Here is a 72089-nt window from a genome sequence, read left to right on the forward strand (position 1 = left end):
CGCGTAAACCGAGGGAAACATCTCGTAGACCGGCGCATTCCTCGGGGAGGTGAAGAGTCGCCAACGTTGATCAAGGGCCGAATTAAATGAGCAGTAATGAAGGCTCGGAGTAACCAAAACCCCTCTCTCCGACCAAGAGGCCGAACAGCAGGGTTTTGAGGGGCTATTGTGGGGTCCAATAATCGACGGGCCAGGCCCGTTTGCTGATGAAGGGTCCAAAGGCCCAGGCCTAAAAAGGTCATGGCCAGAGTTCAAGAATAAGGTGGCCCAATTGGCCCGGAGAAGCGGCCGAGGACAGTGCAGTCCTCGGCCGACCCAAGAAAAAGGGCAGAAAAGTAAAGGGGAGTGCCCGAAGGGGAAATCTAAAATATCTAAGAAAGGCTTCCTTTGCCACCTTCTCCATGCATATCTCTGCACTTAACAGAGCCTTATCCATGAACTTTATCCACAACTTTCAACGACTTAGGTCTGAGACTGATGGGACAAGTATCAGTCTTGAAAGGGTCGACCCTACACGTGGACGAAGGAAATTGAACGCATGCGAGTATAAAAGAAAAATATGTAACCTAAAGGGGGGGCTCCTCCAGTCCCACTAAAAGGAGAAAGGGTTTCAGAGGCAAGTATACTGGAACCATGCACAAATATCTTAACAAAACCACAGCCGGGTAAACATGACTTAGCTTTTCGATCCCACTCTCTACAAATGATGTTGTATGGGCCCATTTACGTGCGAACCTAACTCAACAGCGGTTTAACGCAAATCGTGTCCCTACAGTACTTATTGAAAATATATTCCCTTGTCAATTTATATATATGTGTACATGTTTTAAATTATATAAGAAATATAAATAAAAAAATTGCATACCAAACACCAGAAAACGTTCTTAAGCTCATTTTCAAGGTTGTTACCAAACACCGGAAAATGAGATAGTTTTCTAGAAAATGCTTTTCAGAAAATGAACTATTTTCCAGAAAACAATAATGTTGAAACAAACAGAGCATTAGTGGAAATGTCATTCAGAAACTTCAGATCAGAATTCTTTTTTTTTTTTTTCATCCCATTTTCGGCAACTTGGTTGCCATAATCCTTCTTTCTCTCTCCTCCCTTGAATTTCGGCAACTTGATTGACACAATTTTTTTTTTCCTTTTCCTTTCGAGCACTTCTCCTTTGGGCACTTCATCGATCTGGGGAGAAAGAATTCGGTCAAAAGGATGCTCATTACCAAAATTCAATTCTTTTCACTCCAACTATCACATCATTTCTCTCTCTTCTCTCATCCTTTTTTGTTAGAATTTCGGCAACTTCGTTGCCTCAATTTGCTTATCTTCTCAATTTGCTAAATAACTTTAAACAATACTTATATCATAAATAAACTCGATTTTCTGCAATATTCAACTAAAAGACTCCGTTTTCATCGTATAAAATAAATGGATGCAACAAGGTCCGTTTGGATACAGTTTATTTTGCTGAAAACTGAAAACTAAAAATATTGTAGCAAAATAATTTTTAAATGTGTAAATAGTACCGTAGGATCTATTTTTAATATTTTTTTTAAATAAAGTGATTGTAAGTCTCGTGAACAGTGATTAAATAGTGCATAATGTTTTTTGCACAGTAATTTGCGTGCATGAACAGTATGGATTACTGTTCATAAGCTAATGTACAGCCAAAAAAAAAATACTGTAATAAAGAAAAAGCCCTCCGCTATTTTATGATTACGATTACGATTGTATCTAAATTACTATCTAATAGTACTTCTGGTTCTGGAAAGGCAATACATACAAATATATATATATATATATATATATATTTTATGAATAGAAGATAGAAATATTTTTTCATTGATGATAAAAGTGTAATACATCATGTGTCTAGTATTTGGGGTTTTCCCTAACCACCGATTGATGCATCAGGACACAATAGGCAAATTCAACTAGCTGCATGGTACACTTTTTGTTATTCTTTTTAATTATCAATTAAATAGGGTTAAAAAAAAAAACTAATACACACCTCATTATACACTACACACTAGTGCGCGAGAGAAAGTGAGAGTGTGTACGCTACATATTACTTTCTTGGAATAATATTATTATTGGGAATTGGAAGTTTTACATTTATGGGAAACGAAATCCTTGACCTGTGCTATCAACTGAGACGACTCAGGCAATTCTGGAAACACATAAAACGCATGCATCATGTTTGGATACTCGATTAAGCGAGCCTGTTTCCCAGATTTCTTCAACCACTCATAGTAACCCCTCTGCCGATCCTGTAACGGGTCGAATCCCCCAACAAACACCACCGTTTCCGGATACTCCAAACCCGAAATATCAACCGCTTTGGGCCCACTCACATTAACTGCCTCATGATCTTTATCCGACCCTTGAGGCAAAAACACCTTCCAAAGCCAATCGGTTCGTTCCAACGAAACGATCGGACTTTTCCGCAACCGAATCTCCGAATCCGTTCTCTCCTCTCCTCCGAAAAACGGTTGGATCGAAATCAACCCGATAATTTTAACGACCTGGAACTGGGACCCTTCCCGACTTGCCCGGATTGCCACGTTGTGTGCCAGGTTGGCACCTGCACTGTCGCCAGCTAAGAAACATTTCGACAAGTCCGCAAAATCCGGGAGTTGTTTGAGTTCGCTGCGATTGAGAAATTGAATGACGTCGAATCCGTCGTCGTATTGAGACGGGTAGCGGTGTTCCGGGGAGAGGCGGTAGTTGACGGAGATAACAACGGCGGGGAGTTTACGAGCGAAGCGGCGACAGACGGCGTCGTATGCGAAGGAGGAAGGGGAGAGGAAAGTGAAGCCGCCGCCGTGGAAGAAGATGACGACGGGGAGGGAAGTGGTGGTGGTGTCGGTGTCCGTGGGAACGAAGAGGCGGAACCAGAGGTTGCGAGAAGGGTCGACCATGATGTCTGAAGATTTGACGCCTTTCACGGGGTTGGGATTAGGGCTTGCTTTGAGGTCGAGGAGAGAGAGGATATGGCGGTTGACGGTGCCGTCAGATCGGCGAAAAAAGTCGGTGACAGCGGAGAGGGCGGAGACGGAGATCCGGGTCTTCCATGGGAGGACCAGGGAATGAGAATCTGATGGTTTATTTTTAGCACTCATTTTGAGTTGCAGAAGAAAAACGTATGGCTTGTTTTGGTGTGGGTGGTGGTGCTACAAAGTTGAAGAGGGGATGGACTTTTATGAGACGGGAGGTAGGTAGGTAGTTGTGGAAGTATTGAGTCTATTGACCAATAAAGTCGTTTGTGTTTCGTGGGGCACATATTAATGGGGAGGGTTGGGTCACTTACCAAATATATTGGTGCCACTACTACTAGGCCATTAATCCCTCATAATTGAAGTGTGCAAAGGGCATCCAACCAATCCATTTTTGCTGTCAGATCAATAAGTGGTTTGATAAGCTTGTGAAAACTTTAAAAAGAAAAAGAAAAAAAAAAAAAAAAGGTTATCAAAATATAGTCAATTTACTGATTTACCAATCTATTATTACTAATTAGATTTTTTTTGGTTAAATTCAATTTAGCTCCAATATTTTTACTCCTGTCATCAAATTAGTAAAGTTTTTAATTATGTTCTAGTAAAAGATCTAATTTATTCGTAAAAACAAAATATTTTGGTACTAGTTTAGTACATTTCTTGAGAAGGAATGAGAATTTTCTTCATTTTACCTTGAATAATGCTACAACTATAAACTATTTCACAATATTTTTACAATCTGTTGATATGACTAATTTCTTATTAGTTTTTATTTAGGCCTACCATTAAGATCACTTTTTTATTTACCAATAATTACTCACTACTTCAACAGTTAGTAAAAAAAAAAATTGTAAAAAAGTTTGTATCTCTAGCATTACTCTTTTACCTTTTATCTTATCAAAATCAAAATTTTGCATTTATGTAAATGTATTAATTAAATAAGGAAAAAGTTAACATATATTCTAAGGGCATTGGTTGAAGAACTATTTTTAGAAATTTTTTACAAAAAAGAAAAAAAGTAGCTGACTTTGTTTGACAATTATTATTATTATTTTCATGAAAGTGGTATTAAAATTTTTCTAAAATGGTTCATTAAAAAAATGTTGAAAAATGCTAACGAGTGCCCTTAGGGTATTGGTTAAGAATCCAGTTAAAGAAAGTTTTTATGGGAAAAGAAAAAAAAATTAATGTTTTGACATCTTTTTTCATTTCTCATAAAAGTGATGTCAAAACTTTCCTAAAATGGATTGTTAATGAGTGCCCCACTCGTTAGCATGACCAAAAATGTTTTAAGGGCACTCGTTAATATAACTCATGAAATAAATGCATTGATTTTTATGTATGATAATTCTGCTCCTTTAGGAGAAATTATTATTTACACCAAGAGGACTGCTGATGTGGTCCTCCCTAACCAATGAGATGATGTTATCTATGCAAATGTACATGTGAGTTTCTTAATTAGCACAATGAATAAAAAATAAAAATTACCAGATGATATCACATTTGCATAAATAATAGTATTTTATTGGTTGGGAGGTCAGGAAAGACCACGTCAGCAGTTCTCTTGGTGTACCTAATAATTTCTCCTCATTTAGCCTTACACCTCATCAAAATCAAACATTTGCATCAATGCCAATGTAGTAATTAGTTGTCATCTATTAATGGAGTAAATGCATTTTCATGTATGAGAATTTTCTTTATTTAGTTTTTCTTCTCATGAAAATCAAAATTTAGTATTTTTTTTTTTGAGAAAAATCAAAATTTAGTATTTATGTTAATATATTACTCCATCTGTCCCAAATTATTTGGTCTCTATTCCATTCTATCAATTTTGGGATGTCACAAAATGAAGGCCTCTTAGAAAAATCAACAAATAAATTTTGTAATATACCCATTATTTTATTTAAAAATTCAATACCCCTCATTTACTAAAATTTAAATGAATGAGGGTAGTTTTGAAAACTTGTACATTTTTATATAAAAGATAATACATTAAATAATATTCCCTTAAAAAGTTAGATTTTCTAAACATAATAAACAAAATGGTATGAAGAGAGTAATTAATTGCGGCATATTAATGGAGCAAAATGTAATGATTTTCATGTAGGAAAATTCTCTTCATTTAGAGCCTTCCACCTTCTCAAAATGAAAATTTTGCATTTTTGTTAATATATTAATTAATGAGTAATGTTACAGCCACAACATTTTTCATAACAAATCCTATGTGATAAGTTGTTATTCACTGTTACTAATGGGCAAAAAAGTAATTTTAGTGGTGGACTTATATTATAACCTGTTTCAACTTGTCATCTAAGATTTGTGCTGAAATAGTTGTTACCCTATTTTGTTTTCTTAGGAATGACAATTTGAACTTTAGGTGGAGAATTAGAAACATATATTGGATTATTTTGAGATATATCCACAAAATGTGAGTCAACATCAATATCTCCTCTTTTTATGATACTAGTGTAAAATGGTAGGTTTGATTGTGAGTCCATAAATATATAATGTAGATAATGACACAGCCTACTTATTAAAGACCCTCCTACAAAGCACCCAAATCACCAAGAATATGAGATGATAACAAGACAACCAACTGAAGCAATCATAAGCAACCATTACGGTTTCTCTTAGTGTAAAATCCCAAATGTAAAGCCATCTTTTACAATAAATTAGAAACAAAAAATGTAAGATTCCAGCACACTGGAAATTTCAAAATGTAAAGCCATATATAACAATAAATTAGAAACATCAAATATAACTTTTTTGCAGACTAGAAATTCCCAAATGTAAAACCATTTATAATAATAAATTAGAAACAACAAATATAAACTTCCATCAGACTAAAAATTCCAATGTAAAGACATTTTTTACAATAAATTAGATGCAACAAAAGTAAAATTCTAGCCAAAGAGAAGCGTTAAAACCTTAAATTACTATCTTTGAATTTCAATTACATTTATCATAATTCAAAAAGCAAAAACCTTGTGCATAGTTCAACTTACTTAAAGAAAACAGAGATAACTTTCCAATATTTGAAGTTGAATCAACAAGCAAGCTTTGAAACACTCGATGATCACCAACGATGTCCAAGCTCGTGATAAAGAAACAACCCAAAACCAAACCCTAACCCAATGAAATCCATAGAGCATTAATTTGACCCAAATAGAAGCTAAATCCCCTCCCTTGAAGCTTCTGTTTTGAGATGAGAACAAAGAGGAAGGGTGGGTGCAAGAGAAAAAAGTGTCAGAGTTACCACCTAGTTATATGATCTAGGAACCATGAATATAGCGTCCTTTCAAGGAAGGACCTTTCGTCTTACTACTAGAGTATGGGTTCGGAGTTTAGGTACGCTCTTGGGAAGGTGTTAGGCATCCAAGATCACCAAGCCCTAAGGTTGGCCTCCCGTCATTGTGTCTTACGCCCTAACCTTATTAAAAACATGTTTAACACTTGTATTTATACTCACACACACACTAGCATACATCTAAGCATACAATCATGGCATCATTCATCCCAAAACACATACTTATCTACCCTTAAACAAAAGAGAGCCAAACACAAAAGAAACCCTAGCATTCATCTAACAAGGCAGCAACTTAAACATGGCAGCAAGACATTAACGTATTACACTAGTGTGCATGATGTCGTTACTCAGGTCTGCGTACGCATGGATTTAGCCTGCGTGCGTAGGCTAGATCATGCGTACACAGATCCTTATCCAGAAAACCTAAAAACACAGAAACAAAGCAGAACTTTAAAACAAAAAACTAACAACCTATGTACACAAAAAAGAAAGGAACTAAAGGGTTAAACTAAGAAAACAAGTATGAACATAAACCAAACCAAAAACGAGATTAAAACAAGAGAAGAAAAATAGAAAATAAAAAGAAAAAGCTAGAAAGAATACCTTAAAGCAAAAGCTCTTAGGCTTGATTTTTGTCCGTTCCCCTCAGTCATATCTATCACAATTCAATAAAATAGTAACAATCTTAAACTCAAAGAATTAGGGCCAAAAAAGGTCTAAATCAAATAAAAAATGACTTGAGAGTGTTTTGTGAAAAACTCCCTTTTGATTCACTATTTTCTAGTGAATCTTAAGTTTTTTCCGTGGGATTTTTGTGTGTGTTGAAAATGTACCATTTAGCCTTTTATAGTTGAAAAAATGGGGTTTGGAACGGCTCCCAGACGATGTGGGATTTATTTCAAACTTTAGCCATTATTGCAGAAAACTTGCATTTCTTATGCTTCTAAAACTCTATCTGCGTACACAGAAGTATGCCTGCGTACGCATGCTTTAGCTCGCATACATAGGCCATGACTCACGTACTCAGGCTGAGGGCCACTTTAATCATTTAATTTTTTAAAAATAGATTTTTGCTCATTTAAAAGGTTATATTTTCCATTTTAACACTCCTTAAGTCAATGTAATATCTGATTTGGCTCTAAATTGGCCTTGGACCTTAGAGTTCGAGCATCATTGGGAAATGGAAACCCTAGTCGTAAGAGGTACAAAATGCGGTATCTACAGGAATGAGAGCGAAAAGATAGAGGGATTCGGTATAGAGAGAGAAGAGATTAGAGAAATGGGTAAGAAATTTGTGAGAGATGTGAGAAGAGAAAGGCTTTGGTTCAATGGTTTCACTAGGGGTGTCCACTGGTCGGTCCGGGTCTGGTTTGTGCCCAACCCGAGACCGACCCGATAGAATCGGGTTGAGAAAATCCTGACCCGCCGCCGACCGGCGAGGGAGTCGGATCGGTGCGGTCGGTTTTGCGCCGGAAACACGGTCGATTCGGTCGGAATCGTCCAGGGTGAAAAAACCAGCCAAAATAGTTGATTTCAGGAGAAAAACGCCAAATCCGGCGGAGATCTAACCGGATCTGGTGAGATCTCGCTAGATCCGGTGAGATTTCACTAGATTTGGACGAAATATCACTAGATCTACTTGATAAGTCGCCGAAATATGAAAGTTTGTTGCCGGAATCTAGAAATTTGACGCCGGAATCTGGAAATTTGTGCCGGAATCTGGAAAATATCGCCGGAATATGGAAACTTTCGTCGGATTCTAGAAATTTTTTGATGGAAATCTTAGTATATCGGTCGGATCGGGTTTTTTCGGGTTTTGGGGAGGAAAACCGAGACCGACCCGCCGGAGTCGGTTTTTGGAACAAATGGCCCGCCGCCGACCGGTGACTTGATCGGGTCGGCCGGTTTTCGGGTCGGATACGGTCGGAATCTTCGGGTGGATCGGGTCTTCGGATTGGATGGACAGCCCTAGGTTTCACAGTTTCAGGCTTTAGGTTCAGTGACTTCACTATTTCAATAGAGAAGGAGAAGAGGGCTGGGTTGAGAGAGAGAGAGAGAGAATAGAAAAGAGAGGAGAGAAAAAAGAAAGAAAAAATTGAGTAGCAGTGTTATGATCCTAGTGTCCCAATGGACGAGGAACCTTGCTACAAGTAAGAAAATGAGCTCCAAAGTCCCTAGTAAGCTCCTGAAAGGAACTAATAAATCCTTCCCCTAACCCATCAAACCATCTCATTGCCACAGGCCTTAAGCTAGAAAGGAATACCTTGCACATTAAGGCTTTGTTCTTTGAGTGGACAGCCATTCTTTGATTAAAATGGCTAACATGCTCCATTGGATCCATCCTACCATTGTACCTGGTAAATGTTGGTTGAGTAAACCGCCAAGGAAGTTTTCCCCCCTCAATTCTCCGTGTGATCGATGATTTATAAATTTAGCGCAAGGCCCTACTCATAGCATCATTGCCCAGGCCCCTGCGAGACGGGCTTCTGCTTTTCCACCTATAATGGTGATCCTTATCACAAGAGAAAGACTCGCTGGGAGGAGTCCTTGATCTGGACCTGTAATTATTATCATCATCATCATCATCATCATCATTAGAGTGAGACTTTAAGCTTGAAGGAGTCCTTCTCCTTTGCTTACAGCATAACTTTTTCCGTAAATGATCTATCTCCAGGTGCATGTTTCTGGTGTTTTCTCCATGGGACATATGACTCCCACTTCTAGAATGACTCCTGCTTGTATGGGTGGTGTGAACACTAACTTCGCAGTCTCTCCTTCGCTCAAGATTAAGGAATTGATCTTGGTGTTGGGATCTCACAGATTCTTCATGGTTTGACCCTGAACCTACCATGATTAAACAAACTCAAGAATGTTCAAGCTCCCCACAGACGGTGCCAATTGTAAGGGCATGTTTTGCTCCCAAAGCCCAAATGGTGGGTCAATGGCCCAAAGAGCGTAAAACAATAAATTTGTTAGAGAGTGGGCTTGGAGATGAAATTTCGATGAGTTAAATGGGCAAGGATCTTGGTAGGTTAGTTATTACTAGAAAGAATAAAACAAACAGTTTTGAGTAAGAAAAGTTTTCCTCGGTCAAGTCTAAGGATGGTTTGTTCTTATCTATCTCACTCAGACTTATACAAATTTATAGTTCTTGAGTACACAGTGATTATTCCTTAGATTTTCTCCCCCCCCCCCCCCTATAATGGGGTTTTTCCCCTTTATGTTCTCCTTCCTTCTTTCATCTCAGCCCTCCACGTGTAGATCAAATTGCTAGTTCTGATACTTGTCCCATTAGTACCTTTCTGAAGTCTTTGAGGGTAGTTGTAAGGCTGAAAGTTACTGTTTAAGTATCACCTCCACATTAATGTGGCCAAGGGGTTAGATGCAGAGTATTTAATGCAGTGGCAGTAGCTTTTTTCTCAGATATTTCCCAACTCTCTTTTGTCTCATCCTTCTCTGGTGTTTATCATTTCAAGCACGATTGCCCGTTGCTCTGTTCTTGATGGATGGTCGGACCATTTGATCTCTACTCTACTTGGCCGAGGAGGTGTTTCTCCTTGAACAACATCCCCAACTCCTTATGACCAGACTTCTTCCATGGCCCATTAATCTATATGCCTTTGTTAGTATTTACCTCTCCTCAGGCACGGCCCACGGCCCAATACTTATATATGAGCCTTTCATCCCTACACTACTAAATGCATAAAGATAGTTAATTGTCACTAATTATTAATATAGTGACAATAGATAGTTAATGTAGATCAAACTCTTTTACTAATAATTTACTAAGAATAACAATCTATTTTCTAAACTATAAGAAATTAAAAATTCTACTTCATCTATCATTATTTTATGTTCTAATATGTAAAATTTATATATTACACAATGTGCTCCTAAAAAGTGACTCAAATGTATGTATTAAATATATGTCATAACATTAATATGTTTTATAGTGTGACTAACTAATTATTAATATAGTTTTGAATATTTTAATTTATTTACATATATCTTTTTAAGTAAACCGTGCAACGCACAGACCTTTAACTAATATATATATAAAACCGAAACTTTTGACTTTTTACTGACATCTCTAGAACTTGCCACATCATTATTATTTTATTTCTTTATTTTATGTTCCAATTACAATTAGAGCACGTCTACTTTTGAGAATATCAGTCCATAACAAACTCTACTATTACAATTTCAAATAGTAATAAAAAACCTTAAACCCTTCCTTTACATTTAAAACACACAGTTCTTTATTTCCCTCTTTGCAATTTTTTTTTTTTTTTGGTCATCTGCATTTTTCTAATTCTCTGCTCTGGTCTTGGCACAGTATTTCTCCAAGGTCCATCTCTTATCTTATCTTCTTTCTTCTTCTTCTTCTTCTTCTTTTTTTTTTTTTTTTTTTTTTTTTTTTTTTTTTTTTTTTCTTTTTGTGCTTTTCATTAGTTTTAGTCTTTGTTTAGCTCCTATGAAATTTGTGGTATAAAGTATTTAGCATCATAGGTAATACTCAGCCTCTAATTCAAATTTGAGAGGGTTTTCAATGTCAACTTTGATTATTATTATTATCAAGTTGAGATTTTTATTGGTTTATCAAGCATGGGTTAGTTGAGAAATCTGGTCCTCATATGCAATTGATAGATAATTACTAAGAGAGACAATCATTTATTATAAATAGAGGTTGAGGAGTTTAACAAGGTTTTGGGCATGTGGAAAGCATGGCTTAATGAGTAGCAACATGACGAGAAGTTGATGGAGGAGACTGGAGAGTTTTTGGACTTTTTTTTTTTATTCTATGGTCCAGGTCAAAATTTTAAAATATTGTGAGTATTTTGCAGTGTATTATTTTGGGTATTGGGTATTTTGTTGTCCAAGTAGGAAATAGAAAACTTAGGTATAAATAGTTGATTTGTTATTTGTTGTTTCATACTTCTAAATTGTTTCCGTAGTTTGTAAGTGAATGGAAGGAATTAAGGTTATTTGGAGTGTGGTTTTTGGTGGATAAGGCTAGAAAAATATATAGAGATAAGGTTTAGAATATATAGCAATGTATAGATCCTATGAACTTAACTGAAATTTTACATGATTAATAATATTATTTATTTTTTCATTTATGGATTGTGGCAACATGGTTGAGACTTCTATGCAAACTAAAAAAAGCTAGAGGTAATAGATGCCTAAAATTATTTAACATTTGTTAACTATCCTGTGCATCGCATGAGTTAGCGACTAGTTATTATAGAAATCATGTAAAGTTGTTATTTACAACTATTTTGTGTTGACTTTAATTTCGTGCCAAATTTGATTGTATTTTTGTTCAATCATATGTACCCTGTATTTTATGTGGGATTTTATTGTATGGGTTGTGTGTGAGAGAGAGTGTGAAAACTCAAGCGCCTATTGAAGAAAGTGTGGATTTCGCGGGTATTTCGTGAGAAGCATTCTCGCGAAGTGAGCCACGTGCAGAGCACATGACTAGAATGCGAAGGGTCATGACAACTGGTTTTCGTGAGTATTTTGCAGGTGAGGTAAGGCATTCCCGCGAGATACCCGTGAAACATTCTGTTTTACTATTTTGGCATATCTACTACACTGTGTCTTCACCCACTATATACCCACATTACCCACATTTTGGAAGGAGTGCTTTCAGAGAGAAAACCCTTAAGCATTAGAGATTTTCATACCTACAATCCTCTACACAATCTTGTGTGGTTTTCCTTAACTCCTACCTCTCCATATCCAAATCCTTGAGAGGTTGATAGCCCAAACACTTACCACACTCATTCTGAGTGTAAAGTGAGGTTTTGGTACTGCTGGGAAGCATTGAAAGAAGCCATTTGTTTGGTGGATGCAATCGAGCTAAATTGCGTAATTCAGAGAGCTATAGAAGACAAGGCTTTGTTAAGTCAGTTGGTAGCAGGAGCTTGGAGAGCTCAAGTACTTGGGGTAGACTAGACTTGGAGGGTCTTTTGTTATTTGTGTACTCCAACTTATTCTCTGGTGGATCGATTTACCGCTTTGAGGGAGGTGGAGAGGTTTTTTGTCAAGTTCTTCGGTTTCCTCTTCAATTACACATCGCAATGTTATATTGTGTTTGCATCCTTCTTCCCTACTCTTTTAGCTTTCATTTTATTGTTGATATTTGATGAATATGACTTAGAGTAGTTATATTGTTTGTTTGCTCGCATTTACTCTATTCTGCACTTAGTTTAAGTTAGAGTAAAATCAACCTAGCCATAATTTTTAATTTGGGGGTCTAAACAACTCTTGTGTTTTCACACACATTCGAACTTTCAAATCGTAATCACTATAAACAACGTTATATTGTAATTTTGCAAATCTCAAAACAATTAGAAAAAAGTTATTGAAGAATTATTTATAAATATTTTTCTCCTCAAGTACTACCGTAATAAGCAAATTATAGCCTACCCTTGAAAACAAAAAATTAGGATTTAAATTTACTTAATTTTTAATTTATTTTCTTTTTACTTGAGACTTTTTTGTTTTTGTTTGGAAACATACTAAATATGTTACCACCACTCTTCAAGCACTTAACTTTAACTAACCTCATCACATGCACTCCGCACGTGCGATGAGACTCTTTTTTTAATTTTGAATTTAATATAATTTTTCAATTTATATTTATCTATTGTTAGTGAGGTTACATAGGAAAAGATTTTTATAAAACTAAAATGGAGGATTTGAAATGGAGTAAATTGCTAGATTTAGTGTGTACTAGTTTTTAGGAAAAAAATTGTATCAAATGTACGTGAGATATGTTTAGATAGAAATTGCACTAATTTTTAGGAAAGAAGTTTCTCTAGTAGGTTTTTTTTTTTTTTTTTTTTTTTTTTTTTTTGAATTTTGTTGAATTAAAATTTTAACCCTATTTTTTTTTTTTTTAAGAATAAGGATTATCTAATTAGATTAAAGGTATTTTTGATATTTTTTTTAAGCCTATATGGGGAAGTGGTTCCAACTAGCTTAATTGGTAAAATTTCTAATAGTTGAATAAGATATCTGAGGTTCAATCTCCTCCTAAATCAAAAATTGATTGGTGTCTTGGTCTAATGATAAAGAGATGAACACATTTTTCTTACATTTTTCTTTTCTATGATTTGTTGACAGAGGTGTCTTGGTATGGTATCTTAGTCGGATGATAAAGAGCTATCATCAAGAGTGGACGCCATAGATTAAAACTCTCTTTAAAAAAAAAAGTTAATAATAATAATAATAAGTAAAATGGAAAATTTTATTATGGTAATGAACACATTTTTCTTACATTTTTCTTTTCCATGATTTGCTGACAGGGCAAAGAACTATTGGACAAATAGAAAGACAATTGCAAAAGCTGACAGTAGATAATCGAAACCCTCTTTCTCTCTGGAATATATATTTTTGATACATCAATAGTTTATAGTAGAGAATTTGAACTTTGGGTGCCTTCATGGAAAACATCCGATTGTGCAAGTTGAGTTACAAGACTCTTGATGTTTCTCTCTAAAATATGATTGATAATGTTAGGGAACAAATAAATTTAAGGGAGAAAATTAAAATCACCCCTATGTTAAATTTGAAATTTAATTGAACCCAAAAAAAAATTGCAATTGAATAGCTATATATATAACCAAAACTTAGTCATGGAGAACATATCATTGATATACAATTGACTTGTTGCATGATTCAGAAAAAAAATAAATAAATAAATAAATAAAAACAGTGAATATTATAAAACCAATGGAACTGCTTAATACTTTTCTTAATAGGAATTATTAAGTCATGTCATCCAGTAAACACTTCCATTTAAATTATTGATGGAAATATGAATGTATGCAACGGAAAAATTAACGGATCTACTTCATTCGTAATTGATAACATGTGCTATGTAAGTTTTAGAATGTAAGAACAAGAGAGTGTACCTTAATGCGGTGAAATTCAAAATCAAAGATGAAAAGTACTTGAGAACACTTTCAATATTCACTCCAATTCCACTTAATGCTCAAGAAGTGTGGTCTCTCAATCAGTTATATGTGTATGCTCTAGAGAGAATGAATGAATTGTCTAATATTCACACACATACCATTTGTTGATATCTTATTTTACAACCCGCATTTTACCTCACTTAGAAGGTAAAAGGTTAATTTTTCCTTGGAAATTTGCATCTCAATTCTGGTCATTAGATCCTTAATCTCATTTCACCAAAATGATCTTGATGTTGTAATGATCAAATTGACTGGTCATAAGTCCTAATCAGACCACCATATTGAAGTTATCATCAAATCAAATTTTAATGGCTGAGATGCACTATCACAAATTGAGTCCGACTATATGTGATTATGAATAATTGATTTCAATTGGTTATAAGTATAATCAATTTGAGATCAATGATGTGTCATAATTTGATTGATTAGAACTACATTTTATGGTAGGGTTGCACACACCTAATTAACTAGATAGTTAAACATTAATCATTTAATGAGTAATTTGTGCAATTATCTTTTAATTAGGGTAAATTTGTAACTAATTAAGTCTGAAATGGGAGTGATTGAAGCCATTTAATGTTAATTGGGAGCTAATTTGAAACCTATTAATATTAATTATGCTGAAACCATTTTCTAACAAATGACCTCTGCTCACCATTTCATCGATGCCTCTCAAAATATTTTGAATCTGTGAATGAGGTTAATTTTCCAAGAAATTAGACATCCGGAACTTTAATTTGAGCACAAGAACGAGACAATTCCGATCAGAATTGAGTCAGATATGATCTTTCGAAATTGGCTCTATAGGTTGTTACAGCAGCAATGGGAAAACCGAATTTTGGCTTGCTCCTCACTCCCACCAATCTCTCCATTTAATGCACCAGATTTTTCCCAAGGTTAAAATGAGGTCTAGGTTCATGATTCTTTGTCAACCTTCATTAAATTACCTTCCATTCATATTTCCTCCACCACTAATATATAAACCCTTACTCTTCTTCATTCCAAAACACAAAAATCTCCTTTTCTCCTCTCTTGAGTTCTAGGAAGTTGAGTAGTCTTGTCATATCTTGGTCTTCTTGAGACTCAAGGTATTGAGTGAGACTTACTCTTTCTCTCCTAACTCTTCTTTTCCTCCACTCTTAGGACCTCCCTCAAGAGTCTTCTCTTCCACCATATGGATCTTGCATAAAGGTATAATCAATTTCCCTAATTGTTCTTTGTGTTGCTATAATGAGAGTTTAAAATTAAAGCATGATAATAATCATTTAAGTTCCTTTGAATATGTTTGAATGTTCTTAATTGTTCTTATATGTTCTTCACATGTTATTGGTTGTTCATCACATGTTCATACATAACACTAGTTTTAATCTTAAATCCAAATAAAAAACATGAAAAAGATGTTTGTTTAATAATTATTTGAAATCCTTAAATCTAGGATATCACCATCCACACACATTCACTGGAATTTATTTTTCAATCCAAATGCAATGCTTAATAAATTGAATTAGGGTTTATTACATGCACACATTAAATTCAACATGCAAATTGATTGACATATTGGATGATATGATATAAATGTTGGCCACCATAGTCTAGAAGACCGGTTTCACTGGGTAAGGTGGGTGCCTAACACCTTCCTACCTTATAACATAGCCTTCGAGCTTAGATCAAGGGTTAGTAGATCAAATGCTTATCCATGTAATTTTCAATTTCTAGATTGTAATTAGGAAACATAATCATGTATTTTATCTTAGATTGTATCTAGAACCAAAACCATGTAATTTTCCTAGGATCAATGTAAATTCAATTTTAAATTAATAAAATGAGGAATTTTTCAATTATGAATTTCTTATTTTTCCAATAATTAAATAAGTGGCGACTTTATTATAAAACTCTTAATTTAAAGGGGAAAATATAACTAGTCGAACCTCCATTTTAAGAGGCAATAACACGACTCTATCCATTCACGTGAGTTTGGCCCAACATCCTATAAAATGTGTCGGGGGTGTAGTCTCTCACACCATTTCATGTTCTTGTTGTTGTTTCTCTCTTTATAACTGATTATCTAATTGAGCTAACCTTTGTGCCTTTCCAATTGGGTTTTAATATGTGGTTTGGAGTGAAACCAAAAGGGAACAAATAAGACACTTGCTCTAATGGGCCTTGGGCCTTTCTGTCAACTCTTGACAAATCTAAAGTTACCATTAATTATATTTAATACCACTATACAAATATAATTGCACTCTAAATCTTATTAATAAATTATATCGCAAGACTTTATTATACATGCAACCCCTTCATAAAATATTCGTAATAATACAAAGTCATGAATGTAGACTGTCACTTTGTAGATTACTACATCTTAATCCTTAAGTACCCAGTTTAATCCTTTTAAGTCATTCATCATATATTTATGAAATTCAATTTTATAAATATATACTTTAATAATTCCTTACTAAAGTGATTAGACCTAACTCTCTGAATAACTGAACTCATTAAAATTATCTCAAGAGAATATTTTATATCTCCGTTAAGAGACTATGAATTCCATCTTAAGAATATATGTTCCATCAACATTAAATGTGACTGCCCAACATACTGAAGTTTTAACCGTTACTTTAGATCTCACTCCTAATATATCAAAACAACTTACACTTCATAATTAAGTCCATTATTCTTTTAGGATTAAGAGTTCATATAAATAGAAGTCGTGAGATTTATTATTCAATTAACAGTCGTCTGGAGAATAATAAATCTTACAGCAGTCCAGTTCAATATGTTTAACTCTTAAAACATATCAACACATCAACTAGAAGTCTCCACTTTCATGATCAAGACAAATTATTTTAGTTGATATGTTATAATCTTCGTAGATGAAATGCTCAATTTCATTACTGACTACAAACTAAAATTCTGAGTTTACAAAGAACTTGTGACTTATATCTTCTGTAACTTTTCACATATACCACATACTATGCATTTCATGGATAATATGATAATGTCTGAATATTCATGTTACCATTATTTTAGATAATAATAAAATAACTTTATTAATCACAATATTAAGTCATACATAATGTCATACATAATATCATATATAACATCATACAATAGGATTTAAGGACACTAATCCTAACAATGTCCCACTTGCCCTAAAGACTGTTGTGCACTAATCTAACTCTCATTCCCTCCAAATGTGACTCGAAAGTCCTTTGAGGCAAGACTTTGGTAAAGGGATCTGCTAGATTGTTTGCACTTTCAATATTTGCAACCACCACATCTCCACAAGCAACAATGTCTCGAATGATGTGGTACTTTCTCTCAATGTGCTTTCCTTTCTTATAATTTCTTGGATCTTTAGATTGTGCAACCGCTCCACTATTGTCACAAAACAATGTGATGGGAACCTACTCCATTCTTACAACACCATGATCAAAAAGGAATTTCTTGAGCCAGACAGCTTCTTTTGCTGCTTCACAAGCAGCAACATACTCAGCTTCTATGGTGGAGTTCGCAATACAAGATTGCTTAATACTCCTCCAACTTATGGCTCCACCTCCCAAGGTGAATACACATCCTGAAGTGGACTTTTTGAAATCTAGATCAAATTGAAAATCTGAATCTATATAGCCAATGGGAATCAAATCATCACACCGGTAAACAAGCGTATAATCTCTCGTTCTCCGTAGATACTTGAGAATATGCTTCATAGTTTGCCAATGTTTTGATCCTGGATTTGATTGATATCGGTTGACCATGCCAACTAAATAACAGATATTTAGTATAGTACAAAGTATGGTATACATGAGACTTCTTACTGCAAAAGCATAAGGAACTTGTCTCATTATATTTTCTTCCTCTTGAGTCTTAGGCCTTTGATTATCAGACAAAGGAACTCCATGTTTGAAAGGAAGCAACCCTTTCTTAGAATTTTGTATGCTAAACCGTTTTAGAACCTTATCTATATATCCAGCTTGTGATAAGCCGAACATCTTATTTTTGCGATCTCGCCAAAGCTTGATCCCTAGAATAAAGTTAGCCTCACCCAAGTCCTTCATATCAAATTGGCTTGACAACCAAACCTTTACGGATGATATTACCCCTACATTATTTCCAATGTGTAGAATATCATCAACATAAAGCACTAGGAACATTACTATTTTGTCTTGATGTCTTTTGTACACACATGATTCATCAAGATTTTGTTCAAAACCAAATGATTTGATTGCTTGATCAAATATAATGTTCCATGATCTAGGTGCTTGCTTAAGTCCATAAATGGACCTTTTCAACTTGCATATCATATGCTCTTGGTTCTTTGCTATGAAACCTTCCGGTTGTATCATATAGATTTCTTCTTCAAGATTGCCATTTAGAAAAGCAATCTTAACATCCATTTGCCAAATCTCATAATCATAATGAGCAGCAATGGATAAGAGAATTCTGATAGATTTAAGCATTGCTACTGGTGAAAAGGTTTCTTCATAATTAATACCTTCTTTTTATGTATACCCTTTCGCCACTAGCTTTGCTTTAAAGGTTTCAACCTTTCCATCTATCCCTCTCTTCCTTAGGGATGGTAATTTTTGCCCAACTCGCGAGTACCCGGCTTGGCTCGACCCTAATGGGCCAAGTTTTACCTGATCCGATTAGGAATAGGGTCGGGTATGGGTTTAAAAAAAAAAACCCGAAATGGGTTCAGGTCGGGTCCGGGTTTTATCATAAAAACCCGAGACTCGACCTGAAACCCAGCTCAGATAAAAACCTGGTACTTTGAAATTACAAAAATACCCTATATATATATATACCTATAATCTAACCCTAATCCCTCATTTCTCTTCAGCAGCAACTGAACTCAGCAGCCTCTCTGCCTCAGTCCAACACTCCCTCTCCCTTATTTTAGCTCAGTCTGACACCCTCTCCCTTATTTCATCTCAGTATGACACCCCTCTCCCTCATTTTAGCTCAGTCCGACACCCTCTCCCTCATTTCAACTCAGTCCGACACTCCCTCCCCCTCATTTCAACTTAGTCCCACACTCCATCACCCTCACTCCCACACTCTAACACTCCCTCACCCTCACTCCCATACTCCCTCAGGCCTCCCTCCCTCAGTCCGACACTCCCTGTCCCTCAGCTCAGTCACTCCGACACACCCTCAGTCCAACAAAGGTACCAACTTGTTCAAAAGTGGTAGAAAATCATCAAAGGTACCAACTTGTTCACTATATATAGTAGTTCTACGCTTGTATGTGTGTGTGAGTTTTGGTTGGATTTTGACAATCTTGTGAATATTGTTTTGGTAGTTATAATTTTTGCAAAAAGAAATTTCAATTTTGGTAGGACAACTAAGCTAGATAGTTGCTTTAATGGAGTTTTTCTCAATAATGGAAAAATAAATTTTTTATTATTTAAATTTCAGATTAATAAAATATAAATGGATGGTTATGTTCCTTCCTTCAATCTTCATTCTCTTTGTCTCGCTTGCCTATCTTGTTGCAGGTAAGCAAAAATTTGCAGACTTTTCTTATCTCATTTGTTTCGGTTTTTCGATATGTGAATTGGGTTTTTCAGTTTTCAGTTCTTTGTGTTGGTTTGGTATGTGAATAGAAAAAGATTATAAGTGATTTGCTTCTTATCAAAAGGAGAAAAAACAAAAGTTGTATAAGGAATAAAATTTGATGTTGCTTATGGCTCCTTTCCTCTGTTTCATGTCAATGCTAAGTTTTTGGAAAGTAGTCTGATTTGGATTTTTTGTTTTAAAATTTTGGATTTTTTTTTCTTCAGTGTTTCATTAAAATTTGTTTGGAGGTTTTGATTGTGTGGTGGTTCATTGAATTTGTTGTGATGATAATAATGTTTATTTGGGTTTTGGGTGGGTAAGGGTTTGGTTTATGGGTTAAGGTGTTTGTGGTGTTATTGGGTTTGTTTTGGTAATTAGGATTGGATTTGATGATAAGTAATACATTGGGGATGTTGAAATCAGTGAAACTAAGTGTGAAATATGGTAGTGAATTTTTGTACACATATCTTTTACCTGATTCAAGTCTCAAGGCATTCTGTTCCCCTGTTTTTTCCCTTCATATCTACATAGTTTGTTTAATGGAAGAAATTGTTTATTGTTTTTTGTGTTTGTTGGGAATACAGAGCCTAAAACGGAGATGGAAGACACAAACAAATCTGGTTCTTCCTTGCCAAGCGGCTCTCCCTTGAGAACCGAACGTTTTCCCTTGCCAACTATGCGATCTCCTTCGCCATTTTCACGATCACCCTCGCCATTGTCGCCTGGCAGCTCACCCTCAGGATCACCATTAAATAACGAGTAAGTGTTTGAATTTGTAGTTAATCATGTTTAACTATGATTGCGCTGATAGAATTTGTGAATCTGTGTAATTATGAATTTGTGCCTATTAATCAATGAGTATGTGTAATAATAAATTTGTGATAATTTGTTTTGATTCTAACTCCCAAACTTCTGAACCAATTAGGAATCCGAAATCCCTAACGGTGGACTTAGTGGGAGAAGACTTAGAGGTAGAGGAACACGAAGGGACAGAGGAAGAAGGAGAGCAAGAGCTTACAAATGAGGACTTGGATACAACAAATGAGGACTTGGATACAAGTAAAAAAAAAAAAGACTACCTCAAATGTTTGGACTCATTTTATAAGGAAGAAAGTTGATGGAAAAGTTAAAGTCCAATGCCATCATTGTAACAAACTTTACTTGAGTGGGTCTAGCCAAGGTACAACTCATTTGCGTAATCATTTAACAAGATGTCCACGGATGAAGTTTAAAGATATAAGGGATATGCGACAACAAGTCTTAATTAAACAACAAAATAAGGTGGATGAAACTATGAGTTTGAATACTTACCAATTTGATCAAGTTATTAAGAATAAGTTTGCTCGTATGGTCATCCTACATGAATATCCCCTTTCAATAGTTGACCACATTGGGTTTAGAGAATTTGTGGCTGATCTTCAACCTATGTTTAAACTTGTCACAAGAAATACTTTAAAGAGTAACATTCTTAAAATCTATGATAATGAGAAGGAGAAAGCTTTGAATATGACAGACAAGAATGGAAGTAGGATGGCAATCACAATTGATATGTGAATTTCAAGTAACAAAAAGAGAGGGTTTATGGTCATTACCGCTCATTTTATTGATCATACTTGGACGTTGCAAAACCGGGTTTCAAGGTAATTTTTTTATCTATAAATTGAATGTTAAAGACTTTACATTTAGAATGTTTATTGAGTTATGTTATAATTATTCATATTATTTTTCTAGGTTTGTTTATGTTCCTTCTCCACACACGAAAGATGTCCTTACTGAAGTCCCTATTGATTGTTTTTTAGAGTGGAACATTGATAGGAAGTTGTCCACAATAACTGTTGATAATTGTAGTACTAATGATGCCATGATAAGACTTCTCTTGAATAAGCTTGATACTAGTTTTCTTATGTTGGGTGGGTCTATGTTGCATATGAGGTGTGCTGCACATATTTTGAATTTGATTGTTCAAGATGGATTGTCTCTTATTGGTGATGGTATTGAAATGATTCGTGATAGTGTGATTTATTGGACTGGATCACCAAAAAGGAGGCAGAAATTTGAAGAAAATGCACGTCAATTGCGTGTTCAATGCACCAAAGAGTTAGTCTTAAATTGTAAAACTCGTTAGAATTCAATTTACTTAATGCTTTCTACTGCATTGATTTATAAAGATGTTTTCCCGCGTTTGGCTAAACATGAAACATCTTATACTTGTTTGCCATATGATTATGATTGGGAGTTAGCCAAAGATATTTGTGGGAGGTTGGAGTTGTTTCATAGTGTGACTGAGTTTTTCTCTGGTTGTAAGTACCCCACAACTAATATGTATTTTAATTTGGTGTGTGAGTTGAAAATTGCATTGAATGAATAGAGTTTGAATTCAAATGAGATGATAAGTATGATGGCAGAAAGCATGCTTACTAAATTTAATTCTTATTGGGCTAATGTTAGTGTTGTTATGGCTGTTGCTGCTATCTTAGATCCAAGATATATGATGAAGTTATTAGAGTTTTATTATCCTAACATTTATGGTGATAATTCTGATTTGGAGATTGAAAAAATTAAGAATCTTTGTTATGATTTGCTTGATGAGTATGAAGATATAGATGAGTCTCCTGTAGATAATGAAGGAAGTTTTCATATTCCTGCAAGTACTTCAAGCCCTGTGGCACAAATGAAGTTTAGGTTGAGTGGGACAATGTCATCTTTTGATTTGTTTGTGAACAATAATTCAAGTAGTTCAAAGAAACATGGGAGTGCTAGAATGAAATTTGATCATTTCATTGATAAGGGAGTGTTGAAGAGGAGTGAAGATTTTGATATTTTGGGATGGTGGAAAAGTAATGGTCTCAAGTATCCTACTTTACAAAGGATTGTAAGAGATATTTTAGCCATTCTTGTCACAACTGTTGCTTCAGAATCTGCCTTTAGCACTAGTGAGAGACTTTTAAGTCCACACCATAGTAGGCTACATCCCAAGATTATAAAGGCAATGATGTGTGCTCAAAATTGGTTATGGAGTGAAATCAACGGTTAGCAATTGTCTAATTTCTATTTATAAAATTAAAATTGTATTTTTATATTTGCTAGTTACAATTTGATGAAATTTATTCAATTTTTTAATTCATTATTGTTGTAGGTTCTTCAACTATGTCTGAAGATTGTATACTTCAATCAATTCTTGATGATGGGGAGCCTAATGAAGAGGATGGGAGTTGTGTCACAATTATGGATGATTAGACATTTTGTATTAATTTAGTAGCCTTTTTAATTTCTTGGACTTGTTGGATTAATTTGTTGGTTTGTAATTATTCTAAGCCTTTTTAGCCTTAATTTCTTAGCCTTTTTAATTTGTTGGTTTATGGAGGATAAGACATTTTGTAATTTCTTAGACTTGTGGGATTTGTTTTGTAGCTTTTTAATTTTTTGAACTTGTTGGACTTGTGATACTTAGTTCTTGGACTTATTGGATATATTTTATTTTTATGTTTAGTTGGTGATTTTAGTTATGATTTATTGATTTATAGATGTATAATTAATAGGTGATTTATTGATTTATGAATAACCTATGATTTGGATTGATTTGGCTGCATATGATTTGGATTGATTTGGCTGCCATATAATGTGGCCCAAATGCCAAAAATCTTAATACAAAAAAATCTTAATGGGCTTGAATGGCTTGAATGGGCTGCCACATATGGCTTGAATTTGGCAAAAAATCTTAATGGGCTTAAAAAAAATTTGGTTGGGCCAGATTTGGGCCCAAGCGGCTAAACGGGGCCTGCGGGGCGAGTTTAGGCCACGAAAAAAAAAAAAACCCCGATTAATAATCAGGCCAGGTCTGGGCCACGGGTCTTAGCCCGCAGGTCGGGTCGGGTATGCAAAAACCCGGCCCGAACCCGGTCCGTTGCCATTCCTACTCTTCCTCTTGTAAACCCATTTGCAACCAACAGGTTTAATGTCGTTAGACGCCTGTTGATTGGAATACATAGAATCTAATTTAGATTTAATAGCTTTGACCCAATGATGTACATCTATATCATTCATTGCCCTTTCATAAGTGTAGGGATCCAATTCAGCCTCTTCTGAGATAGCTTCATAAGTTTCTCCCAAACCTATAAATCTTATAGGAGGCTGAACAATTCTCTCACTACGATGAGGCACCTGTGTACTAGTCATCTCATGAGTAATATCTTGTGGTGTATCTAATATAGCCACATCATCCCTAGTTTCATCCATTGGTTGTTCATCTACAGGTTCATTCATTTCAACCAAAACAATGTTATTTCTAGGATTAAAATTATTCATATAATCATCCTCCAAAAATTTGGTATGTGTGCTACTAACAAACACTTTGTTATCTTTATGATTATAGAATAAACAACCCTTTGTTTCTTTTGAATACCAAAAAACATGCATACTTCGGTTTTAGCTTCCAACTTATTAGACTTCCTTTTCAACACATGTGCTGGCATATATACTATGGACATTATGTTTTTTTATTAGCTATTAACAACTAGCCCCCTCAACATATTTTGACTATAGAATTATTGAAAATAAAATACAAATAATTAACAAATGGATTTTGTACGTTTCTACTAGACCTTTACGTACCCAAGGTTTATATGATGGAAACCCCCCCCCCCCCCCCCCATTACCATTTGTTACCCTAAATACAGATGGAATTGGTAAATTACACAATTATGTAAGGGTAAATGAATTAGGTGATTCTCCAAATAATAAACCAGAACTTTGGTAATATCTTATAAATATGGCATGGGATTGGAGTTGGGGACACTGCTATGTGTGTATATATATAATCTTATAATAATCTGATTCATCTTTGGTAATATCTTTACTAACAACTTGTCTTCCCTCCTTGGTGTGTTGGATTGCATTTATGAAAAAGAATGGTTCTTTGTCAGGAAAGGCTAGACTAAACCTACGACTAAATCAGTGGTCCACCAAACAACTAGCTACTGATAACCTAAATAGAAAAGCAGGTAGGAAATTAATTAAGCGATATTCATGGCTGACTCAAAAAGAGTTTAGGAAAATCTCTAATGTAAAGAGTGGTATTGAAGCAAAATTTTTTTTTTGGATGGAAAGAGTGGTATTGAAGCAATTGGCCCATACTAGAAACAACTTATGAATAATGAATGTACCAAAACCTTCAAAAACTTCAAATGTAGCATGAATGAAAGAGAAGTGCTACATCTACAACATTTTTATAATATTTTCACAAATAATTATAAGTGGTTAGTTATTATTGGTTATAATTTGAATCTATCAGTAAAATTACATTTTTGCCCTACTAATAATAACTTGTAACAACCTACCATTAAAATTTATTATGAAAATATTGTAAATATAACATTTCTCATTATTGGCTGTTGCTGGCGACAACTAGATCTAACCATCAAAGGACACTTATGGGTACAGGAAAATGTTATTTTAGTGGTGTAAAATACTTCTTGTATCGATCCCTGAATGGGTGTTAATGTGTCATTTTTAATTCTTTGGCAATTTTTTTATTGGTCCATTATAGGATTGCAAATTGTTCACAAATTATTACAGGTAATAATACATACATACATATATATATATATATATAGGGATAATTACACTTTACCCACCTGTGGTTTGCCTCTAATTCTATGTGTCTACCCGTGGTTTCAACTTTGACACTTTACCCACCTGTGATTTCCTCCGTTAGTAATCCGTAACCCACCTCTGTTAAAATTAAGGGTAAATAGGTATTTTTGTACAGGTTTTATGTCTCTCTCCTCCCAAAACAAGAAAAACAAAAAAGAAAAAGAAAAACAAGATTAAAATATAGTATTGGATTCCTTATCACAAATTTTTGATGGCTTGGCCCTAAGTTTAGCCCAAGTTAATTCTATATCTAAACAATCCAGGTGTATTCCAAACTGCCTGTTTACAGCAGCTGCGACTGTAATAAGCTTGTCCCTTTCAATATCGGTTGAGCTGCCTTCCCAATTGACATTCGAGGAGGCAGTCTCCAAAAAGAACTCTATTGCGCCATCAATTTGAAGTAACTGTTCCATGGCTGTCTTTTTTCTCCCAAGGCAACTTTCTTTCTTGTGTGGAAATTGTAGAACGTCTCCTTTTATAGGGGCACGTAAACTAGACCGAAAAGAAAATCCTTGAAAGAGAAATACTTAAAAGAAACTGTTAAATTAAAGAGAAACACTTGCTAGATCCTGGAGCTGTGAATAATAATATGATAGACCCAGCAAAGTGGATAGCTATTTGGATATTACCTGATTCTATCATCTAGCTGAGACATGGGATTTTGTTTAACTGGCACCAGATTCGAATTCAGATTTTTTAGATTTTGTAGGTTACTCTGTCAGGGAGTATTTAAATCTCCTCCTTTCTTAGAGCCATAGCCTCCTGACACTCATTTATGTGATAAGGAATCAAAGCTCCCTACCCCAAATTTTTGATGATTTTCTGTGCAGCGCCATAAAGGATTGCTTCAACCATGGCTTCGTAGTGGGTGAAAAGAACGCTAGAAGAGCAAGAGAAAAGTCAGATCTGGGAGGGTTTGGAGTGGTCGGCCATGGCTGGGTTTGGCTTTGGAGTGGTCGGCCATGGCTGGGTTTGTTGTGGTGTGGTCGGCCATGGCTGGGTTTGGCTTTGGAGTGGTCGGCCATGGATGGCTGGGTTTGGGGTTTGGAGTGGTCGGCCATGGCTGGGTTTGTTGTGGTCGGCCATTTGATTTTTTTTTTCTTTGAACAAATTAGTAAACATTGTGGTGAAAGAGAGACAACAAGGCAAATATATATTTGTGGAGGTTGATTTGAGTTTGATTTTTCTGGGTCTATGTTCTTCATGTTGTAAATTGTGTTATGTTTTGATTTTAATAAATTTCTTAGTATAGGCACAAAAAATAAGTATGAGGAAGAAGATGAAGAACGCTCTTTCTCTCATGGTTTTGCTTCATTTGATTTGTATTAGTTTGTTCTTCTCTCATGGTTTTGCTTCATTTGATTTGTATTAGTTTTCTGGGTTTATGTTCTTCATGTTTGTGTATGTTCTTCATGTTTGTGAATAATGAGAAACCAATACTATATTTTAATCTTGTTTTTCTTTTTCTTTTTTGTTTTTCTTGTTTTGGGAGGAGAGAGACATAAAACCTGTACAAAAATACCTATTTACCCTTAATTTTAACAGAGGTGGGTTACGGATTACTAACGGAGGAAATCACAGGTGGGTAAAGTGTCAAAGTTGAAACCACGGGTAGGCACATAGAATTAGAGGCAAACCACAGGTGGGTAAAGTGTAATTATCCCATATATATATATATATGTGTGTGTGTGTGTGTGCGCGCGCACTCCGGCTAAAGAAAAAAAATGGGAAAATTAAAAATAAAAAGAAGATAATGCAGAGTCCCTAGTTTTCATTGCATTTAATGTGTTTATGTCCCTATGAAAAACTACCAACCATAAACAGCTCGTGTCTCTTTCTTCTTTTTTGTTTGTTTTTTTGCGAAGGGTCAACAAAGTACTAGTTTTCATTGTATAAAATAAAGGCGAAAACACCATTTTGGTCCCTATATTTTGAGGTCACGGTCAATTTGGTCCTTACATTTTGATAGCAGTCAATATGGTCCTTATTATTTTCAACTTTCAATCAATTCGGTCCCTACCGTTAACTCACTAACGGAAAATGCTTAGGTGGCTAACAGTTTGCATGATTGGCGCCCATGTGGCTAACATAATAATATAAAATTAAATAATTAAACATAAAAAATCCACATAAGCATTTTAATGAAGAAAAAAAAGGCCATGTCAGATAAACAAAATCTAAAAAATAATAATAATTGAAAGAAAAAAAATTAAAGAAAAAGATTTTTTTTTTGGTTGTAAGTCCTCGATATCTTCTAATTTCTTTTGTATTCTTGCACTTTCTTAGGTACCAAACATAGTACCCAGCAACATAACAAATACCAAACACATAAAACGTAAAGAAACTGCAAAAAACTTGGACAAGAAATAATTCAATAAAATTGTCCAAGCTAAGAAAAGACTCATCTCTGAAAACCCAAGCACTGAAAAGATTCAATACAAACTATATAGTACATTATTGAACATTCTGAAGTTGACCCAAATCCTAAATGTTATTGGTCTCTCTCCGAATAACAAAAGTCACAGAATCAAAGGCCAAAAGGCTTTTGCTTGAGATTCCCAATGCCTTGCACTTTGATTAGTCAATTCACACCAACAGACAACCCAAATCAAATTCAAATGGCTTTTTTCCTTCGAATTCTTTGCATCAACGAAATCCACTATGGAGGCTGATTTGCCATTGTCCTTAGCCCAAGCATGTCGCACCGTCGCAGTTTAGCGTCGTTCAACTATTGGCCTTTCTTGCCGTCATTTATGGCTGCAGCAATCTGAAGTTTCCCCTTCTCTCTTTGACTTTAGGGCGAGGGTTTGTGCAAGTGATGTGGATTTTGTTTTGTTAGGTTGTATTTAAGAATTTGGATGAATGGTAAGGGGTCAGGGCGAATTTGTGCAGCCTAATATTATTGTTTTTTCCAGATTGTTGTGTTTTTGGGTAAGCGTTTGGTAGCTAAGAAACTGGAAGAGTACAAAAGAAAATTAAAAAAAAAAAAAAAAAAAAACTGAGAAATTTTGTTTTGAATTCTTTTTTTTTTTTTCAATTATTATTATTTTTTTTAGATTTTGTTTATCTGACATGGCCTTTTTTTTCTTCATTAAAATGCTTATGTGGATTTTTGCTGTTTAATTATTTAATTTTATATTATTATGTTAGCCACATAGGCCCCAATTATGCAAACCGTTTGCCACCTAAGCATTTTCCGTTAGTAAGTTAACGGTGGGGACCAAATTGACTGGAAATTGAAAATAACAAGGATCATATTGACTGCTACCAAAATGTAGGGACCAAATTGACTGTGACCTCAAAATGTAGGGACCAAAATGGTGTTTTCGCCTAAAATAAATGGATGCAATTTAGGGTTCGTTTAGATATAGTTTATTTTGCTGAAAACTAAAAATACTATAATAAAATAATTTTTAAATATGTAAATAGTATCGTGGGACCCATTTTTAATTTTTTTTAATAAAATAGTTGTGGGTGTCGTGAACAGTGGGTGAACAATGCCCAATGTCCTTTGCATAGTATAATCCGCGTGCATGAACAGTGAAGGTTACTGTTCATAAGCTAAATGTACTGTTCATGTCCGCAAGAGGCGCCTAAAAAAAAAAAAAACAAAAACAAAAAACGCAAACGCAGGAGCTAGGCGCAAAACCCAAACGCACACCTAATGTACAGCCAAAAAAAAAAAAAAATACTGTAATAAAAAAAAAAAAAAAAAGCTCTCCGCTATTGTATGATTATGATTACAATTGTATCTAAATTACTATCTAATGGTACTTCTGGTTCTGGAAAGGCAATACATACAAATATATATATATATATATATATATATATATATATTATGAATAGAAGATAGAAATATTTTTTCATTGATGATAAAAGTGTAACACATCATGTGTCTAGTATTTGGGGTTTTCCCTAACCACCGATTGATGCATCAGGACACAATAGGCAAATTCAACTAGCTGCATGGTACACTTTTTGTTATTCTTTTTAACCATCAATTAAATAGGGTTAAAAAAAAAAAAAAAAAACTAATACACACCTCATTATACACTACACACTTGTGCGTGAGAGAAAGTGAGAGTGTATACGCTTCACTTTCTTGGAATAATAATAATATTATTATTAAGAATTAAGAATTTTTTTTTTTTTTTTTTTTTTTGAGAAGGAACACAAACAAACAACACACACACAGGGAATGGGGACAAAGTTATAATATCACACAACTTACCCACTACAAAAGCCGGTAACTCTTGTAGTGTGTATGAAGGCTTTATACCTATTTTTGAACTCACTCTTAGGCGATGTGGGACTACTCACGTTTTTTTCTTTTGAGAAGGAACACAAACAAACAATACACACACAGAGGGAATGGGGACAAAGGCATAATATCACACAACTTACCCACTACAAAAGCCGGTAACTCTTGTAGTGTGTATGAAGGCTTTATACCTGTTTTTGAACTCACTCTTAGGCTTTAAGAATTAAGAATTGGAAGTTTTACATTTATGGGAAACGAAATCCTTGACCTATGCTATCAACTGAGACGACTTAGGCAATTCTAGAAACACATAAAACGCATGCATCATGTTTGGAGATACTCGATTAAGCGAGCCTGTTTCCCAGATTTCTTCAACCACTCATAGTAACTAGATAGAAATTGCGCTAATTTTTAGGAAAAAAGTTTCTCTAGTAGTTTTTTTTTTTTTTTTTTTTTTTTTTTTTTTTTTTTTATTTTGTTGAACAAAAATTTTAACCCTATTTTTTATTTTTTAAGAATAAGGATTATCTAATTAGATTAGAGGTATTTTTGACATTTTTTTTGAAGCCTATATGGGAAAGTGGTTCCAGTTAGCTCAACTAGTAAAGTCTCTGATTGTTGAATAAGATATCTGAGGTTCAATCTCCTACTAAATCAAAAATTGATTGGTGTCTTGGTCTAATGATAAAGAGATGAACACATTTTTCTTTTCTATGATTTGTTGACAGGGGTGTCTTGGTTTGGTGTTTTGGTCGGATGATAAAGAGCTATTATCATGAGCGGATACCATAGGTTAAAACTCTCTCAAAAAAAAGTTAATAATAATAATAAGTGAAATGGAATATTTTATTATGGTAATGAACACATTTTTCTTACATTTTTCTTTTCCATGATTTGCTGACAGGGTAAAGAACTATTGGACAAATAGAAAGACAATTGCAAAAGCTGACAGTAGATAATCGAAACCCTCTTTCTCTCTAGAATATATATTTTCGATACATCAATAGTTTATAGTAGAGAATTTGAACTTTGGGTGCCTTCACGGAAAACATCCGGTTGTGCAAGTTGAGTTACAAGACTCTTAATATTTCTCTCTAAAATATGATTGATAATGTTAGGGGAACAAATAAATTTAAGGGAGAAAATTAAAATCATCCCAATGTTAAATTTGCAATTTAATTGCACTCACAAAAAAAAAATTGCAATTTAATCTAACTAGTCGCTAACCCGTGTGATCCACAGGAGAATTGAATAGCTATATATATAACCAAAACTTAGTCATGGAGAACATATCATTGATATACAATTGACTTGTTGCATAATTCAAAAAAAAAAAAAACAATGAATATTATAAAACCAATGGAACTACTTAATACTTTTCTTAATAGGAATTGTTAAGTCATGTCATCCAGTAAACACTTCCATTTAAATTATCATTTCCAATCACCCTTTGAAATTTCATGGTTGCCTTTGCTTCTTGCCTAGTAGGATTGCACAAGTTTATTATCTCACCTGCATGCATAATAAGGCACATAGTAAACAAAAAAAACATACAAACACATAAATCTTCCATTTAGTTGTTTAAATTCTCTAAACAAATGACCTAATTAATGTTAGAGTCTCAAATTCAATTAGTAAACACTATGACACACAACTATTCCAAACTTAAACACACCACCAATCTACAAACTTCCAGATTGGTTTTAAAAGCACCATGCAATACATGTAACCCTACAAAGCTCACAAATGAGAGCAAGAATTATGCAATTCAATAATAACTGTACACTTTTATCCTTCTTTGCTAATTATTTATCTAAGAACAATAACAAAACTTGAGGTGACTCTCCCCAAAATAAACACTGGTCATCATTGAAACCAAAACAATTTTAAACAAACTTATCAATCAAATGAATAGCTATGCAAATTTCATCATTTAAATTGGAAAAAGTAGCTACATGGAAAATGTAGTAATTATCATCAATATATAATTTACTATAGAGAAAAGGACTAAAATTGTATTATTAGTAAAATCTAATGGGTCACTACTAAACTGTTCCAATGCCAGAACTTATCTTGTTCCTAGCAGGGACATAAAACATGGTCTCAGTCAACACGCCATGTTTTCCCTCGAATCTACATTTTATTAGAACGATCCCATTCCTAGTCAAATCATTTTTCCTTTAATACCAAGCAAAACAAAAAAATATTGGTTCCCAAAAAAAAAAAAAAAAAAAAACCAAGCACCAAAAAAAGGTTGTTGAGTTAAGAAAAGGGAGACTTCATGGGAATTGATTTAGGCATTGAAAACAAAGCTAATAGTAAAATAGTTACGCATTAAAATTATTATTCAGCTTCAAAATTCATAATAACCTGAACACTCCCTTTTGAGGCAATGAACATGAATGAATTGTAATTCTTGGTGTGATGAGCTAAAGAAAGAGCTTTGCTTCATTGCCTACCACTGAAAGTGTGTAATGGAAAAGGCCTCCTGGTATTATGACCAATCTGAGAGCATAAAAAAAGAAAAGAAAAAAAAAAGGAGCAATTTGAGAACAATTCTAAAAAAAAAAAAAAAAGAGCAATTTGAGATTGAGAAGTTTTTTTTAATCACCATATGGGAGGAGAGAGCCATAGTATTAATAATAAAGAATCTGTATATATAATGTTCTGGTTGTTGATGCTCATTTTGGGAAGCCAAGTAGAAAGAAGAAGCCTAGCAACATGGGCAGAGAAGAGCTAGTAAGTGGATAGAAAAACCATTAAGTTCAAGCAACAGGAATAATGAATCACAGACTCATAAAATAAACAAATGGGCCTTGATGAAGCAAATGGGCCTAAAGGAGCCCGGAGAGAGAGAAGTAGCAAACACATGGGTAGTGTGATGTAGAAAAGTGAGAATGGGTCACAACAAGCCCGAAGTAATGCAAGCAAAGAAAGTAAGGAGATTGATGGCAAGTCCATGAGCCCCAAGGATGAAGGATAAGGTAATTAGGTCAGGGAAGTCCAAAGGAGTTAGTGAAAGCCCATGGGAATGCAGAGTTAGCAAAATGGGCCAAGGATGCTCAAGAGGAAATGAATGGGACACAGGAGCCCACAAGTAAGAAAAAGCCCAATGACCATACTAAGTCATTGAGAGAAGAACAAGCAGCAGGCCCAAAGAAGCCTAGTAGTTGTGGGTCAAATGACATCATAGCAGGAATGACAGAATAGTGCAGCAGGAAATGGTAGCAAGATTGTAGAAGAGTGGGCTAAAGAATGAAAAACCCACAATCAAACAAAGCCCATCCCATAAGGGGAGCAAGCCATAGTGAATGAGGAATCAGAGAGTAGCTCACGTCATAAGAAGTCAAGGATGAGCGGCAGAATGTGTAAAGGAGCTTCCAAACCACGGCAAACGTAGCGGGCAAGTTTTAGACACATACAGAAGTTGAGCATGCACAAGGCCCATACTTCACCAGCCTGTACCTAGCCAATGCAGGAGGTGGTGGGTTATGGGTTAGAGATAAGAGGGTATGGTCTAGTGGTGGGGAGAGGGGAAAACCTATTCTGGGGTTCCTGCTCAGGCTATTTTGGGGGAAATGTCCTGCTGGGATGACATGCCGCCCAAAAGAAGTAAGGATGAGTTGGAACCACTAGGTGCATGCCATGAGGGATGGAGAGAGAGAGCACCCACACCATTGAAACGGACAAAATAGTCTTCTTTGTTTGGTGATGAGGAGTGGTATAGCCAATATAGGTAAGTGGTGCTGGCTGAGCGGCTGACAAACCAGTGGTGGTCGGCAATGACACCTAGACCAGACAAAGGTAGTTAAGGACTAAAATAGTAAAAACCAGTCATGGCAGGCACTATATAAAGAAACCTTGCCGTGCACAGCAAGGGGGGGAGGGTAATAGTAACCTCTAGGAGAAAATCACAGCACGAAAACAAATACCAAGAAAAGAAGAGAAAAAGAAATAAAAAAGGAAAATTAGAAATAAGGAAAGAGAACGGAGAGATAGAATGACAGGCATGCACCAATAGGTCGATCCCCTCTCTCCCTTTGAAAGTCCTACTCTCTACCAAAAGTAAAGGATTCTTTTGGGCATAAGCCATTCAGGTTCGCTTCCCACAAAGTGATTAATTTCCACGGCAGGATCTTCCCTTGGAGATTATTCACATTGAGGAAAATGGCTCCCCTCCTTGGTCTTGGTCCTGTGACATAACTTGGCATAACAAATTGATATTTCTTTTTTTTTCTTTTGCTAACTCATGCCTTACCTATTTATTTCCATCATTTTCTTTACAAGGCTTTTCTTATTATTGTGATTATCATTTTAGTTGAGGATTATTTATTCACTTTGTCTAAAAGCAAAAGTACTTTCTTTTATTATTATTATCATGTCTGCTTGACATGACTCATCCGAAGTAGCTCCGCCTGCCATGGGCATATGAACGTAATTCTTGGCAAACGAGGCATAGTTTGCGCACAAGCCAGACCAAAGTGAGTTGCACTTGGACCGGTCTCAACTCCTTTACTTAGAACACTTGGGCCTAGTACCGCAGGAGGCAGCCCATCCCAACATTGCAAAAAGGGCCCACCACAGCAAAAAAGGCCCACCACAATGGTTAATTGTAATTTTTAGATGGAATGATTAACATTGACAATCTATTGTGATAGAAATTGCCAAGTAATATATATCAATACTTTAAAGGAAGCTAATATGATATAAAGTTGTATATGAAAAAACTATTAATTAAAAGTTAATAGTAAAATCACATAATACCATATTATATCATATAATATATAATAAAATTTGGGCTTAGACGTCGTGGTGACACCAAGTGGCTTCACCAAATTGAAGAAATTTTTTTTAGATTTTTAGATTTTAAAAAGAAAACATTTAAAACCAACTAATATTAGATTAGCATTAGATTTTTTGTTCATGTCAACTTCTAATTACAAAGACCAACAAAAACTAATTAGATAAACCCAATTCGAATCAAATATCATCCCAAAACTAATTAGATAAAACAGGAATACAAAAATTTCTAATTAAAATGAATTACAAGGAACAAAAAAAACTAATTATATGAAGACTAAGATGCATAAAACATAAAAAATAAAAATAAAAAACATAAAGGAGAAGATGAATTTGGTCACAATTGAAATCTTATCCACATCAAATACCACTTCCAAATATTAATATTTTACTATTATATATTGACTCCTTTAATTTTCAAACTAAGTCTCAGTCTCGGTTTAAAAAAAAAAAAAAAAACTCTCTCCCTTTCCTAGAAGTTGTTTGACATGGAAGATGTCACTACCACCACTGGCAAGTATTTTTTTATACTTTACATGCACTTGATTTGTCTTTCAAAATGAAAATCTATTATGAGTTTACGACTATCAAGATCTGTAGATTCTGCCAACAAAAAGCAAAGAAACACTATTCTTGCAAATATATCATATAAGCAATGAACAATTGAAGGTAGCCAATATAATCATACATTTATTTTACATAGTAAATTTGTATCGAATTACAAATTTATCTGCTTCAATTATGTACATTTATTTTATAATAAATTTGTTTCAATAAACTAATCTTGAATTATGAATACTTCAATAAACCAGGATGCTATTGTTGTTGCAATTTTGCAAAGACGTGATATTTATAATATGTACCAACAAAAGAAAACTCCATTTAAGAAATTGATCTCCAGTCAAGTCTTTTTCTTTTTCTTTTTTCTCTAAAAAGTATTGTTATTATCAGTGCATTGGCTTTAGTAGTTGCCATGCATAAGTTTCTTCCTTATGGGTTAAATGGTTGAACAACATTTAAATAAAAAAACAAGAGAGGATGAAGATCCATTATGGTTGCAGAAATTTTTTTAGATTATTAAGAAAATAGATATAATTTATTTTTTTGATCTTATCTTCTTCTTTTATAATTTCTAAGTTGATAAAAATCTTAATTTGATTACAACCAAATTTTAATCATTTTATTATTAATTTATTTTTTACTATTTTTTCCCTCTTCATAGTCATACACGGTTACTTTTTATATTTTTATTTTTTTTATTTGGATTAAAAAAAAAAAAAACCAACGTCAATAGTTAGGAAGAGTTAGACATGTGCATGAGTTGGAGAGTTATAACTTATATCTATTTGATTATTGAGATAAACCAATCTTCATAGTGATTTTTTCCTCTTCACACACGGTTATCCCTTTTTATTTTTATTTTTATTTTTATTAATATGTGAATAGAAGGAGTACATACACATTGGAACATACATACACATTCAAGTCTACTTGGTAACCCCATAAAGTCATTCGTTTATTTAAAAAAAAAAAAATCATTATCCGATTTTTGTATATCTGATAACTCAAGTCTTTTTCCTATAGAGACAGACCAACTAGAGAGAAACATTTACCGCTAGGACCCTATTCTCAAGTGAATTGAAAAATTACTATAATTATTATAATTTTTTGAGATTATCTATTAGATGAAGACTTTTGAATCCTAATTAAGTTAGGATTTCTAATATATATAGAGAGTTTTTATTCAGCGTATTCTTTTTTTTTTTTTTTTTTTGATATAAAGTAGAAACACAACTTATTATTCTAATCAATTCTCTCCCCCATTACCAATAATGCTCCGTCTCTCATAATTTGTGAAATCCATATTGCAATGCTTTATCAAACCGTGGGTTCCAGTTAGCTCAACTGGTAAAGTCTTTGATGATTGTATAAGAGATCTGGGGTTCAATCCTCACCTACACCAAAAACTGATTGGTGTCTTGGTCTGATAATAAATAATTATTATCAGGAGCGGACGCCATAGGTTGAAACTCTCTAAAAAAAAAAAAAAATGCTTTATCAAACCTACCATCCATGCTATTGCAAGTATGTATTTCCTTCTTTGTTTTTGTGTTTTGTGTGTGTGTGTGTGTATATATATTTAAGGTTTTGCTTATGAGTCATAAAGGCAATTTTAAATCCATGAAATCCATTATATATTTCGTTATGTTTATATGTGCTTATTACATTTTTATTTTTGTTCAAATCTCCTTTATAAGTTCAAAGTTTTTTATTTAATTTTTTTAGATAAGTAATTTAATTATATTATTGAAATAATTTTTTTGATTTACATATACTTTTCTATTAAGCTGTGCATCGCACAGGCATAATAAAAGTTGAGCTTAGTCGCTGTGGTTGTGCCAAGTGGCGCTTTTTTTTTTATTATTATTATTTTTTATTTTAGAGTAAAAAGGTCTAATGCATCTTAAATTGCAACAACTGTATACAACACCAAAAATAGAGGTCTAATGCATCTTAAGTTTTAACGTATATTACATTAAATCAAAAGGTCTAATGCATCTTAAATTGCAGTAATCGTATACTACACTAAAAAAAGAAAGAGGTCTAATGCATCTTAAATTATATGATTTTTTAAGAATTTTATATAATGCAATTCATCTTGATTATTGATATTATTTTTTGATTTGGTGTTCTTAATTGATCATGCTGATTATTTCCTCACTTATGGCAACATTAAAATGGCTATGACTGGTAATTTATAGGTAAACGTTACATTGCAGTCTAAATACTTAGATTTTTGTAATTTATGGAATTTGTTTTTAGTCATAGATACAAAAAAAATTATATATGATTAGCACTTCTGTTACTATACATGTTAGCAAGTATTATGGAAATATTTTTAAGTGCCACACACACACAAATATATAATTAAATTATAATTTACTACTAAGAGTTTTTAGAAACTTAAAACTTGCCATAATTTTTAAAAATATTTTATAATATATTTTTTTGCAAAAGAAAAAAAAACTTACATAATATACATTTTCTATGTAACTTAATTTTTAAAAAATATTTTTACTATTTTATTTGTTATTAGATTTGATTATATTATCAAAAAATATACTTTTTAAAATTTATAAATAATTTTTTTATTAACCCATGCATCATACAGACATAATACTAGTTATTTTATAATTTAAAATAGTTTCTCATTAGTATTGTATTTGATAGAATATGAACAAATAAATTGTAGTAGAATTTGAATTGTAATCAAATTAAGATTTTTATCAAGTTAGAAATTATAAGAGAAGAAAATAAGATTAAAAAAATTATAAAGTGATAATGATGTTGCAAAATTGAAGAGATCAACAAAAAGTCAAAGGCTTTTATATATATATATATATATATATATATAAAGGTAATTCCAATGTATTTTGCACAATAAACATGTAATTATCTTAATTCGGTGACATGGCAAGACACTAGTGGGCAAATGGGAAAAGGCAATTGAGGACTCTGAATCTGATTGTAGAAAATCGAAACCCTCTCTCTCTTTTAGTCGCCGGTTTCAAAAGTCAGTGGCAGTAGCAGATAAAAAGAGTTTCCGCGCCGTCCGAGCGTGCGTACGTGCGGTTTAGGTTTACCTATACATACATAATAACTCGGAAGAGAAGAGGAGAAGAGAAGTGAGATCACAAGAATTCTTTCATTCTCTCAATCTCTGTTTGTTAAACAGAGGAATATGATGAAGACGCTGAACGCAGATGAGTCGAAGACGCTTTACGCTCTCCTCAAATCGGAGCAAAGTCCGATAGATGAGATCGCCGCCGACTTCAACTCCAAGTTCCCTCGCGCTCGCCACTTCGTTGCTTGCTCCTCCCTCGTCCTCCTTTTACAGGCAATTCTCTCTTCCTCTTCCTCTTCCTCTTAGGGTTAGGGTTTTTTCCTTTCTGTTTCCAATTTTGCCATCAATGCCTGAAATTTTGCTTTCCAAAAATTTTGATTGAGCTGTTTGGAAATCATTGATCAAATTCAATATTCATATCAATTCAGATTTTTTTGTTTTTTATTAATGGGAAACATTCACTGTAATATTATCTTGGGGGTGACTAGGTTTATAGATTATTCTCTTGGTTTATGAGTAATGAGTACAATTTTAGGCAAAATAAGCTTGTGTTAATGACTGTATAAGAGTCTTTTCTCTAGCTCAATTATCGATTAGGAGCAATGCTTTTATTTTTCTTTGTTTATTTTGGGTTTCCATTAACTAATTATAGTTTAAAGTACAAAAAATCGAAGCATAGGCAATGTTTGGAGAGCCTGGTGCATGTTTCGTTCACTGTTGGTTAGATTCTTTTTTTTTTTCATAGGTCAATGGTTGGGGGTGGGGGGATTTGAACCCTGGATTTCTCCATTGGTAACAGCAGGAGGTGCCAATCAGTTGAGCTACAAGGCTGTTGGCATTGTTGGTTAGGTTCATTTGACTTTGGCAACCCTAGAATAATGGTTTTGTGATCGGTGTCGTTAAAAGTGTGCTGCTTATAGTGCAGAACACTAGAGGAAAAGAAATTCTTACCCTAAGCAAAGAACATGTAACTAAATTGTCAAAAGAATGCTCTACTTTGCAAAATGCCAAGCCTAAAATTTCTGATTTTGATTTTTAAAAAAAAATGTGTAATTCAAATAAAAATACTAGCAGATCTGAAACCAATTAAAATTTACTGTTATTACAAATCTCAGTCTAATACACTTCACACATGAATATGAAATAAAATACGAAATGCTGTCCAAATGAAAATGACATGGCTTTTAAAATGAAGTTACTAATTTTCTTTGCTCTTTGCTTCACCTAAAAACAAAGCATTGGATCATTTTTTTTTACAACTTTTTATTAATTTAAGTTTAGTTGCACTAAATATTTTGTAGTTTTATACTGACCATTGTACTTAGCTTTATTTAACAAATTAGTTATATGATATTATTGTCACCAAGGATTCAAACGTCCCATCTAGCTGACGAGAACAAAAATCACTTGACATGTAAGTATGTAACTCAAAAATGTGTGCTTTACTTTGCTTAGGTGCTTGCTTTTGCAATGTGTTTCGGCTCCTTGAGGCCTTTGGGTGTAAATGTGCTAGATATTATTTTTATGACACAGGGTGTGATAATTGGATATCTTTGCCTTAAAAAAGGTTAGCTTTGACTATGGCTGGCCTAAATCATGCCTGAACTCTCTCTCTCTCTCTCTCTCTTAATCAATTAAAACAACAAAAATGAAGGAAGAGAAGGATAGAGAACTTGTGTTCTGGGGTTGAATTCCTGTTAAGGTCTTGGGTTCAAGACTCTCATGGTGAGTGTGTAGCTCACCACAAAAAAAGTGTGCTTGGGGGGCGTGGGGGGGGGTGGTTCCTCTATTAAGTATTCTAAACTCATTAATTCTGCTCTCACCTTTTTAAGTCTATTGATATCTTGATCAAGTTTGATTGTACTTTATTTTGGTCTTTTATGATTGTTTCTTGGTATCAATTGCTGACTAGCTGGATGTTATAATTATTGCAGGACAAAAAGCTGCTTCATTCAACTCAGCGTTTGGTTGCATTTGCTATTCTTCATCAGACTTATGCCTCCCAGAAATCTTCTGCGAACCCTTTTATAAATTTTATTATCAATGTAAGTGAGGTATTGTTTAAATGAAAATATGAAGGTTTTTTATTTATTTATAAGCTTTTGGTATTTACTAATTCTCCTCAAAAAAATTTTGATAATATTTTTTTTAAGCATATCTGGTTGATTTTGTCAACAAATCAAACTCTTAATTAAGTAGATGTCGTTGCATTGTTGAACTTTGAAGAGGGTTAAATCTTCCAAACAAGCTTGTGGTTTTTTGTTGTTGAACTTAGTAGATGTCGTTGCATTGCTGAACTTAGAAGAGGGTTAAATCTTTCTTAAATATTTCCTGAAATTTTGTATTGTAAATTTCTTTTCGTCATTGATTTACAGTATGGTTTAGCTACAATCTTCTTTATTAAAATAACAAAAATAACTGTATCATCTCTTTCTTTTTTTTTTTGCGTGCGTTCTACCGTTGGAATACAGACTGCATCGGATGATGAAGGTGAAAAATATGAGAGGGCATTTATTCTCCAGTTGCTAGGCTCTGATGGCTCGAGTAGTGGCAAAGAGGTTCTACTTTCCCAGTTTAGCCTTTTGATTTGTATAGTTGGACGGTCTTGTCCATCAGTTGTTTTGTGAAATACTTGCTTTTTAGGTTATGCATTTTTGAATGTTAATATTTGGACAGTGTGACATGTAATCAAATGATGCAAATGAATGACAAATGGCTTGATTGACATCATATCTATGTATGTCACCCTTACCAATTGGATATTTGGACTCCTTAGGTGATTAATTTAGCTAATATTTATGAATTCTGGATTTTTCCTCCTTTTGTACTTTTTGACCACTTTGTGCGTTTTGTGCATATTGTAGTGTCTTTAATAAACTTTTTCTTACCTATCATTAAAAAAAAACTCTGGATTTCACAATCTATGTTGCATGGAATTATGTACGTTTTCAAATGTCAATATTAGGAAACGAATCTGATTGAGTTCTTGAGGATGCTGAAGTCTGCTTAATAGAGGTGTCTGTTTTGGTTGGCATGTCCACCATGAGTATTGAAACTTTTGACAAATTGTGTTGTGAAGAGGTAAAAAATAGCAAATTGATCTTCTGCTACCTTTGGATATGGTCCTGTTTAATCAGTCTGGCTCTGGCATACTTGTTATTTATCCATCCCATTTGTACATGACATGGTAGGTAGTGCATTTTAAAAATTTGGTTCTTGGATGTGGTCTGTTTAAATTGCATGTTTTAGATTTTCTCAACTCCAAAGAACTGAGTTGGATGCATCTGTGTTTTTGTTAGTATGTTTTAGATCTTCTGCTGCCTTTGGATATGGTCCTGTTTAATCAGTCTGGCTCTGGCACACTTGTTATGTATCTGTCCCATTTGTGCATGACATGGTAGGTCGTGCATTTTAAAAATGTGTTTCTCGGATGTGGTCTGTCTAACTTGCATGTTCTTGCATGTTTTAGATTTTCTCAACCCCAAAGAACTGAGTTGGATGCATCGTGTTTTTTTTAGTAGGTTGCGCTTGATGTTTTAGTGAATTACACTATGGAGTTCATGCTCATATTTGATTTAAGCCATATTGCTTTCATTCACATGTTTCACTACATTAGTTTTTGCTACATGTATACTTTTTATTGTAAGATTCTTCTGTCTATGATTAAGGATTTCTGAAGTGGGTATCTCTGTTGCAGTTTCTTAAACAGTCTGTTGCAGATTACATCCAAGGATTTGATCCTTCCATGCATGTAAGTTAGACATATATAATGGTATTAGAGGTGGATGCATGTAGTTAATCTTTTAATGAGTAAAATCATATCAAGACTATGCAAGGGACCCCTATTATTGAGGCAGGGATAATTTCTGAAATTTATTCTTAATTTAGGTCTTTTCTTGATATCCTTCTGTTTTCTCTACTGTCAGTCTTTTCCGCAATGTGAACAGTTGCAGCAGCAGTATTGTGATAAAATTCATCCAGAACCACATAATTGCTTATTTAAGGATGGTTCAGTGAAAAGTGTGGTGCCAGACCCTGATGTACCCAGCGGTTGTGATGCGAACTCAATAGAGTATGGACCTTAGAAATGGAGAGGCTTTTCCATTTTCTTTTCTTGTTTGTTTTAACTTTTAAGCTTTTACCACAGAGAACTTAGTCCAGGCTATTAAAATTTTGTGTTCCTGTGTATTCAACAATTTCATACTGTGCATTAGAAATTAAGAGTCATATTTTAGGTTTGACTTGCAACCTGGGGCCAAACCCATACTTGGATCTGGAGATAGAGAAGAAACAGTAATTGGGTTGTTGCGGAATTTGTCACTGGAAGGGTTAGGTCCTCAGTGGATCAGGCCTTTTCCACCAAGGCTTCCAGTACAGGAGGGGGAGGTAAGAAATGTTTTAAGCATTTCTTTCCGATGAATTTGTTTAGCTTATTGGTGTACTTTATTTATGCTTGTAAAGTCCTTTTCAGCTAGTGTGGCTCAACCCTGATGACAATCATGAACTGTTATGGGACTATGGCATGTGTGTTGATACAAGTAGAGGGGCAGCAGTGAGGGACTTAATTGCAAAAGCTTTGAAGGGACCACTTGTTCCTCCACAACAAGAGGTACTTATTTTTATTTTATAATAAATTATAATATACTATGTACGATATATATTGATAATATATTATCAGTCTAAGATTTAATTGGTCAATATACAAATGGGTTCCTACATGTTTGGGTTGACTCTCTATTAGGTCCTTGAGTTTTGTATTTGTTGTCATTGTATCCCTTCTGTTCAAATCCATTAACCTTGCTCCATTAAATGTCATTTGACATGCTCATAAATTGAAAATTTTAGTGAATTTTATCAAATAAAAAAAAGAGAAAATGATAATTTTTCTCATTTTTTTTGTTTATTTTATTTTTTCCCTTAGGGAATTTTTAATTAAAATAATGTTTTCAACTCACATGGATATCACATTATATTTAGGTAATGGATTTGGATAGAGGGATGACATTGACAATGAATATTAACTTCAATGACCAGGTTGATCAAATTCGAACTTCAAGGACCAAATTGAGAGCAATCCCAAACATAAATGGTTCAAAATGTATTTCAGCTTTGAATTTGTTATCCAATGCTTCTTTATATACAAGTGTTTAATTTATCTATGCCATGGGAGTTTCAAACCTTGTGAGGTTCAGCTGCTTTTTTTCTAGTGATTTGGGAAGTTTTTCCATATTGGTCATGGGAATCCTCTCGGGGGGGGGGGGGGGGGATTAATTTATGGTACATGGTTCTAGGCTTATAGCACATAGGTATGAAGCATTTTTCATCACGTGCATGGATGATTAGTTAGTTGTTTTGCACAACTTGTGTGAGTTAAGATGCAGCTTGTCCTTACTATTACTGGAGGGATTAAAAAAGAATCAGGTTGGGGCTTTGTGAGTCGTCCCTTTGAAATTTTAGAGAGTTTTTAGTAAGGGTTTGGGACCCCACTTAAATGATGTACGTCACCTATACAAATGAGATGGAATTGCGATAATTTCTTCAGTAACTATAAAATGGTTCTAAATAGAAGTCAGTACAGGTCATTTGTTCTTAGCAGTTTGTTTAAAGATTTTTTTTTTTTTTTTGATAAGCAGTTTGCTTAAAGTTAGCAATTTTCAATAATAAATAGATTGAGTTGGCTTGTTAGACCTCACACAACTTTTCAGTGTGAAACACGAAGGGTCTAATCTTCTTAGTTTTAAATAATGCTACTCATTCCCTTGTTCTAATTTTTTAGAAATGCTTGATCTTTGTAATTTATGTGTTTGATGTACTGTTTTCCATGTAGACCCCCGGTGTACCTGGACTTTTGATTAATACAATTCCGTTATTTATCAAAAAAAAAAAAAAAAAATGCTACTCAATTTTTTTTTGAAGAAAAGTATGTTTCTGCTTGTCTCCTTTAATTCTGCAGCAAGTCCTGGTGGAGTTGGTGAACGACCCCAAGCTTGTGTATCATTGTGGACTGACACCGAGAAAGTTGCCAGTATGTGTTTATGTAATCAAACAGTTTATTCAGACTATTAGCATGAGTGGTTTTGCCTTCCTGTTCAATTCCTCATTTTTTTTTTTAATTAAAAAAAAATCAGGAACTGGTGGAAAATAATCCTCTAATTGCAGTTGAACTTCTCACCAAGTTGATACATTCCCCTGAAATTAATGAGTATGTCTTGCTGTATTAATTTACTTTATGTATAATTCTGCAGCAGTGATACACTTCCTGACATTGTGGGCTTCATTTTCTCTTCTTGATGCTATGTCTACAGATACTTTACGGTGCTTGTCAATATGGACATGAGTCTACACTCAATGGAAGTTGTTAACAGGCTTACAACAACAGTTGAACTCCCCTCTGAGTTCATACGCATCTACATAACTAACTGTATATCATCTTGTGAGAACATCAAGGTTCTTCACTTTTCCTTGTGGCTGTTTGTTATTTTTGTAGTTTTAAAATTATAATTTCTTCATATTCTTAGCATTTTGTGTACAAAGACAACGCAAAAGTTGATTTACATAGGTTTTGCTGTACTGGGTTTGGGTACTGGTCTCCATTTGATGGGTTATTAATGGAGGTTAGATTCAGAGGGGAAGGAAAAGGGGAAGAGTGTTGGAGCTTGACAGAAAAGAATAGGTACAAGAAAGAGACTTACTAGACATATATGGAAGATGCGGTTGGAACATGAGAAAGATAAGAAATGAATTTTTTGTTCTTCTCTAGGACCCTAAAAATTATAGAGGAATCCATCTTGAGTGACATAATTGAATCAAATGGGAAAACATTCTAGACACTTCTTTTTAGTTTTTATTAGCCTAATAATGAGATTCTCTTGACTTATATATATATATATATATAATCTGATTCTCTTGAAAAATGTGAAGAGATGATTCATAGGGTTTGAAAATAATTGAATAAAACATTCCCAATTATTTATCAAACCTGGCTCTAATAGATCTTGAAGATTAGTAGTTATCATGTTATGTTACAGGCTTAAAAGTAAATGTTGGCAAGAGTGAAATTGTGCCCGTTGGTGAGGTTGGGAATTTGGGTGCTTTGGCTCGCATTCTATGTGTAAGGTTGGGCGTTTGCCTATGTCTTATTTGGGAATGCCACTTGGGGCTCATTTTAAGGATGCTTCGATCTGGAATCCTATTTTAGAGAGGGTGGAGAAGAAGCTCGCTGGTTGGAAGTGGTTGTATTTGTCAAAAGGAGGTAGGCTTACTTTATTAAAGAGTACTTTGTCGAGTCTCCCAACTTATTATCTATCGCTGTTTACAATTCCGCAACACATAGCAGACAGACTAGAGAGGATTCAGAGGAATTTCCTGTGGGGGAGTTCTAATGATGTTTTCAAATATCCGCTTGTTGCTTGGGATATGGTTGTTTGGCCGGTGGAGATAGGGGGTTTGGGGATTCGGAAGATTGGGCTTTTTAACCAAGCTCTACTTGGGAAGTGGCTTTGGCGATTTGGGAAGGAAGCTACTCATTTATGGCGTCAGGTAATAGCCACCAAATATGGTGGAGGTTGGTGCACTAGAGATGTGAGAGGGACTCATGGTTGTGGGTTATGGAAGAATATCAGGAAAGGTGCAGACAATTTTTTCAGTAATGTGGTGTATGTAGCGGGAGAGGGCAATCGTATTCGGTTTTGGCACGAACCTTGGAGTGGTCCTACTCCTTTGAAGGAATTATACCCGGAATTGTTTGCATGTGCTGTGGTTTAGGAAGCTCTGATTTTTGACATGATAATTTTTGCACCAGAGAGGGGAGGTAGGAGTTGGAATTTCCATTTCCGATGCAATTTTAATGAATGGGAGTTGAGGAGATTTTATTCTTTCTATGAGCATGTCTCTGCCAGGATTCCTAGTGGGGAGGGGGAGGATATCTTGATTTGGTAGTTGAATCGTAGTGGTGTCTTTGATGTGCGATCCTTTTATATTGCTTTATTGAAAGCCCCTTCTGTTTCTTTCCCTTGGCAGAGCATTTGGTGTGTAAAGGTACCTAAAAGGGTATCTTTCTTTTTATGGACTGCTGCTAGGGGTGGGATTCTCACAATTGATAACCTTGTTAAGAAGAACTTGCCCCTTGTTAACTGGTGTTGTTTATGTAGGTGTGATGAGGAGACTGTGGATCACCTTTTGATCCATTGTAAGTTTGCATCTGCTTTGTGGAGTGAGGTCCTTATTATGTTTGGGGTTCAGTGGGTGATGCCGGATACTATTGTTTCTCTTCTTTTTGCATGGAGGAATTGGTTGGGAACTTACTCTTCAAAGGTTTGGAATTTGGTACCAGCATGCCTTATGTGGTTAGTTTGGAAGGAACGCAATGCCCGAACTTTTGAGGACGTTGAGAGTCCTATAGATAAGTTGAAGACCTTGCTTGCTAGGACTTTGTTTGAGTGGTCTCGTATTTGGGGGCTTACGCATTGTAGTTCCTTGTCTGATTTCCTTATCTCTATTAGTCATGATTTGATTGTATTTGTTTCAAGGGCAGTGTGTTTACAATCGTAAACACATTGTTCTTTTTCATCAATAAAACTCTAATCATCTATCAAAAAAAAGTTAGTTCTCTAAATGATGTATGGAAATGTACTGTGAATTAAAAGATCTATTAAAAGTTATAAGCAAATTTTGCATTGCCATTGCTGCTTTGTAGTGGATATATACTCATTATTCTGCTCCATGATTTGGAGCATAATATGAATTGCCACATTTCATTGGAATAACATATATATTTTGAGACTACAAAATAATACTGTCGTCTCTTTGGCATTGATCTCCACCATCAATTTTGGGATATATGGGATGACACACTGATTTTTAGTGGAGGTGATTCTGATCAGTTGTATTTAAGATGTGTTCTGTTATGTTTTGAAGCTATATCAGTATTGAAGGGTAATGTAGCAAATCTTAATTGGTACCAGTTGGGGTGGTGAGGCACTTAGAGAAATTGGAAATATTCTTTGGCTGTATGGTGTCCTCGCAATAACGTATCTGGGATTACCTCTAGGAGCACAATTCAAGTCCAGAAATATTTGGAATGGAGTGCTGGAGAGGATGGAAATAAAATTGGTTGAATGGAAGAAAAATTGTTTGTCAAAGGGAGGTAGACTAACTCTGTTTCCATTGCTAGTAAGTGTGGCAAATCAATGGAAAAGCTCCATCATGGTTTTCTGTGGGGTGTTTTGGGTGACGAGCAGAAGTTTCATCTTGTGAATTGGGATGTGATATGTAATTCCATTTCCTTGGGGGTTTAGGGGCAAGGAAGATGTTAATTTTTAATCAAGCTCTTTTTGGGAAATGGTTGTGGAGGTATGTGCGAGAGAGTGATGGTCTTTGGAGGAAGATAATTGATTACAAATATGGAATGTGGAAGTATATGCAGAATGGATGGGGTAAATTCTTGGATTTTGTTTAGTTTAAGGTAGAGAATGGATCGAGAATCAGCCTTTGGCATGCTGGTGTGGGGACAAGATTGCTTCCGCTTATTGTGAGTTATACAACATTGCTAGGGATAGAAATGCAATGGTGGTGGATTATTTTTGACCAGTAACTGAATTTCATTTAAAAAATGCAAAAGAAGGCCCAATCCTAGTACATGAGAGTTGCAAAGGAAAAGCCAAAAGGAAAACAATAAAGGAATTATATTTTGATAAGTGAAATAAATAGAATAAAAATTAACATATGAAAAAAAAATCATAAAATAAATCCATGACAAGAAGTATGGAAAAATGAGTGGAAGTTGAAGTCCACTCATATAAGGTCTTGAGGAAAACAAACCTGTGCCGTGCTACTGATAATCCTTTTTCCTTCAGAAGTGCGCAAATTCCTCTCTCCAAAGCTACCTCATTAGGCATAATTAAACTATCATCAAAGTCTCCCCACTATTCAGTTTGCCAGAGTTCCCCCTTCAATGAGGCCAACAGAGCAATTTGCTCATTGAATTGGGCATACCCAGCTTACTCTGAATAAGCAGAAAAGTAAATCCCATAGTTCCTGAATGATAAAACAATGTAATAGAAGATAATTAATCAACTCTCCATTGGATTTACAGATGCAATACCAATCTACAATTATTATTCTCCGTTTTCTAACATTGTAAAAAATGCAGTAGTGGCGGATTATTTAGAGTGGAAAAATTGAGGTATTCATTGCAACCCTATTTTAGTCCATTCTTTACATAATTGTGAATTAGCTTTTATGACTAAGTTCTTAGAGGATTTATATGCTGTTGACCTAAGTGTGAGGGATGAAGATAGAATGCTTTGCCTTCTTTGATAAGTAAGGGTTTCCAAGTTAAAACTTATTATAAAAGCTTGAAATCAGGGAGCCATAAATCTTTTCCTAGATGAAGCATTTGGAAGTCTAAGAGCATTCACAGTAGTGGAGGCAAAATTTTAGCTATTTAGCTATACAAAAAGTCACTTTATCTATTTTACCTACACACATGCTGCAGCAGTGGATCTATTTTAACTTTCAACACAATAAAATAATATATACACCACAATAAAATAATATAACTATTACAATAAAATAATATATCCAACCACCAAAAAAAACAACCACATCACCAACCACAGCTCCACAGCCACTCTACCATCAGCCCCCACCCACAACCACCACCACCAGTCCACAACAGGAAAAAAAAAAAAAAAAAAAAAAAAAAAAAAACCCAAATCTCCAGTGAAATTCAACCACGCCGGTGGGTATTTCGACGACAGGTACGGAGGGTTTGGTCGGAGCCGATCCGATTTGGGGTCCAATCCGTATGGGAAGCGATCGGAGGAGTCTCCGCACTACAATTCGATTCGCGATGCCGATGAAGGTGGCAAGGTGGAGCCGTACGGGGCTCGGGGCACCGCGCCGAAGTCTTCGACGTGGACACCCACGTTCGACGACTATGGGAGGTCGATCGGTTTCGGTTTCGGTGCCGGAAAGGATTCAACGGTGACTCCGAATTTGAGCAAGATCGTGAGGGCTGTCCCCAAGGCCGAAACTCAACAAGATGTGAAAAGTGGGGTCCAGAAGTTTCGGGTCAAGTTGCTGCCGGAGAGTCTTGGTCAGAACACCATGGATGTTCTTTGCCAGGTACGACGATGAGCTTCAGTGAATGAGAGAGAGGGAATGAGAGTGAATGAGAGAGATGGAATGAGGGAATGAATAAAAAAAGAAGGGGCTGGAATAAAAAATTACTTTTTTTTTTTGCTCCAAGCTACAGTGCACATCTATATATAGATGTGCACTGTAGCCATTCATCTAAAATTTTTAACTATGGCTCCACTGCTGCAGGGGTTTTTTTGTGTTTGTGGAGCTAAATTTTAGCAATATAGCATTATAGCTACACTGCTGTGAATGCTCTAAGGTGCTACCTATAGTGGCTTTCTTTTACTTGGCCAGTGGCATGGTTCTGGATTGGTATTGTATATGTAAGATGGGCGGAAAATCAGTGGATCGTTTGGTGAGCTTTTCGAATCTGGTATTCTGCTTGGTTGGGATTTAATTTGGCAATGCTCTGCGGTAGTTGGTCTTTTGGAATGCTGGAAAGGGAGGTTTGGTAAGCATGAAGGAATTGGCCATTGGAAGGCCATTCTACCATGCTTGTTGTATGGAGAGAGAAATGCATGGACGTTTGAGGAAAGGGAGACTCTGGTAGACAGATCGAAGAATTCTTTCTTAAGGGCTTTCCATGAATAGACCAGCTACAACTCCAGCTTAATTCTCAGGCTTTCTAGAGTTCTTAGATTTGTTGAATTTTTATTCTTAATTTTCATTTTTTTTATTGTATTTGCAGTCTCTCTTTTATACATCTGGTGTACAAGGGTGTTTTTAATGTTAATGAAATTGGTTATTATTTATCAATTTTTTTTTTTGAGATCTATGCCAAAGAGATGACAGTTTATTTGTGGTCCCTTCAACATGTGGGTGGCTGTGGTATACATAACATATAAGCAATTTTAGTCACTTTATATTGATAACTTAGTTGCCATGTCATGTAGTAAAAAGTTTTGAAGAAAAATGGAATAGTATAGTATCTTCGAATTTTAAAAATTATCTGTTTTTTTGAAGTCATATCTTGGCAGTTGGGAGGTAGTTTTAGGAATTTAATGTTTAATGTTTGTATTTATTAATAGATGTCATGGATACAACTTAAACTTTAAGCTTTCTCTTTTCTCCCAGGATAAGTACATGCAGAACAGGCTTGTCAGACTTGTATGTGTTTTCCTACAAAGTCTTATCCGAAATAATATCATCAATGGTAAGTGTTCTATTCTCTTTTCAGGTTAAACTGCTATTTATCTTGAGGTGATTTGATGTATTTGGAAGCCGTAGTAACGAGAATAAAGAAAGGAAAACCTTTGTAGCCGCGTAGTTTATGTTTAGATTCACCATGTAAATGTGAGTTGCTGTATATGTTTATAGAATTAGTAATTATTGCCTGCTCCACATTAAAAAACAGTAATTAAAATAATCGATGGGATGCAGAAATGGAAAGAAACAAGGCAGGAGCATAGCAGATACCAAAATTCATATATAATGATGCTCAAGTCTCAAAGATGTCATTGTCTTGATAATATAGGTGTTTTCATCTTTGTATTGAAAAATTGTCAATGAAATTGGAAGCATGTTGATAAATGACTGGTTATGAATTTGGTATACAACTTTGGATGATGACATTAGGGTGCAGTTTGGATAGGGCGTTGCGTGTCTACGTTTCCTCTTTCTGCTTTTTTTTATTTTTTTATTCTCCCCAGCCGCAACTGTTGACCCGGTCATCTGTGAACAGTGCAGAAGTGCACTGTTCATGGGTCCCACAAACTCCACTTTTTATCAACTTTTTCGTTAAAAATGGGTCTTACAGCACTATTCACACATTTAAAAATTATTTTGTTACAGTGTTTTCAGTTTTCAGTTTCAAAAAAATAAGTTCTATCCAAACAGACCCTAGGTATAGAAATGCATAATCAGAACATGTTTGAAACATGATGTGACGGCATATTTTGAATAAATTTAAAGTCTTAAAGATTTATATTTTAATAATCTGTAGGAACAGGGTGAAATGGTAATCATTTTTGAATTATTGAAAGTTCACTGAATGAGTAATTTTTCATAACAAACTAGTGGTGGAAAATGGAGCTTGCTTAAGTGAGGGATGTTGTCCAATGGTGCATTTGCTGAGAAACTATCTGGAAAAGAAAAGGCCAGAATTTTTCCAGATAGGGTTGGCTTAGGTATAAAATGTTCTTAGGTTTCTTCTGTTCTGCTGTGAGTTCTCAGTGATCAAATAATGGATTTTTGACAAATTAAATTTACCGGCAACTGCTGTAGACAACTGAGTTCAAAGGGCCTCCAACCCACCTTTTCCCCTAAAAAAAGGAAAAAGAGAAAGGGTTTCCCCAACTTTATCAGAAATTCCTGGCCTCTTCCTAGGCTTTCTTCCAAGATGTTTTAAAAATCTCAGCATGTATACCAGTCTTGAGAATGGTTTTCTTTTGAGGAGTGAACATGTGGAGAACTTTTGTGATGCATGATTATCCAAATATGATTATTTATTTATTTATTTTTTGGCTAAACTAAAGTTGAGGGGACCTTGCCCACAGGGTTTGAACCTGAGCTCTCCCCACTGGAAGTGCCATTGAGCCAAAAGGCTCTCTGCATGCTATGATGTGTTTCATGGGATAAGATCCCTTCTAATTTAAATACTCTGATGTCCTTTAATTTTTAGCTAGACGTGAGACTTGTGTCATTTATTTAATTTTGTGTGGTTTGCATGAATTTTTTTAAATTTTTTTATGACCATTGGATTTTTAAAATGTCACGTGTCTTATATATGGATTAAAATTGGAGGAAATTAGAGGGTTCAAATGGGAGGGGATCATTTCCTGTGTTTTATATGCATAAGTTATAACACCTAGAAAGTTTATCAGAAGTGAACGAGATAAGCAGTTTAACTGTGTTATTCTTCAGTTATTATGTTTCAGTGGATGAGAGAGATGCAACTAAAGTGGTTAAAAACTCTAGTGAAAACTAGATTAACCATGCTCAGCAAGATGTAAATAAATAATTAGATAAAATGAAAAAGGGTTGACTAATTGATGCTGCATCATTGTTCCAATAATTAAATCATGAGGTAGAACCTTTGACCTTTAGCTGATGAACATTAGCACATGTCAGAATGTTTATGTTTTTACATTTTATTTTTACCATCATACTGAAAAGGAGCCTTTGAAAGACACAAATCTTAAAATAATGTTTCTTATGCTGTTTTTTGTGTCTGGAATTTGTGGAACTGTCCATGCATGTATTTATGCAAGAACTTGTCTTTGTATGAAAATACTATTGTTAACTAGAGTGAACTTTTAAAAAAAAAAACTTAAAGAGTGAATTTGGTGGAGTAGTGCGCGTATTATGTTTCTGGAAGCTGTTGAATGTAAATATACTTGTCATTATTGAGTAACCTCATGGTGTAGAAGGAGTATTTTAATATGGTATTTGTATGAATGTGAATTTTGGTGGCAACACTCAGCTGATTTCTGTCACTTGTTTTTCATCCTTGCAGTTAAAGATCTTTTCATTGAAGTCCAAGCCTTCTGCATTGAATTCTCGCGTATTAGGGAAGCAGCTACATTGTTTAGGCTTCTCAAGTCCTTGGAATAAATTAATTCTAGTTTTCTTGGGTCAATTAACTAGCTTTTTCTATTCTTACTCCCTACTTGTAGATAGTAACATTATCATTTAGTTGCAAATAGTGTTCATTTCTTCTTATCACTTTTGTTGGTCCGCTTCATATTGGTGTACTAATTTATGGCTAAAAATAATGAGACGAGTCCGTTGGCATTCATGTTGGTAAATCTCCTCCCATATTTAGCCTTCACTCACTGTTTTGAGTTTGTTACGGTCGCACCATAGCTGTTAATGCAATGAATGATGATTCACTTTACTCTATACACTGTAAGAGAGAGGGAGGTATGTATTTGTTGTATGAGATAATTATTGGTATTTTAGGGGGGGTAAGGAGTATTTTACCTTGTATATTAATCATTGATCAATGCTAGCAAAAGCATAATACTTTTTATATTGGCAATCTTTAGATAGATCTATTTTTAAATTATATATTTTTTAGGCTTCACTTCTGATGCTCTGACCTTAGGGGGGGTTAGTTTGCTTCTTTGCCTGAGGCTTGTGGCAACGGTTGTGATGTTCACTCTCGATTCGGATTTGGTCACTAATCCTGATTAGGCATTGTGGGAGGCACTGATCCGAGCTCTTGATAGTTGGATTTCAAATTTGATTTGAGGTCAACGATAATTGCATTGAATTGAGGCATTTCTTACCGTTTAAAAAAAAGGTTTTGAAATTATGGACAAAGCAAAACAGGATAATAACTTTATAAGAGTGGAGAAACAATTTCATGAGTGTTTTACCGAGTTGTCCCAACTAGTTTTTGAACTCAGTGACGATGTAGACGAGTTTTTGGCTACAATTGGTGTCACTGTTGGTAATGGGAAGAGTCGGCACCCTATTCAAAAATGGTTGAAGAACAGTTCAGAATTGAAGGATAAAACTAGTAATTTATGAAGAAAACCAAACGTAATCTAAAAATGATTAGAAGCTGACAAGCATCACAACTACTTGTCGTTTGTTTCAATAGGAAACTAGTTAATTATTCACATACTATATATAGATAACATTATTTTTTAGTAGATAATAATAAAGAAATTATTAACATATTATTAAAAAAGAGTAATTTTTAGGTACTCCTAGAGTACAAAGAATAGTGTTCCATCCTTTCACATTCATGGTGGGGTTCACTATGAATGTGAAAAGGAGTATCATTTCACTATATTTCGGGATTATCTAAGAATTTTCTATTAAAAAAAAGAGTTTTCTATCTTTTCACTTTTCTATCACTCCAACCGAACAAATATGTGAGAGAGCTAAATCTCTTATATTCTTCCGCTTTTTTATCCATTCATTTTATATCCTCCTACTTTTCCATCATTCCAACCAAATAGACTCTTAAACTTAGGCACTCTCGACTAAGTTATGTGTCTATTTCTAATGTTAAGTTATTTATGTCTAGGGGTTTGTGAGGTTCATTTCTACTAGTCATTTTGATTGTATGTTTTGTCAACTTGGTAAGTAAACTTTATGCCTTTTAATTAAAGTAAATCTAATGCTTCAGAACTTTCTCATCCTTTCAAGGTTCTCTCATAAAATGTATCTACTTTGACAATCGAAGTGCCATTTAGATTTCCCACAATGATGTCTTCCATGAGTGTACCAAGTATATTGAGAGTGATTGCCACTTCATTCATCAACATTTGCTTTAGGGAAATTTACAGCTATGGTATGTCTCTTCACAAGGTTAGTTAGCTGATATATTTACCAAGCCTCCTCTATTAGGACATTTTTGTGAATTGGTTTCCAAACTCAGATTAGTCTCACTTTACCCAACATAAGTTTGAGGGAGACTATCATAATACAAGCCCAACGGGCTTTAAGTTCTTTGTATTATTGTGCTACACTTGTATTGCACTCCTGCTATTTGTATAGTAGGCAATCCATTATACGTTACAAGTCAAAAAAAGAGAGCCTGATTCCAGATGATTTTGACATTGATGAATAATCTCTATGCGGTTACTTGAAAGATGGATGTCAAATGATCCTAACGCAACATCTCATCACCTGTGTGTGGTGAGCATTGATCTTTGGCGGTTTTGTGTAAAGCCTATTTTATCACTAATTTTATCATGTCATTAAGAGCACATACACAAGATATTTTACTCCATCATGAGCCTTAGGTTCCAAACAAATGTACTCAACATGAATTTATGGTCTTAGATGAAAATTAATGGTCAATAAGTCACACAACCAAAAAACAAAAGATGTCAATAAGTCAAATTCTTGATGATTATGATATTGATAAAAAATCTCTACGCGGTTATATGAGAGATGGTTGTCAAATGAACCTAACACCACATCTCATCACTTGTGTGTGGTGAGCATTGATCTTTGGGGGTTTGGCTTAAAGCCAATATTATCACTAATTTAATCATATCATTAAGAGCACATTCACATGATATTCTACTCAATCATGAGGCTTAAGTTCATGAATTTTGGGCCTTACATGAAATTATGTCACATGATGGAAAATATTGCATAATGGATTAATGGTCAACAAGTCACCCAATTAAAAAACAAAAGATGCCAATAAGACAAATTCTTAATGATTTCGATATTGATGAAAAATCTCTGCATAGTTAAATGAAAGATGATCGTCAAATGAAAAATCTCTTCACTTGTCTGTGCTGAGCATTGATCTCTAGGGGTTTGGCTAAAAGCATATATTATCACTAATTTAATCATGTCATTAAGAGCACATACACATGACTTGAGATTGTACTCAATAATGAGCCTTAAGTTCCAAAAACAATTTCCTCAACATGAATTTCTGGCCCTACATGAAAATTATGTCACACGGTGGAAAATATTGCATAATAGATTAATGGTCAACAAGTCACCCAAAAAAAACTAAAATTCAATGATTCAAATTCTTGATGATTATGATATTGATGGAAAATCTCTACATTGTTACGTGAAAGACGGTTTTGAAATGAACCTAACACAACGGGTCCGTTTGTACTCAATAATGAGCCTTAAGTTCCAAAAACAATTTCCTCAACATGAATTTCTGGCCTTACATGAAAATAATGTCACACGGTGGAAAATATTGCATAATAGATTAATGGTCAACAAGTCACCCAATAAAAAAAAAATTCAATAATTCAAATTCTTGATGATTATGATATTGATGGAAAATCTCTACATTGTTACGTGAAAGATGGTTCTGAAATGAACCTAACACTACGGGTTTGTTTGGGAACAATTTATTTCATATGGTTTTTTAGAGCACATATGAAATTTCACTAAATCATGAGCCATGAGTGCCAAACAAATGTCCACAACATGAATTTCTAACCTTACATGAAAATTATGCCGCACAATGGACAGTGGCAGCTTCATAAATTTTTTTAGGATAGCCGTTAAAAAACTTAAATTAAAAAAATTTTAATAAAAATGAAACTTAAATATATTGACATTGCCAAAAAAAAAAAAAAAAAAAAAAACAGAAAAAAAAAAATTTTTAAAATTTTCTTTTATGAGTTTTCATATTTTGAAATCGATGTAGGATAGCTTCATATTTTGAATTTTTTTTTTTTTGGATAGTGTTGTACATATATTATTAAAAAAAAAAACACTAAATTAGAGTAAAGAAACATATATATTTTGAGATATTAAAAATTAATTTAGTAGTTTCACTACATATTTATAACCTTTTCAAGGTAAGATTAATTTTTTTTTAAAAAAAAAATCATGAAACCAAAAATAAATGCAAAAGAGTAACGGGACAATGAAAATCTATTAATTTGTGTTTTATTTTTTTTTATTTTTTATTTTTTATTTTTTAGAAAGAACTTATGAATTTCATTAACGTAAATGAGTTACATCCAACTGTAAAAACTGAACAACATGGGATGGAACATCCTCCATCCAAACTTGAAAATCTGGTATGCGTAAAACATATTTGGCCAGATTATGGGCTACACTATTGCCATTTCTCTTAACATGAGAATACAATACTCTTCTAAATTTTTTTCCATACCCTTTCACATCTTCAACCAGCAGACCCCTCGGCAGTAAGTTTTGTTCTTGTGCCTTCAACGCTTGAATTAAGTTCAACGCATCACCTTCAAGGACAATATTCTGGAAACCCAGCTCATGTGCAAAGGATAGAGCCTTCAATGCAGCCAAAGCTTCCATGTCTTCTGCCTTGAACGGTTGAATTAGTCTCTCTGCACAGGATGCCAAAACAGCACCCTCCGAGTCTCGAATCACCACTCCCACGCCAGACATCCTTGAGGATTCAGCATTTGCTCCATCAAAGTTAATTTTAACAAAACCGTTTGGCGGTGCCGTCCATCTATTTCCTCCCTTGCCGCTGCACTCCACTTGAACCTCTGAAACTTGCAGGTCAGTTTGGTATTGCACCAGACTGGTCCGTGCATTTGCAGCAACCTGATGAAGCGGGCTGGACTGCAGCATTAACCGTGCTTTGTTCCTCTGATTCCATACTCCCCATGCCGTAAATGCTAGAAGTTCCAGTGATTTCCCTTCATCAATCATCCATAGCAGCAGCTCCTTGACAGTGACAAAGCCAACCTCATATCGGAATCCCCACATACTTTGATCTGACCACACTACATCCAGTTCCGGGCATAACCATAATGCATGAAGCGGGTCCTCCACAGCATTTTTACACCTCTCACACGTTGGGTCTTCAAGGATTTTTCTTCTCATCAAAGAATGTTTGGTTGGCAAAGCAAAGCGGCAAGCTCTCCACATAAAATTTTTCACCTTTGGGGGGGCTCGCATCTCCCAAATTTTTTTCCACAGCCGCTTCTCATCGATTGGTGGTGTTTGCAGATTTGATTCCATCTCCGCCTCCTGTTTTAGAAATCTATACCTCGACTTACAAGTATAATTACCTGTTGGAGAATACGGCCAATAAAGAGTATCCTCTGCTGCATTACAGCTGAGTGGGATTTTCTTAATCAAGTCTGCATCTTCAGTCACAAACAACCCATCTACCAACTCTTCATTCCACCTTCTTGTGATTGGATCAAAGAGAGTAGCTACAGTATGATCCTCAAAGCTCTCCAAGGGACAAATTGGCAGTTGCGTTGGGTGTTTTCTTGGCAACCAACGTTGCTGCCAAATGTTTATTTTTTCTCCATTACCTATCCTCCATAAAGCCCCTCTTTGAATGATGTCTCTACCTTTAAGGATACTTTTCCAAGCATATGACCCCATCCTAGAGTCGGTAGCCTCCATAATTGTTGAATTTGGGAAGAAACGAGCCTTAAATACTTTGTAAAAAAGTGATGATTTATCATGCAATAGCCTTCAAGCTTGCTTTGCCAAGAGTGAGTCATTGAACATAGCAAGGTCTCGGAAGCCCATACCTCCAATAGTTTTCGATTTTGTCATTTCCTCCCATTTAATCCAATGGATTTTTCTTCGATCACCTCTTTGACCCCACCAAAATTTCTTGATTAAAGATTCAATCTCATTGCACAAACCCACTGGCAATTTGAAACACCCCATAGTGTAGGTAGGGATGGCTTGTATGACTGCCTTAAGGAGTACTTCTCTCCCTGCTTGCGAAAGCAATTTAGCTTCCCACCCTTGAAGCTTCCGCCACACCTTCTCTTTTATGTAATTAAAACTTGCTTTTTTACCTTTGCCAACCAAGGAGGGTAGCCCAAGGTATTTTTCATAGTGCAAGATTTCAGGGACTCCAATGGCCACTTTGATTCCATGCTTCTCCTCCTCTGGTACAGACTTACTAAAGAATAGTGAGGTTTTACGTCTATTCATTTTTTGTCCCGAAGCTTCCTCATACTCCTTAAGGATATTCAAAACTTTCCCACACTCCTCCATTGTTGCCCTGCAAAAAATCAAACTATCATCTGCAAAGAGCAGATGCGTTAGTTTTGGACCCCTCCTACAAAGGGAGTATCCATGGATTTCACCTTGTAAATCAGCCTTTTTAATTAAGCCATTCAATCCTTCCGTATAAAGAAGAAATAGGAAAGGAGAGAGTGGGTCTCCTTGCCTAATGCCCCTTGTAGGAAACATCAACCCACATGGATCACCATTCACCAACACCGAATATGATACTGTTTTCACACAACCCATGACAAGATTTATCCACCTCTCCCTAAAACCCATCTTTCTCATTATCCCCTCCAAATACGACCACTCCACCCTATCATACGCTTTACTCATATCCAATTTTAATGCCATATACCCATAGTTACCTCCCCTAAAGTTTTGTAAGCTGTGTAATGTTTCAAAGGCCACTAGAATATTGTCAGAAATCAAACGCCCTTTAGTGAAAGCTGATTGGTGTTCAGTGATAATAGATGGAAGTATTTTTTTAAGGCGATTTGCAAGAACTTTAGAGTAAATTTTGTAAAGGACATTACAAAGACTAATGGGGCGAAACTGGTGGGGAAATTCAGGGGAATGTAATTTTGGCACAAGAGTAATAAAAGTATGGTTCAGATTGGTTGGTATTGTACCTGAATTTAACCAAGACAGAATGGAAGAGGTGACATCCTGGTTCACTGTGCTCCAAAAATGTTGGTAGAAGAGCGGGGGCATACCATCCGGGCCAGGAGCTTTAAGGGGCGCCATTTGTTTTAGGGCAATGGCAACTTCGCTTGCCTCAAACTCACGACACAAATCACCATTCATCTCTTCATCAATCAGTGGTTGAACACAATCCAACGCCCCAGTGGATACAATCCCCTCTGAAGCAGTAAATAGAGACTTAAAATAGTTGATCATCACTTCACCAATTTCTTCATGTCTGGTTCTCCATACTCCGGCCTCATCTCTGATACCCTGCAATGAATTTTTCCGGAATCTCCTAGTAGCACAACAATGGAAATATTTAGATTTTTTGTCCCCTTCATTAGCCCATAGGATTCTAGACCTTTGAGCCCACATCGTGGCTTCCCTATCTTGCATCACCTCAATCTCTTTTTTAATCTGCCTGACCCTAAAATTATTTCCACTCACCATGGCTACCCTTTCTTCTTTGGCTAGGGATTTTTTCAATCGGTTCAACTCCATCCTAACATTACCAAAAACATTTTTCTCCCATATCCCCAACTCTTTTCCACACTTATCAATTTTACTCAAAATATTACTCTCTACACTTCCATCACTTCCACTACCCCAAGCCGAAACCACCACTTCCTCACATTCCGAATTTGAAAGCCACATTTGTTCGAACCTAATTTTTTTTTTTCCGGATTGGAGGAATCAAACCCGATGGGGAAATAAATAATGGGATATGATCTGATGAAGTGCAAGACAAGTGGTACACCCTTGAACCTCCAAACATCATGAACCAACTATTATTAACCAAACACCTATCAAGCCTCTCCCAAATTGAAATCCCGCTTTCAAAGTGTTTGCTCCATGTAAATTTAGGTCCCTCAAAACCCAAATCCATGAAGCCACATTCATTAATCACCTCCCTAAACTGCTGCATCAGATAATAAGGTCTTTTAGCTCCTCCTAGTTTCTCCTCTTGTTTTATAATCTCATTAAAATCTCCAAGACAAAGCCAAGGCTTTTCAGGTTGTGAGTTTAGAGCTCTTAATTTGGCCTAAGCTTCATGTCTTCTTGCTGTATCAGGTTCCCCATAAAACCCGGTTAATCTCCACTCGTTATCCGTGTTTTTATTGATCACCGCATCAATATAGTGTCTATCTGAATCTTCCACCATCAAATTAACTGATGCTTTCCAATACAGAACTAATCCACCACTTCTTCCCACCCTTGGCACGACCCATCTATGCTCAAAACCAATACTTCTATGTACGAATTCTAGCCTTGCATCATCTGTAAGTGTCTCGGCTAAAAACACCATAGAGGGATCTTTTGCTCGAATAAAATCACCGAGCTCCCTCACTGTACGTAGGTTCCCAGGCCCACGACAGTTCCATGCTAAACAACTCATTGCCCTTGGCGGGGCTGACCATCAGCTCCCGCCACTACAAAGAATTTTTCATCATCATTGACAACTACTTGGAGACATTTTGATGAACCTGCCATAAGGGATACTTCAGATGCCACCATTCTTTTTTTTCCTTGCACCTTGACTTGTGCTGCCGTGTTACTCTTTGGCTTAGGTCTTTCTCTACGTGTCCAAGAGCGTGCTGCCCTTGAAGATTGGAGATTGTGAACACCAATATCATTAGCATCACGTGACAACTTAAGTGAGGGTGTGCCACTTAAATTATCATGTGCACTATGGTTAGAGAGGCCACTTGGAATAGGGTTTTTGTTGTGAGCTTTCCTGCCTGAATCCACTATCTTAGCCGCCCCAAATTCTGCTGCCAGACATAACTCCTCATTACACGCCACTTCTTCAATTTCAGTTTCCTTAGGGGGAGTAAATACTCCAATAATATCCTCCTTTAATTTGTTTTGGTCAACTGGATCTTCCTTCATAACTATTCCTCCTTCATTACTCTTTAAAGACACCACGTCCTCATCTTCAATGCCCTCATTAGTGCTCCCATTATTGTTAACCGTTACCTCTTGTATCTGATCCGTTACACCTCTGCTGCCTGAATCAGAGTTCTGGCCTGAATTACTTGCCTCTGGTGTACCTGATCTAACCTTCTTCTTTGCTGCATAGAACCCAGGGACAGTGATAGCATTACGTCTAGCAGGAACAAAAGGTAGTGCTCGCAAGTATGGCCCAAACTCACGTTGTTCTGGTTTGAGTGTACCCTTACTATCAATCCACAGATCACAATCTTGATCATCATGAGTAAGTCTCCCACACCAATAGCATATGTTAGGCAGTCTTTCGTACTTGAATGCTATCCATACTTGCTTCCCTCCTTCACCTATAGACACTAATCTTCCACGGCACAAAGGTAGTGACAAATCAATGGACACCTGAATACGAACAAAATGACCACCATCAAAAATTTTTGGGTTCGTTGGCACGTAAACCTCCCCCAAGACACTGCCAATTTTCTTCGCTGCCTCTATTGTCATATACTTAATCGGAAGCCCATGGAGTTGAACCCACAGTTTCGTCTTCTCAAATTTTATATCTTGAAGAGAGGATTCATTCTCGTAGCGATTCATGACCACTAGATGTTTGTCAAACGTCCACGGCTCACCTTCTAAAATTCTATCCACATCTTCCATGTTGTCAAAGATGAATAGAATTTTATGGTCTCCAAAGCTTTGAATCTTGAACCCATTCTTGGCTCTCCATAGCGGGTTAAACGTCTTTGCTATGACCTCCATATTGATTGCTCGCCTAGTCAAAAACTTGGCAGCAATAGAAAATTTCTGACTTCTATCATCATCAAGTAGGCAGCAGCCCGGTCCCTCTTTATCCGATAGAGTGAGCTTATTCCAAGACTGAGCCAAATCGTCCATTCTCTCACTCGCTCAATACTGTTTCCCCACCCCCAAAAAAGAACCCAACAAGCCTAGGAATAACAGTGCTACTCCTAGGATACAATGCACCTTCAAAGAAGGGACTCACCAATTCTACTGTGGAAAGAAATTAGAGAGAGACCTAACTTCTAGACTCATAGAGAAACTCCAACCCAAGCTAGTTGTTAGTATGCACATATTAATTTGTGTTGTGTTCACATATTTAATACTATGAAATAAAAGTATGTCCAACTCTCTTATTATTTTCCACTCATTGATAGTGCGATGTTAAAACATGGTGTAGGCAAGTGTGTATGCATGTGTCTTATAGATGATTTAAAACCATGGTAGATTATGGCTTTACATTGCATACCAAGTATTCTCTCTACTTATATACTCAAAACAAAAACTATCCAACCAAATGACTCAAACCTAAATCATATTTAATCCCTTAATTTAAAAAGAAATAAAAAATACCTATAAGGGTTTCGGCGTTTTGATGGTAGTGGGAGGCCAATATGACGAAGGCGGCAGCCCCTTAGATTTCTCTCTTTCTCTTTCAAATGTTTTGTTAATCTTAGGTCTTTTATTTTGGTAATATGTAGTGAAACAATGTGTTTTATTTAATAATCCACAACATTTTTGTGTCTCTCTATCTCTCTCTAAGGCCTTATCTGGTTAGTTATTACTATTAGTCCTTAATTATTATTATTTTGCTTTTTTTGTTAAATATTAAAAAGGTGGGTATGCTAAAAGACATGAAAAAGAGAGAAAGGTGTGATGTAAGCTTAGGCAATAAATGAGAGATTAATGAAATAATAATAAAATAAGTTAATATAAACTTTTGAGTAACAGTAAAAAGAACTAAATGAAAGAGGTAAAAAAAATGCTAAATGCAAAATTAGTACGTCACTTGGCAAGACCTCATGCACTCTCGCATGAGATCTCCGCTTTTATATATATATATATATATATATATATATATTGATGATTATTCCTTTATAACTCCTAATCACTGTTAGGGTACCTTTTTTTTACACTTAATTTTATTTGAGTACCACCTATTTATTTTCAAATACTACTAATAAGTTATTGGGTTTTCCCAAATATTTTTTGCTCTATTATTATGTTAATCACAAATGTTTCACATCTCATTATCTAAAATTGGGTTATGATATAAAACATCACAAAAAAGCCCAATTCTCATTGGCAATATCAAACCCCAATTCTCGCTGGTAATATTTAAAAGCCCAAGCTAACTAGTTGGCACTATTCTATCAAAAGCCCAAGGTTATTAATACTTGGCAAAATACTATATCATAATTATTTCACTTAAAAGTCCAATGATCAACAATGTTTTAAGTTCTTAAACTTATTACTACAATATTACAAGCCTATGAAATCTATCTTATAAAACCCATGGTAACCATTTATGTTACGTGACACTATTCATTTTTCTAAAACCCATGGGAAACATACATCAAGCCCATGGAGAATTATGAATTTGTGTTACTAATATAAAAACCCATGAAAAGTTATGATTTATTTTAAACCGATAATATTTATTTATTTCATATCTTATTATAAACCCATGGTAAGTATATATGTTACATAACACTATTCATTTTTCCAAAACCCATGGCAAACATATATCAAGCCCATGGAGAATTATGAATTTGTGTTACTAATATAAAAGTCCATTGAAAGTTATGATTATTTATTTTGGACCTATGACATTTATTTATTTCAACCATAATATAAACCCATGGAATTTATATAAGAACTAATGGTCATTATTTATCTTACATCACAACATTCATAATATTTATTACCAAAACTCATGGTAATTATTTATCCTACATGTCCATTATGATTATCTATAGAGAAACTATACAAGTTGTTATTTAAAGCCCATGAAAATTAATACCCAAAATCTATCATAAATATTTCATAAAAACTTATGGATTCATTTTATTTCTACTAACAACTAAAGCCCATGAGGAGTAAAAAACCCATGGCAAAGCATGTCTTTAATGCCCATTTTGTAGGCTCAAGAATCTCACAAAGTAGGGAACAAGCCCAAGCAAAGAAAGGGCCATGTGGCCCAACTAAAAGTGCTGAAATAGAGAAGAGTTCCAGCCCAAAAGGGTCCCCCAGCAAGAGGCTTGAAAGTGGGCAACCAGCTCTTGTTCATTCCTAACCAAAAAGAGCAACTAGATACTCATACAAGGGAACCAAGCCTTTGAGAATGGACTAAGGGCTGTCCCATCAATTTTTTGCCACTCTCTGCCTGACGTGAACAGTGCCCAAGGGCTGTCATATCAGCTGAAGTCAAAAGGATGAAGGGACTCCATCATCTTCCTCAAGACTGCACCTCCAGCGGAAGGGGAGCTGAAACCAAATTTCAACAAATTGATGCTATAAATGTTAAAAAACATTTAAGATGTGATTCATGTGCCAAGCCCATGAATCCTAAAGGGGAAAAATTGGGAACATGTGGTTTGGAGGGCATAAAGGGATCTCCAGCGGAACCCCCCGAAGTAGACTAAAGCTTCACACCTGGCTTAGGGTGTTGAATCTTACTTCTTGGGGGGCCAAATCTCAGTTTGTAGCATTAGGATTCATTTTTGGTACACAATAATTAAGCTCAGCCCCAAAAATCTTGGCACTTAATGCAAAAAGCTCTAAAATTAAGACAACCCCTCAATGTGGATTTTCCTACTTCTGATCAAAATCTCAGGAAAGTTAAACCTTGATTTCGTCACCCTTGATGAGTCATGCATTTTTGGATTCTTGTCAATCAATGCTTCTCTAACACTCCATTATAAAAACATACACACCTCAGCCCACTAAGGGGGGAAAGCCTCTCTAAGAACTTCTGTCATTGACTACATTCTGCAGAAATTCAACCCCTATTAAGCTTTCTTTAAGCTCCCCAAGCTCTTGAGCTTGCTCACAACCTTTCTCAGCCTATAGTCACCATAACACCAACATTCACCACCTTGCTTACACTTTCCTACTCCATAAACATCCCATAACTGACTAGGACAACCACTCCCTCTGAAACCCTTGGTTTATTTACTACTTTGCTCGTGGTTTAGCTTTCCTTAAGCTCACCACTCATCATCTTTAGCCTACACTCATCTAATCCTAGATATTCTTCCCACCCCTCTAGACAACCACAGCTCAAAAATGTCCTCCAACTAGACACAAACAGCCCATTACTCACAAAAGGCTTCAATTTCAGTGTTAATCCCATCTCACTCACTCAAAATAGCCCACATTCACCTCATTCATGCCTTATAATTATATACTCACCAAAATCTTAGTTTAATACTTGCTGCACTGAGTTGGGGATCTTTCTCTCCTTTCATTCCATCCTATTTTTCCTCTTTTATTTGTGAATATGGAGCCTTTAATCATTGTTTATTATTATGATGAAGAATATAATGTATTTGTAACAATTGAATTTTTCCCTCACAATTGATGTAATAATGGCTGAAAGTACTATAAATTCCCTTGACCAAGACACACAAGGACCCCTAGGAGTGAACATTTTCCTAAATTTATTTAATCATTGACTGCTGGACTCTAAGTATAATTTCACCCCTACCGCTGGAGATAATACCGTACCGCTAGAGGACTGATTTGAACTATGACGCCGTAAAAAGACTAATAATATAACAAATTAATAATACTAACGTGTTTATTGGGCTTTATTGTTGTCTTCTTGTTAGGGTGCAGCCTCTATCTCTTGCTTGGGCGGACTTACACCACATCGATAGCCTTTGGGCTTTTTTTCAAGGGCCCATCGTTGAGTTTCGGCTTGGCTACTCCATATTCTATTTGGGGACATTAGAAATTTTCCCCTCCACAATCACTAATCAGCATGAGTCTTAAAAAACTTTGTGATAGGACTTTATCATACGTACAAAATAAGCATAGATTTTTTTTTATCTTTATTTTTTTTTTAAAAAGGATATTGCTATTGTGTTCATCCTTATAAGAATTTAAGCACAGATTAAATTTTCATTATTTTTGACAATTTTTCTTTGATTCCTTTATAATTTATATATTGTGTTGGTTTAAATGAATTTTTTCTCAAGCTTTTAGAGGATGAACTTTAGATAAGATGTTCAACTTTTATACACCAAACATTGATTGTAAGTCTTGTACATGGAACAAATCGAGATAAGAAATTAAGAATATGGTCCATTTTGGTCGGCCTTAACTTGATTTGTCTAGACATCAATTTTCTCTTTTGCCAAAAGTCTGACTTATTTTAGGTGGAAGTTTCCTTGATTACTACCTGAATACAAAATTCCAGGATCATTAAATTGGAATAGGTCCTTACTGACCTAACCAATTGGAATAGGATGAAATTTCTTCCCATCCACACTAAACGTTGTGTACACTCCAAATTTTTTCTGCATCTCATAATGATACGTTGTGGAAATGTGTCATCCAAGCCCAGCATGATTGAGAGTTGTAGTTGAGACTATGGCCCAGAAGTTTTACTATTTAATACTTTGCGAGAAAAATTAAACACTCATTTGATGTAACCGGAGACTATGAAATTTGATACTGTATACACTAGGGTTTGTTCTTGATGTTGTGAAATTGTTGTATGTATTAAAAACTCTAGTTTGATTAGTTGGCAAGTCATGTTCATTAAGCGTGAAAAGTCTACAATGGAAAACTTTTATGTTCCTACAATAAATGTTTTGGAGAGAAAATTGTTAGCCCCCCATCCCATTGGGACCCCCCTATTTATACAAAGGAAAAAAGGTCCAATACTCCTGAGTATGACTTAGTTACATGGAATTTTTGTGCAATTGTGCCTAGATTTCTTTTAAAAATTTAATTATAATTTAAACTCTAATTTGGTGATTTTTATATGATTTTTGTGGTTTGATTTTGATTTAGTAAAGACATATTAGCCAAAAGATACCAAGGTAGAGCTATTAAAGAAATCTGTACTTTCAGATTAGCAATTACCGATAACCAATGCTACATTGTCATTTATGGTTGTAGTATGAATAAGTGGTATGTTGTTTGGGTGACTAATTGAGGCAAAGAAATTAACCATATTGAAAGGGATTAGCAACTTTTTCTTTCTCCTTTACCATTTGTGGTATGTATATGCATTTTTCACATATGCTCAAGTGAAGTACCCATTAGGATTTCCCTTAATTATGATAAATATATTAATTTTTTTTAAAGGAAGTTCTATATTTACTGAATGATATATATATATATATATATATATGTCGAGGGCCATATAGCTGAATTGGCATCTCTCCATACACAAAGTGTCTAGGGTTTAAGGGAGAAAATGTTCAAATTGTGGGAGTCAGGGAGAAAAGGTTCAAGTTGCAGGGTTAACATACATATTGTAATTATTTTTAAATTAAAAAAAGATATATATATATATATATATATATATATATTTATTTATTTATTGTTTTCTTTGAGCAAAAGCAGTTGTGATGGAAGTGTGGAGTGGATGGTTTTTTTTTTTAGTCCTTGAGTATTTTGGGTTTATTCAAATGAGTAATGGCTCCTTTTAGGCTTCTAAAATTTTTGGTTTATTGATTTTGCTATCTGTAACTTGATTCTTCTTTACCTAATAAAGTTCGGAATTTTTTGTAAGTACATTTTTTCTTCAAGAAAATGAATAGAAATCTCCCTTCATGTTCATGCTCATGTTAATGTTCAAATTTGTATCTTTTGCCATACTCAATAAGTTGTTTACTCATTTTGTGAATTATCAATTGTAGTTTTGAAAAAGTATAAACACAATATTGTTTAATTAAACTAACTAACAACATTCCAATCATTACATGCACAATGGGGTGATGAAATGGTTGTTCAGTTTATTTAAGAAATGTGATCTAGCTAATAGAAATTAAAAAATACAATAACTTTCATTCGTAGTCATGAATTATGCCTTTACGTATATCTTATGCATTTTATGAGTTTTATTTTATATAAATGTATTTCATAAAATTAACAAAATTTATCATAAAACCCTTAATTGTATTTCTTAAAATCACTACATAAAAATGAAAGAAGTTTTTTTTCCTAAAACAATGTTCTCCAGTCATAATATTTACCAAAAAAGATCATACCAAAAAAAAAAAAATTTGTGCAACGCACGGGCTAATAACCAGTCTATATATATAATTAAAGCCAAAATTAAGAGAAAATCCAATTAGATTTTAAATTGGATTCCAATTATTGTCTAATTTTGCGCTATGCGTCCAATTTAAGGTTAAAAAAAAAAAAAAAACATTGATTCCAATTACTGAAAGACTCACCATTCCAAATACATTGCAATATACTAACTTTTTTTTTTTTTTTTGATGAGATAGTTTTTTTAATGAGATAGTGGTTCCTAAAAAAGGACCATATATGGGACTGTGATTTCATGAACAATATGTAATTTTAAATAGAGTGATGGTAGGTTGCTATACATCTATATATTGGAGTCTAATTTTGCATCACGTGTTTCATTTAATTTTTAAATTTGTGTGTCAAGTGAATTATTAGGTGCAAAAATCAAAGAGTCTAAATTCAATTAGATTCTAAATTGAATTTTAATTAGAGTTTAATTTTGTGCCATGTGTCCCATCTAATTTTTTAATTTTTGTGGCAAGTGAATTATTTGGTACAAAAACCGAAGAGACTAGATCCAATTAAATTCTAAATCATATATATATATATATATATATATTTATATATATAAAATTATGATTGTTTTTAAATGTACATGTGCATATGCACGAGATTACACACTACTTTTATTAAATGGATGTATCAATTTTTAAACACAAAATAGGAAAATAATTAGGAAATTGATTTATTACCTTGTTAGTTTACAAGATTTTTATAATATAATTGGTAATAACTTTAACTTCTTAAAAAAATGATAATGTAAAAAATTGACATTTGGCTTTTCGTTTTTTAAAAATTTTCATTTTAAAATTAGATAAATAGTATGTTTTGTAGATGATGTTCATGAGCACTTTAACTAAAAAGTCAAGACTTAAACCCCATTTGGTTGCTGAGAAAGCATAGGAAAAGAATAGAAAAGAAAATTTTCAATTTCTGCTAATAAAATGACAGCTCATTTACTAATGGAGATGCAATTAATATATTTTCAAATATTTTATTTTATTTTCTAATTAAGGACACGTGATAATTCAAAGCATAGCTTAGATGGCATAAAAATATTATTTTAATATTAATGTTAGATAAATCAATTCTTTTCATGTACCGCTTAAGAATAAGGATTATTTTGACACAATACGGAAAGTTTAGAAACAAAATTGACACGTTTAAGATGTTAAAAACCATTTTGGTACATAGTACAAGTGTTAAAGACTAAAACAGTAATCAAACATGTTTTTTTACATATTTTTATTGAAGATTAAATTCTATAAGGATGTGGTTTAAAACCCAAGTTTTACACCTTCCAATCCCAACATGTCACATCATCTTATCATGTATTAAATAATAAACACAATTACACTCAATCAATTATAATACTCATCTAAAAATTCAGCCAAATTGGGAGTTTATTAAGATGTTATTAATTGTGGTATGATGTACTGAGTTTAAGTAAAAAATTGATGTGACATTTCTTATTGGATGGTGTAAAACACGAATTTTACACCCCATTCTTACCAAATTCAAACTCTTTTTATTAATATCCTCAAAAAAAAAAAAATTATTAGCTGAATTTGGAAACTAATATCTTGTTTGGTTGTAAGGGAGATGAAAAGGAAAGAAGGGAGGAAAAAGTAAGGGAAGGGAAAGGGAAGAAGAGAGAGTTGTACATAGAAGGATTGCATTAATACAATTTCTTTGAAAGAAAGGTCTTCTTTGAAGAAATAATGGGACCGTTTGAAGGATTGTGTTAAGAAAATTTCTAGAACACAAACGTTTCTCAAAATTATGGGTTGTGAGAAAAGTATGAAACTTCATCAAAAAAGGAAAAAAGTAAGAAATATTGGCGAATCGGTCAAATTGTGTATTCTCACTTTTTAATAGAAAACTGAAAAGTGAAAATGCTTGGGATCATCACAGCACATATTGATATAGAAAAGTTTAATGAAAGAGGTAAAAAAATACTAAATGCAAGATTAATGCGCCACTTGACAAGACCTCATACACTTCCGTATGAGGTCTCTGCTTTTATATCTATATATATATATATATATATATATATATATATATATATATATTGATTATATACAGTTCAATACAACATGACATTCAGTTTTTAACATGATGAAAATTAAAATGACTCAAAAAAAAAAAAAATGAAGTTACACATTTCAGTTGGGCTGTTGTTCTATGGCTTCCCCAATTAGGTACGGGCTTTAACAAGGGATTTTTTTTTTTTGGCTGGGGGGTGGGTTGTTTTCTTTTCTAATGAGTATAGGTAATTTTCCATTTTCTTTAACATGTGTGGAGCACACTTTAGATTTCAATAGGAGTTTTCTTTTGAATTGGGCATGTGCAAATCATGGTATATGATTAATATAGAATTTTCAAATAGGCGGGATACAGTAGATCTATTTCTTTACTTTTTGTTATAATTCAATATTTAAGAAAGAGTAGATTTAAACCTTGGATATCTTTGTAAGAAATACTAGGAAATGCCAACCAGTTAATCTACAAGGCTATTGGCTACATTATACCAATCTTAAGTATAAGATCAAACAAGAGGAAAACGTTAAAAGTAATAAGTTAGCACTTTTATGCAATCCTTTTGCGGTTTGTAGGCTTCAGCGAATTAGGGGTATCCATTAGAGTTGAGCATAACGTAAATTGATTCTATTGATTTAATTGAAAATAGAGAGAGATTATATATTTTTTTTCTTAAGATTAAATATTACAAATTTAAAAGTGTATGGAATGTATGACAATTTGAACATTGTTAATCTATGAAATAAAATTTGAAACATGAAATGTACTCTCACTGTTTTCAATGATATGGATCAGCCGCCTGTGCATGTATTGAGTTTTGTTATATATCTTTATTATTATTATTGAAATAAAGCTTTTGAAAATAGAAAATTAGCCTAATTAGGTAATTTATTTAAATGGATTTGAGTTGCTGCCGAAACCAATCCCAAGTTCTGTTGGACTAATTGTCTTTAGTCGGCAAATTTTAAATTTAGATACATGCATTTGTCCTTAATAAGAGATCAATAATGGTGTACATTTTGTTGTACGGCTGCGGTTCTGTAGGGCATAGTATATGATTCCCTTCATGTGATCTTCTAAACATATCTATACTCCTTTAGACATGCTATATATTTAATTAAGTGCATGCTGCACTCCATTATGTACTTTTTTCCTTTCTTGTTATCTGTTGGGTTTTGGTTTGAGCATTTGATTAATCTTCAAGCACGCATACTCTTTCCTTTTTATAATAAATCCCTTAAGATGATGACCATAATAAAGTAAGATTTAATTTGAGGCAACTTATTTTGAGACGTTTTGATCAATCCAAGTCAAATAGCAATTCAGTGGTTTATCCTTGAGATCTACTATCAAGTAACTTCATAAAAACTCTATAAAAAAAGAAAAAGAAAAAAGAAAAAAGAAAAAGAAAAGTAACTTCATAAAAATAAATAGGTGGCTCTATAAATTTTGTTGAGGGGTCATTAAGAAATTTAAATTAAACAAAATTTAATAAAAGGAGAACTTAAATGTATCAAGTTATCGACAAAAAAATAAAATAAAACACACACATATATGCAAATTTATGAAGTTTTACAATTTTTTTTGAGTTTTCATATT

At 34.5% G+C, this 72089-nt stretch overlaps 2 protein-coding genes and 1 long non-coding RNA gene across 4 annotated transcripts; 1 reads left to right on the forward strand and 2 right to left on the reverse strand.

Annotated features, from left to right (window-relative positions):
- Positions 1-1820: 1820 nt before the first annotated feature.
- Positions 1821-3280, reverse strand: LOC126702332 (probable carboxylesterase 18). Its single transcript, XM_050401007.1, has one exon. It carries the CDS (start codon positions 3121-3123, stop codon positions 2092-2094), a length of 1032 nt encoding a protein of 343 aa, XP_050256964.1. The 5' UTR covers positions 3124-3280; the 3' UTR covers positions 1821-2091.
- On the reverse strand, positions 1821-29603 carry LOC126702333 (uncharacterized). The gene is made up of 2 exons (XR_007647726.1): positions 29539-29603; positions 1821-2001 (listed from the first exon to the last, which is right to left on the reverse strand). It is a non-coding gene; the product is annotated as an uncharacterized LOC126702333 (long non-coding RNA).
- Positions 29604-38140: 8537 nt separating this feature from the next.
- LOC126703722 (uncharacterized) lies at positions 38141-53306 on the forward strand. Of its 2 annotated transcripts, XM_050402802.1 has the most exons (12): positions 38142-38465; positions 40127-40237; positions 40664-40750; positions 41890-41943; positions 42119-42264; positions 42428-42578; positions 42664-42801; positions 44146-44217; positions 44321-44394; positions 44498-44639; positions 50409-50487; positions 52789-53306. In XM_050402802.1, the coding sequence occupies exons 1-12, from the start codon at positions 38310-38312 to the stop codon at positions 52884-52886; spliced, it is 1308 nt and encodes a 435-aa protein (XP_050258759.1). In that variant the 5' UTR covers positions 38142-38309; the 3' UTR covers positions 52887-53306. The 2 variants fall into 2 exon arrangements, with proteins under 2 accessions (XP_050258760.1, XP_050258759.1); XM_050402803.1 differs by lacking the exon at positions 41890-41943 and having other exon boundaries at positions 38141-38465.
- The last annotated feature ends 18783 nt before the right edge of the window (positions 53307-72089 follow it).

Source organism: Quercus robur, chromosome 10 (genome assembly GCF_932294415.1).
Source record: "Quercus robur chromosome 10, dhQueRobu3.1, whole genome shotgun sequence".
Classification (NCBI taxonomy): Eukaryota; Viridiplantae; Streptophyta; class Magnoliopsida; order Fagales; family Fagaceae; genus Quercus; species Quercus robur.

Bases quoted from the DNA above. Each gene is read 5' to 3' on its own strand.
- LOC126702332 (XM_050401007.1), bottom strand. From the start codon at position 3,123: ATGAGTGCTAAAAATAAACCATCAGATTCTCATTCCCTGGTCCTCCCA.
- LOC126703722 (XM_050402802.1), top strand. From the start codon at position 38,310: ATGATGAAGACGCTGAACGCAGATGAGTCGAAGACGCTTTACGCTCTC. The intron at 40,238-40,663 runs GTAAGTGAGGTA...GTTGGAATACAG, and splicing joins TTATAAATTTTATTATCAAT to ACTGCATCGGATGATGAAGG. The intron at 42,802-44,145 runs GTACTTATTTTT...TTAATTCTGCAG, and splicing joins TTGTTCCTCCACAACAAGAG to CAAGTCCTGGTGGAGTTGGT.